Genomic DNA, 72,089 nt, shown 5'->3' with positions numbered 1-72,089 from the left:
CCCTGAAATACACGTAGCACGCTCCCCCAGGCCCGATCGCGTGAGGAACTTCACGCGAACCCCTGTAATACACGTAGCCCGCTCCCCCAGGCCCGATCGCGTGTGAAACTTCACGTGAACCCCTGAAATACACGTAGCACGCTCCCCCAGGCCCGATCGCGTGAGAAACTTCACGCGAACCCCTGAAATACACGTAGCACGCTCCCCCAGGCCCGATCGCGTGAATAACTTCACGCGAACCCCTGTGATGCACGTACCCTGCAAATCGCGTGTGAGACTTCCCGTGCACCCCGGTATACACGCACACGTATTTTTTGTCAGCGGGTGTCCGTGTTTGTGGGTACCCCTTTGCACGTCATTTTTCCTGGAGGGCCACAGTATGGGACATTCATCATGGCAGTATATAGGTGCTATTTGTTGGCGCACCTTTTGGCGCACATTTCTTACAGCCGCAGAGACGCTAGCGCCTGCTTTCTTGTGGCGGTCGTGTTTGTGCCTGTGCGCTGGTTTGAGCGTGTGCTTTTTTCCCCTATTCTATTCCATGAATACGTGTTGTAGGCGAGCGTGTGGGCGTTCCGCGCACTTGTGCCCTGTACTTCCCCCGTGACGCCCACGTTTTGGCAAGTTGTTCCCCATTCCGAGTGTTACGCCCGTGTTCCACCTACTTTTGATGCGTGCGCCGCGCTATGTGCGAATTTCGCTGTGGCCTGTGCGATTTTTGCTGTGACCTGGCGCACGCTGTTAGATGGCCTGTGCGCCAACATGCGCCGCGCACTTTTTTATCGCACATCCGCTGGTTTTCTCGCGCACGGCCTTCCATGAATCGACGTGCGCTGCTTTTCGTGCGATTTTCGCACTTGCACTGCGATTTTCGCTATTCCACTGCGATTCGCACGTTTTTGCCCACTTGCGCCGCGCTAATTATTCCATGAATCGGCCTGATAATATTACCTTACTACGATATCAAGGGTATCTTGACCTAATTAACCATGTGCTTAAGATTTCCATTGAAGAGAATGAACAGTCGGTTGACAGCCTCTTTGTTTCTTGGGAGACTTTAAGGAACGGTTTTGGGGGTTGAGCAATAGTTACTCCAGGGGAAAAAGGACAGGCAGGTGGTCCCACGTGAAATGGATTCTAGCCTTGAAATTCTAGAACTTGAATAGGCAAATAATCCAACAGTAGAAAACCGCGAGTTGGTGACAGAGGCAAAAGGCAGGATCAACATTGTTCTGAACGAGCCTGTGAAAAGGGAAATCTAGTTCACACGCCAGCATTCTGGGAAATTGGCCCTAAAATGGGCAAACTCCTTGCATCTTGTCTTGGGAAATTGAGACGAGGAACATTCTGCAGCTGGTGTTGCAGATTAGGGGTGAAGTCTTCCCCACTAACAGCGCCTTTGTGGAATTTTACAAATCTTTACACTCCTCTGCTATAGCCCAGGATGATTGCTTTCAGCAATTAAAATGCTGATGTTGAGTGATAACATTTCCTCACAGAATTAATCTGGGATTCTACTTAAAGAATTAGGGGCAACTGCCCACCTGATGAAACAGAGCAATTGGCTAGGGTTAGATGGGCTACCCATTGAGTTCTACACAATATTTAGAGGGTTATTGTTAATTATTCTACAATTTTTTATTTAATTATTCTTTTCTGTACCCACGCACACTTTATGTCATTGGTGCTAATTACTTTAATTCCAAAGCCTAATAAACAGCATACATCTTGTGCTCATTTCTGAACAATTTCTCTATTAAACTCTGACGTGAAGCTCCTTACGAAGACTTTTAGCATCAGGCTGGTCAAGGGCATGGGAAAAGGGAAACGTGCGCTGGGCTGTAAAAGATGGAAACCCCTTTCTCTTAGTCTTTTGGGGTACGGTATGCAACATTAATATGACTGTGCTACATATGTATTTCATTTGATACCTTTAACGCTCTTTGTGAAGATGCAAAAATTAATTGAGGAACTGGTTAGTTCATTCTTGTGGGAAGGTGGCAGCAAAAAGTAAATTCCAGTTTCTGTTCTGAACAGTGATGTGTAAAGGGGATTTTTCAGACTTCCAACTCCATAGAAGTAGCACCACACCATATTGCTTTGTTCGATCACTATTGGCTTACAGACTCACAGGCACTGGCCCAGGATAGGCAACTGCTGAACGTCTTGGATCATCCTCCTCTCAGCTGGATCACGTTTTTCACAATTTAAGTCGAGGTTTATTGATAAGGATGGGACTTCCCCTTTTACCTTCATGCCTCTCTTTGAGTGACCTGTTGTTTAAGCTGTACAACACATCCTTTCACTGGAGGTCCTGGCCTTCAGCTGATATTTTATTTATTAAGGAAGTGTGGAACGATTAGACACTGTTGATGCTCGATTTCTTGAAGTTTAAATAAAAGTTTAGCAATTTGGGCCATTAGGTGTAAGAAACTGACATCTCTATTTCTGGGACTTTATAGAAATCATTCTACTAAGCCCCCTACTTCTCTCATAGCTCCGTTCACAAGCCCTCTCAGTGGCAACACTCTGCAAGTGGGTCACCCCTCGTTCTGACATCTGTTTGACTCCTTCAGACTGTGCTGAGAGCTGGACCTTCAGGCCCTCATTTCTGTGGCGCACTGAATGGTCTTGTGTTCAAATGTCAATCTTAGGCTTGTTCAGAAGACCGGTCCAAATGCATGTGTGGTCTAATAAATCCGGACATGTGCAGAGCATTTAAAAAGAAACATGGCATTCTAGAACACATGCTCTGTGACTGTGAAAAAGCCATCCTTAGCTAAGGGATAGAGGTGTGGCCCTATCTGGGGTTGGTGACATCTTACACAATTCTGAGGTACACCACGTTGACAACCTTTGGTATATTTCTGTGCAACCTTACTCTTCCAAAGTCTTTGGGGAAATGGCTATGAGGTTCGAATTATATATCTTACATGGTTAGTACATACCAAAAACAAATTTATTTTCACAATTTCATATGCTATTTACTTGTAAAAAACCCCATATCCATTCCATAATACAACATCATATAATTAATTCCACCATACACATACATACACACTCTCTCACATCAACATAAATTCAACACTAACATGGGTTATCAATATCGTAAAATCCTTTCAACAAACAAAACATCTCTTAAATGTTCACACACTTCACAAATACAAATGTGTTCATCTGTTGGATAGCACAGATTATCAATAATGTCTACACGTGTTTTAGTCGGTATAAGGGGCTGTTGATGTAGCCTTGCATTAGCCTGACCTCCTTCAGGACAGTCGGTGGGGCGTCAATGTCGCCTTGCCCTTCCAAAAAGATCCAGTGGAAGATGTCTTCAAACAACAGATTTTTTTGTTATACTTACCAAAATGGATGTATGCTGTTCCTGGTTCCCTATCTCTCCAGTAAACTATGTATTCAACTATCATGATATATCTTTCTGAGTTCTATTTACGAATAGCCCTTGTAGTTCCTCTTTCTCCTTAAACCAATTTGTTTTTTTAAAATGTTTTACCCTGTATTCCTGTTGTGTTAAATAACAAAGGGCCTTTTAGAAAACATAGTAATCACCTTTATGTTTGACATTTTCACACCGTTCACCCTAACATTGAAATGCTTTAAATCATAAACCCTTTAAACTCATTCTGACAGCCCAAGACTTTGTTTTGATATTGAAATGGAAGCAAGTTCTGTCACTCCATTGGTGTCCAAGGGCTCACTTGGTTCTTCTTTGTGGATCATTTTAGAAAAGGAGGGTCTGGGTCTCTGTGTGAGCATGCACAGTCCACAATGCGCAGGCATCCTTCCATAACACCAATGTATACATGGCATAGGCCATTGAGGATGGAATTGCCCATAAGGTAGACCAAATAACTACTCAGCACACAGAAATGTCCTTATTAAAGCAAAGGAAACAGTTTTACTTACTGAATAACGAAGCAATGGATTTGAGAAATATGGTTAAATAAGCCAAACTGAAGATTCTGGATGTGCCTAAAGATATTGAAGGCTCAGATATTAAGGCCTTTGTAGTCTCTATTTTACAAAAAAGTGCGCAGAAATCTGGCAATGGTCATTATTGTATAACAGTCTGAAAATATACATAATCCCAATGCACATAATTCAACAAAATGCTTCACCCAGAAGAGTCTTGAACCACTTTGGCATTGTTAATCTTAAAGAGACATAGGCTTGGCTGACTGTCGCTTACAAACTGGTGCTAGCAATTGGGATGAAAGTTGTTTTCACCTCAGGTATCTCTAAAACCTATCAGCTAAAACACAACAGCTACACATATGAATCTCTAACTTCAATCTGTGAGTGTGATTGCATTGTTTCAAGATTCTTCCACCTTAAAACCGGTAACGAAGGGTACGCAATGCTTTTACCAAAGTGTCGAACAAGCTACAGCGGCAATTGCCTTGTTAATTAAGGGAGGTAGAAGGCGGGAGGAGATTTTGGGAGGATGACAAAAAAGAGAGCTGGTTTTATCAGGGGTCAAAAAAGTGGGGGGACTCATTAACATACCAATAGATTGCGGTGCCAACAGAAATGAGCACATCAGGGTGTCCTCTAAAAGAAAGTGGGGGGGGGACTCCTGAAAAAAGCGGGGAGGCTCAGTCCACTGTGTGTACCCTCGACGTGAGCCCTGGTTTTATGCTCCTTTCTCCTGTGTCATTTCTCCTTCGGATTCCTTCCTTTTCCTTTTCTAGTTGCCGTTAGCATTATCTGCTATTTGCCTGTAGATAGAAATCCCTTTCTTCATTAGCTAGTGCTTATGAAAATAGCTGAAACAGGGGCAGTGCATTTGGATAACCCATAGGTTCCCTCTACGTAACCACAGAAAGGGAAAGGAATTCTCCTGGGATGGGAGAAATAGGATGAAGGATAAACACTGATTGCAACCAGATTTCTAATACAAAATGCAGTTTATAAATGTTTATATTTTGTACCATTTATGTGCCAAAAGTGATTAAGTAAATAACAGAATACTGTGTTTTTCACCACTTAGTATGATGATAGAGGTTTTGCCATCAGTATGTTTTTATTACAGGTTTTAAAAAATACAAAATTAACTCTTTTGTCCCTTCATTTCGTCAGTCATTGCAGTTCCGCCTTCTGAACCCGGCTAAAAACCATATACATTGAGCTCTTATGTTCCATGAGGAGGAAAGGAAACAGCAGTAGTGGGACAAAGAGGAACCCATAAGAATGTTTTCTTGTGATCTTTGGCAATGAGTTGGGACATCTTAAGTTCCATCATAGTCAAGTGGTATTTGTATTTATTATTTTTATTGAACGATTGGGATGTCACTTCTCACAGAAATTGTATATTTAAGAGGCAATGCACTTATGAGCGATAGTTTCTGTGCAACGTGCTAATACCAAGAGGAGGTGGATATCCGATACAGAGAAAAAACAGGTGATGAAGAGGTGGGATAGAAAGACGCAGCAGGTAATTAGAAGTTTCCCTGTGTGGTAAAGATGCTGGTAAAAGTGCTGGTAAATCCATCCCCGGCACTTTTACTGCACTTGTAAACTATGGTTTGTGGGGTGTACCTGATTTTCCTCCAGCGAAGAGCTTGAGATAAATCGTGTCTCCACCGGCAAAACAATTCTGGGTTATATTGGGGCCGGTAATTCAGGTAATTCCCCCCATGGAGTCTTAAACAATGGGGAATTACTGACATTCCTACTGCCTGTAATATCCTGGTAATTCTTGGATATCAGGCAGAATGAATGCTAATTCCGTTTTGGTCAAATACGAAAACCTATCCTGGCAGTGAAATGACCCACTAAAAGGAACGGAGATCCTTATTACTTAATCTGTTCGTTATACAAGAGTGCCCTGCAGGATACAGTGACTCCCTAATAGTGTAAATCAGTATTTAGGGAGAATGTATTAATGAAGAAAAGAGAGAACACATCTGAAGACGTGTTAGTATTTGTCAACTTTGCGTATTGCAAAAATGATTTAATCTTCATTTATTGTCGCAAGGTTAATACGTGTTCATAAAATTAAGACATACATAAATGGTTTGTTAAAGTAATATACTGCGGAAACCTTCTCAAAAACATACATAAAACCAAAAACAGTCATATATAATAGACATAAACATCCCACAATTGAATGTTAAATAACACAGGAAAAAGTCCTGTGCATTAGCTTGATCACTTAAGCCTTGGCTATGTGCAGAAATGCCTCTGTGTCTAGCTAGACAAATAATATATATCACTTAAAATACTTCCACAGGGACAATGTCATGGGCTCAGGGGTCTACGTATGGTTCAGTACTCTTCACTGGGACTCTGCAGCCACTCTACTGTGCATTTTTTATGTAAGCACATGGGGCTATACGTTTCGGCGGTGAAGACCAATTAGTGCCTCCTTCCTCAGGACGAAAAATAGGATGTATGGGCAACCTTTGAGGAAAAAAGGATAAAAAGCCACCATAAGGGAATGAGTTAGGCTCACCATCACGAGACACCAGCATGTGATTAGCCTGAGCTAATTATCCCCCCGGGGTGTAATTAAAATCAAGTTAAAAAGTGAGAAAGGGCACCCTGGTGTTAACTTCACCAACACGAGAGAGACTTATGGTACGTTTACCTACAAGAAACCTGCCTCCATTACGACGTTATTAAAGCGCCATCCAATGTTGCCAAGTTATATTACCTATCTGCTATACGGATAGAAGACTAATTGTTCTACCCACAGGACCTTTTCCTACCTGCAATCCAAGCATTGTAAATGACTGGCACATTACACAAGACCATTACAGTTAACCCAAGATGCCAGTTTTGCCTTGACAAAGACCAAGTGTCAAAACACGTGTTGGCGGAAGTGTTTAATTGAGCATTCAAGATTAAAAATGTTCTTGTGTTGACTAAGCATATGATCAATTCATTTAACAACTTCAAGGCTAGCACGAACAACTAGGACCAATCTGCCAGTCTCTCATACACTTTGTGGGGGTTGGGAGTAGAACCTCAAGGTCCAAGCTGAGCAGCTCACCACTTGTAGTCGGTTCTAGTCACTCACTTCAAAACCAATACATCTATGTATTTCTTCATTTTAAATATATAGGTGATTAACCTTGCAACAATAAATTCAGACTGAATAATTTTGGCAATATGCAAAATTGACAAATACTGACACGTCTTCAGCTGTGTTTTTTCTTTTCTTTAAAAATACATTCTCCCTAAATACCGATTTACACCATTAGGGAGCCACTGTATCCTGCAGAGCACTCTTGTATAACCGACAGAGCAGGTAATAAGGAACTCAGCTCCTTTTAGAAGTACTTTCACTGCCAGGACAGTTTTTCGTATTTGATCATATACTTCCCCGGTCCTGGGCAGAGCAGGGGTCGGCCTTTTTGTGGTTAATTCCAATTTGGTGGCATCCCACCAGATTTACCAGTGGGAAATCACCTACATCGTAATGACCCCCATAGACTAGGGATGAAGACAAGGAGGATCTTGTTTTCAATGGAGAAGAAAGAAAAGGAATATGCATCTGGGTGTGGAGGGAATCAATAGAAATGAAGTATTATGATATGTAACAGTAGTATAAGTTTATCCCTTGTGCTCCATTTATGGCAATTAAAGAACTCCGTACAGCATTGAGCACTGGGATTGGATGGATTTCCTGCAGTTCAGCCTTGTGATTTTGGACAAACAGTACTGTTAGAGGCTGTGTGTGGCACCAATTAGAGGTATGGAAGCAATCAGCACTGGAAAGGAATGAATTATTACAGACCATCTTGTGGTATTGGATAAACATTATAGTAAGAGCTTTTATGCTCCAATATGAAAAGTCCCTTACAAACTGGAACCATTACTTCTATATGGGGTCCTCCTCAATCTCACCTATAGTTCCCAATAGCACATCCTGCAAATAGGGCCCAAGATCTGCTACCATCCCCTGGGCGATCAGGTTTTTTTTTTTACTGTGGACAGTCTTAAGATTGCGTCACTGAATCTGCTCCTGCTCTCTCGTAAGTTTGTAACTTAACAAATAGCCCAAATGGACCACAAGACGCACCTGAAATCTTACTGCTTTCTGAAAAATGCGAAAAACAGATTAAAATTTGCAGATAGTTACTTGCCAGTTGTCAATAACATTTATATTTGTTTACCATAGGCCTGAACTACTCATCTTTAACCTTCACTAAGTAATGTTTCCATAAGGTTTCTATGAAACGTTGTGCAATTTTCTCAGAATGTGTAAAATGTTTCATAGAAATACATTCAAATGTTATTTAGACATAGAACAATAAAGTTACATTTGTTTTGTTTTTTATTTAAGTTTCCAGAGCACAAGGCCAAATGGCAGCTGCAGCACACCCTCCACATGCTTCTTGTGTAATTGACAGCACAGAGCATGTATACAGCTGCAGAAAGTGCGTGTAGGCAGTCGGGTGTTCCTCGTTTTTACTGAAGCAGCTTTGGATATGTCTCATCAGTTTATTATAATCAACTATTTATTTATTTATTTAATTATATAGCACATCAAACCCAGAGGTATCTAGGCGCTTATGTTTAAGAGATTGGTTACAGTGCTTAAGGTTACAGGACAGGACGTAACTAGATCATAGAGAACAGTACAGAGGTAGTTGCATCACAGGCAGAAGTGAAATAGTTCAAGTGGGCACATTAATGCAGCCTAACCCCATGTTGCAAGGCGGCTACAACACAAAGATGCAGAAAGTCAAGCACAGTGGGCACATTAATGCAGCCTAACCCCATGTTGCAAGGCGGCTACAACACAAAGATGCAGAAAGTCAAGCACAGTGGGCACATTAATGGAGCCTAACCCCATCTTGCAGGGCGGCTATAACACCAAGATGCAGCAAGTCAAGTACAGTGGGATCATTAAAGGAGCCTAACCCCATGTTGCAGGGCAGCTACAGCACAAAGATGCAGAAAGTCAATTACGGTGGGCACATTAATGGAGCCTAACCCCATGTTGCAGGGCAGCTACAGCACAAAGATACAAAAATTCAATTACGGTGGGCACATTAATGGAGCCTAACCCCATGTTGCAGGGCGGCTACAGCACAAAGATGCAGAAAGTCAAGTACGGTGGGCACATTACTGGAGCCTGACCGCATGTTGCAGGGAGGTTACAACACCATTTCTATCATATAAGAACACATTGGCATGGCGCTATTTCTGAAACACTACACACTGACGTTGCCCACCCTAATTCTCACAACATTGTCCATCTTCCCAAATCTCTCCACTTAACCATTTGTAATCCTTCCTGCACGAAAGTATTACATGATTTACAGGAAGAAATCAGCAGTGTCTAATCCAAACAGCAGCGATTTATGGGCATGCTAATGAGGCCTGGATGGTTTCCTGCGCATGCTCGATAGGAAGTTGTCCTAGAAAGCACAGAGAAGTCGGCAGAGCGACCAGGGAGCTTGTTAATCAGGCAGACATTACCAAGTGGAAGTTGGAATACCCTTTAAGGGCAAACCTACAGTCATGCAACTGGCCAAATCGCCTGCCCTCGCAAATGTAAAGGGTATGCCTTGTTTTGCCCGTTGTGAAACGTTGCAAAAGATAACATATATATCAGAGCCTCAAAATTTACAAAACTAGACCTGTTGGCTTTGCTAATGCTTGATAAAACATCCTCCTCAAATGTGGGACATACATCAGTCTGCAGCTGAATGCTATGGCATACACTGTTTAAGAAAAGCTCCAGTGGTTCTTCAATGTATATTTTCCTGATGGCATTTCTGAAATCTAATGCAAAAGTAAATTTAATATAATTTCTCCTGGCAGGTCCCTCTATTTAAGCCTTAGGAGATCTGGATGCATAGACAAAAGTGAAATGTTGACTGAAGCCGTCAGGGGCCAGCACCCCTAAGAAGAACGTTATAGCAAGCTCCACGGTTTGACCGTTCTACCCTGGCCCAACTTCTCTGTGTGCTCCACATGCTGCAAGATGGCGCTCTGACAGCGGTTCAATTATTCATTCTCTATTGAGAATGAAGATTGCCCCTGCTAACTGCGCAGGGAGTATTAATTCTATTAAAGACTAGGAGGCGAGCATTATGCTTCAACTTCTTTCATTTACTACTCCTCAGCAGTTTCAACAAACCGATAAACCAATAACAAAACACTGAAAAAAGTTTCAATAGTCTTTTCTTCTTTTGGAACTACAATCCCTATAGTCTCTGTAGTCATCTCACTCCATGCTCAGCTATGACCACTTCCTGCCCCTGAGCTCCTCCTCTCTTTTACTCACTCTAAATTGTCACTTTTAAACTCCACAAAAAGTCCTGCCAACAGAGCGAAGACTTAAACCACTCCAAACCGAATGTCGATCCTTCTTGACTCCAAGCGACTATCGTTGCTAGTCTCCTACTTCTGCTCTTCTCCTAGGAATGATACAAAGTAGAAAATTCAGGGTGGTGTCCATGTATTGCAATGACAATATACAGTCTTATCAATCACAATATACAAGCGCGATATACACAATTCATAAATTGGGTGGGAATGTAATGCTCGCTTCCTAGTCTTTAATAGAATTAATACACCCTGCGCAGTTAACAGGGGTAATCTTCATTCTATGGCAAGACTGGAGGCGAGCATTATGCTTGTTCAAAGCTTCCCAACACAGCGACCGCCAGGCTCTCGGTCGGCTTAAAATAAAACTCTTTAAACGTACGATCATTCGCCCAGTCTGCTGCTCCCATAATATCTCTTAAAGACACTCGTGCTGTAAAGGCTTTAGATGCCATAGCTCCTCATGTGCTCCGTATTTCCCCAAATCAATATTTGCAGCCTGCATAATCTCCTTAACCCATCTAGCAACTGTAGCTGTGGATATGCCCTGAAAAGGTTTCCTACGCGCTATGAGCAATTGCGTGGTACTGGCTGCTCTGTGTTCAGCTGTCCTGTTTTCATACTCCTTGACGTAGCTTGCTACGCACCACTTAGGTCTGTTTGGAAAGTATGGATAGTGTACTGAAGAAGTACCTGTCTTAGTCCTCTTCACTATTGCAAAGGTGACTCCCTCTGGACCGAAGGACCTTCTATTAATCTCTAGCACTCTCATATCCGATACACGCTTGCAAGAAACTAAGCACAGAAGCATCACTAGTTTACCTGACAATAGCTTAAGGGATAAGTATCTGTCGACGGGTCAACTCGTTAATAGTTTAAGGACCATTGATACGCCCCAGACTGTCTTATATCGAGGTTCCGGGGACACCTTAAATCTGGCCATTCGAATGAGTCTGACCACTGCTGGGTGTTCCTCCCCTGGTACTCCCTCGATCGGCAGGTGTCCTGCGGATATTGCGGATCTGTATACTCCTACTTTGCGGAACGCTCTTCCGGCTTGTAACAACTGCGCTAGGAAGTTCAGGATCATCACTAAAGGAGCTGAAATGGGATGAACACCTATCCCCTTGCACCAGCTAATCCATTTCACCCAAGCCGCGTCGTAGTTCCTTCTAGTGGATAGAGCCCAGGATTCTGCGTTGATCTCTGCAGCTTGCGCCGAAATGCCTGGCTGTGCCCAGCGTCTCCTGGTATCATGCACGCGATGAGCGGGAGTGTCCCTCTCACTCTCAGAGGATGATACGACCCAACTGGGTCCGTGAGCAGTTGTTCTCCTGCTGGTAGGACTCTCAGATGGTCCACTGCTAGCCACATGAGTGTTAGAAACCACACTTGTGACTAATAGCAACTCCACTCACTCCCTCCGACATTTCGCTAGAACTCTGGTCAGCATCATGAACAGAAAAGCGTAGTGTAGGCCGTCGCTCCGTTCTTGCAGGAACGCACCTGTCCCTCGAGCACCCGGGTCTAGCCTCCAGCTGAAAAACACAGCAGTCTGAGCATTCAACCGGGATGCAAAGAGGTCTGTGTGTAGGGGTCCCCATGTTCTGTTCATCTTCTGAAACACTGCTGGATCCAGCTTCCAATCGCTGGAGTCCATGAGGTAGCGTGAGTTCCAATCCGCTACTACATTCAGTGTCCCGGGGAGGTACTCCGCCGTTACCTACATTTCCAATTGAAGGCAAAAATGCCAAAAATCCTTTGCCAACTCTGCTAGCATCTTGGATCTGGTGCCGTATAGGTGGTTTATATATTGCACTGCCGATATGTTGTCCATCTTTAGTAATACACACAATTTCATCTTCCCCTTTGTGAAGGCCTTGATCGTGAAAGACCCTGCTAACAGTTCCAGACAGTTTATATGGAGACGGAGTTCCTCCTCGCTCCATTTCCCCCTGTCTGCAGGTCTCTGCATTTTGGCCCCCAGCCTAACCAGCTGGCGTCGGATTCTATGATCAGGTCTGGTCGATCTCCGAAAATGGCCCGCCCATTCCAGGCATCCATATTCTTCAACCACCATTCCATTTCTGTCACGGATTCTTGATCCAAAGGTATCAACTGATGGTACCTCAAGCCTTGCTGCAGATGCCTTATTTTTAGTCTTTGCAGTGTGCGATAGTGTAAGGGACCGGGAAATATGGCTTGAATAGAAGCTACTAAAAGCCCCACTATTCTCGCCAATGTCCTGAGTGAAACCATTTGTTTCTGAAGGCACCCCCTTAATTCCCTTTTGATGTTGCGTATTTTCCGGGCTGGAAGTTCCAGAGTGGCTTTCTTGGTGTCTAGGACAAAACCTAGGAAGTCCAGTCTGTGTGCTGGTGTGGTATCCGACTTTTCTACTTTCACTAGGAATCCTAGGGACGAAAGCAGGTCCTGGACCCATTTGGTCTGGTATATGAGTGATTCTCGGTCTTCGGCCAACAGCAGGAGGTCCTCTAGATAAATGATCAATCTTATACCTTTCTCCCTAATTGCTGTCGCTACTGGCTTCATTAGCTCGGTAAAGGCCGAAGGAGCCGATGCAAGCCCGAAGGGCATGGTCTTGAATTGCCAAAACCGCCCTTTCCAGCGAAAAGCCAGGAAGGTTGTGAATTCCTCTGACACTGGTACCATTAGGTAGGCATCCTTCAGATCTAGTCTCGTCAGCCAACCTCCTTCTCTGAGGGAGTCTCGGAGTTGGTGGATGCCTTCAATCTTGAAATGACGGTAGACTACCCAACCGTTCAGTTCCTTCAAGTTTATTACTGGTCGCACTTTCTCTTTCCTGTGCACCAGGAACATATTGCTTATGAAGCTGGGGTCTCTCGGACACCTCTCTATGGCGTTCTTCTGCGCCAGCTGGTATAGCTCTTGATCTAGCAGTCTCTGTTCTGCGTGCTCTAATCGCTGCTGGTGCAGCTTGCGCTCTTGTATGGGAGGTTCTACAAATTCTAGATGCATACCTAGAGCGGTTTGCAACACCCAGGCATCGCTGGAAAGCGCATGCCAGTTTCTCCAGAACATACCAGTTCTCCCCCCTACTGGAGGGTAATGAGCTGCTCTCACCTTGTGTGAATCCTTGACCTCGTCCGCATCCTCTTCCTCTGCGTCCTCTCGGGAAATGCCCTCTTGTTGGGAAGAAGGAATCCTGTTGTCTGTTCTCCCAGTACTGGGCTCTGAGATTTGGGGGTCTTCTGCCTTCCTGGTTTCGACCAGCCGTGCGACCCCTGTGGCGACTGGTCCCGGCAAAAACCCAGTTAGGGAAGATCTTGCGGATTGAAGGTTACGCCTTCTCCAGGGAAGTGTAGGTAGCGACGAAATGGGCCATTTCTTTTCCGAAGGTTTCTCCGAAAAGGAGTCCTTGTGCTGCTTCTCCTGCCTCGTATGATGTGAGGTCGCTGAGCTTGGCATCAGTCTTCAGTAATAGCCCTCTTCTTCGTTCTGAGGCGATGGCGCAGTTGGCATTGCCTAGTAAACACACTGCTCTCTGCGCCCAGCCTGCCAGGGCGTCGTGGGTCTACCTCTTCCCCCGTGTCTCTGGCCCTCTCTGCCAGGTCCATGATATTTGTGAGCAGACCGGCTATGGTCTAGCACCTTCTCTTGGCAACTCTTCCAAGATCTGTCGATACCCTTACGGGGATCCTTGCTTGCCTTAGATAAAAAAATGTAAGCATCTTAGGGTCTAGTTCTGGTGTTTCGGCTACTTTACCCGTATGGTCTGGTCTCGGACACTCTGCTTGGAGGTGCTGTTGGACCTCTCTGTCGAGTGATTTCCTTAATCTCATGGTCATATAGTGTGCCACTCTTGGTGATGGCTGCCAGTTCGATGACCTCAGGTTCCGGATTCTGTCCGGGTCGAACATATCCTCTTCCACCTCTTCGAGGTGTTTCTCTTTGCGGGCTCTTTTGCCTACGCTGGGCTTGACTTCCTCATCCCCCATCTCTTCCTCGTCCTGGGAGGGGGGAATCTCCTTCCTCTGGCTCCTCTTCCGAGCCTGGGCTCTCCTCTCCATCAGCTTCTCCCCCTGGAGTGGGGGTCGTGAGGTTCGGCACTGTCTGATGCCGCAAATACACTTCTCTGAGCTTTGTGAAGGCGTCAACCACCTCCGGGGCCTTTTGTTTTATCCGAAGGGCCCTGGGGGTTGTAAGAGGCTTTCCTCTTTCGGGCCTGAGTACTCCCCTTAGACCCTGCTTCAGAGGGTTCTGTGGGCGTGCGATCTGTCCTTATGGTACTGTCTATGGGCTGGTGTAGGATTGCCTCCAAAGTCTCCAGCCTGTCTTGTAGGGGTTTCACCCCTTGAGTCACAGCATCAACTAGTGAATTTCCCAGCACCTCCTTGAAGCTGGAAGCTAAGTCCAATGATTGCTCCTCTTCACTCCACTCAAATTCAGACATTCTGGGAGGTTGTTGTGTGCCTGTTATACCTGATACCAGTGTCTGAGCACGCCCCTTCACTAGTTTGGTGCCTCTGGTGAGAGTCTTTGCTCTCTCCCAGTTATCTCCTGATTTTGCTATTCAATTTTGAAAGTTTCTTATTTATAAAAATTGTCCCATGAGGGAAGGGCTCTGTGTCTTGTATCGGCTTCGTGCCTTTGTCTTGCCCTACGGAGCATCTCTGCTCTGATGCTTTCTGCCAGCTGGCACTCTCACGCTCTAGGTGGGAGCGTCAGTGTGTGGAGCTCCTCCGCTTCGGTAGAATTCGTGTTCTGTTTATTTAGAGCTACGGGAGTAGCTATTAAAGTATATCACTGCCGGGCCCGGCTTTACTTGTGTTCCTCGCTCTGCGTCACAGGAGATATGCCACGTGGAAGCTGAACACTGTACACTGGCTCCACCTCCACAAAGGAGGGGGCCGAAGAGCCTCACAGCTCTCTCGTTCTTCCAAACGGCACTCCTAGGCTTCTGCGGCGCCAGGCAAAGCCCTGTAGGCACGGGGTGAGTGCGCCGGGAAGCCTGCCGCGCACGAGATGGGCTAATTATATATGGATATTTGGGCCGATAAATAAGGGCCGCGCATGCCGTGCTGACACCGTACGCTCTGTGACAATTGTGCAATAAATATTAACAAATATAAGCTTTCACGTGCATTTCCCTGCTAAACTGTGATCCCTGCGCTGCGATTGCTATATACTGCATAACTTCGCCAATTAACTCTAACATTTCATGTCATATGGGGATATGCTCAAAATAGTAATGATCTGCTTGAAGAGCAGTAAAAGAAGAGGAGGAGCTCAGAGACAGGAAGTGGTCATAGCTGAGCATGGAGTGAGATGGACTACAGAGACTATGGGGATTGTAGTTCCAAAAGAAGAAAATACTATTGAGACTTTTTTCAGTGTTTTGTTATTGGTTTATTGGTTTGTTGAAACTGCGGAGGAGTAGTAAATTAAAGAAGTTGAAGCATAATGCTCGCCTCCAGTCTTGCCATAGAATTTGCCGTATGCTGCATGTCACCATGAGGCCGATTCAAAGCCTGACGGTCACCGCCCTCTTCCGCTTTTATTGGGCTTTGTAGGGTAGGCACTGCGCGAGGCAGCCGTGGTGCAGTCACTACTGAGAAGACCGGTCATACATTAACGTTATAGTGCTTCCGAACAATGCGCGTAATTTTGAAGAAAAGGGGCATAAGTGATGCTTCAAGCCCACTTTCGCATTTCGACATAACGTTTTCCACTGCCTCAGGGCCTGCTGTCAATGTTGTAATGCTGAATTGCGTTAGAGTCAAACTGGAAGATGGAGCACATGCTGGGTGCTTAAAATAATAAAGTGATGGCTAGATGGGACATATATTTTCAATAGAAGTCAGAATGCTTTGAACAACCTAAACCCCTGTCCATCTCCTAAATCTGCCAGGGACATGCAAGCCTGCAATGCAGACAGTAAGCTGCGCAAACATTCCCTCGCCTCATCTGTAACAAGAGAAAGGGCTGCTTTATTTACCTTTGGATAGAGAGTCCCAGTATTGGATGGCCAGGTTGGCATCTCTCTTGCATCTAGAGATCCATCAACATGAAGTGCACGGACACAAGAATAACACAAGTGCAGTGGTGGCCAATGTTTTTTTTTAGTGGTCCAGTGTCGGGAGTCTCGGAGGGGCACAGTGGTGCAGGCAGGAATGTTTCTTCATGTTGCTTTAGTGTTCCATGAATAATGTACGTTGGAGCTCTTTACTGGCTGGTTATCTGGTGCAGTGCTATGCCGGCAGCGGGGACAACCCTGGCCAGCATTCTATCACTGTGCATGTAGTATCCAAGTGTCTAGGCCTATGCCTTCTATTAAGTCTCAGAATCACGTATTTTACAGCTTAATGCAATAGATGGGTGGATTTTTAGGGCTTGTTATTGACATTTGTAATAATATCAGTCGACCATGTCCATTGCCTGGACGTGCCCTGGGGAACTGTGTCCCATATACCACTACTCCATGATGCTGCTGAAAATGCTTCTGTTAACTTCCCGGCGGCCATCAATATGCCAAATTGTCTCTCCCGAGCCGTGCCATCAAGTGAGTTCTGCAGCTGCGACAGCACCATAAAACTCCCCTCTTCACTGCATACTACTCTGCAACTTTGAAAATTGCACCTCGCTCCTCAGTGACTCTGTTTCCTCTGCACCTCTTTATTGACTCTTCCACCATTTCACAGCAGGGCTACACTGCTTTTGTGTGCCCCTCAAAGTCCGTCGCTCAACGAATTACCATGCTGTTTGCCTAAAATCGTAACTAGCTGTCCCCCTTTGCTGTTTGGAAAGTGCCTGTTTGTCTGAAAATTGTAACTAACTGTCCCCCTTTGCTGTTTTGAAAGTGCCTGCTTGTGTGTAATTCGTGATTAGCTGTGCCCCCTTTGTTGTCAGAAGTGGCCACATTGGGTTTTGTACCTGTACTGCTAAAAAACGATCTTAGCCGTGCCCATTGGCTGCTTTGTGTTTTAATTCTGCTCAGCTAAAATTATACTATCTGTGTGCACTACCCTCTGTCCCCGCCCTTGTGCTCCCCCTTCCTCCTTGTGCCTCAGTAATTTCAGACTGGTAAGTGTTCTCCTCACCACTGCCGCTAGCTATGTCTCTATCTCTCCTACCTTCTCTAACTGCTTCACTATCTCCTATCCTTCTCCAATCACTAAAACTCGCCGGAAGAAACTTAAGAAGGACATACTGGGCTCCAACCCAGGCATTCCTATTGCAGACACCTATGTCACGGCTTCCGCAAGAGAGACTCTCACTGACATCCTTTCCTTCGTTAACGTACCTAACTTATGGACTTGCTACATGGTCGGCTTTCTCTCTCCTATCGCCTCTTCTCCCATTAATGGTGGCACTCGCTGGGAGGTTCTTCTGGACCTCTTTGCCATTTCCCGAGTCATCATTAATGTCTACTTCAACAGAGCCATCATGGTTCAGGGTCCTCAACCATTACTGTCTCAGCTCCCTTGTTGGTCTTGACTCCTCCAGCACCCTCTTCTATCCCTCTAGCCCTCTTGCCACCCTCAGGAAGACCTTTAAGGATGGCAAGCTGCTCCACATTGCCACCCTTAACACTCACTTCACTGTAAAACACTTATCTGACATCTGCAACCTTCTCAAACTCACGGACTTTGATGTGCTCGCCATCACTGAGACATGGTTCAAGGATAGCTCTCTCACAAGCTTTGACACTCTCCTCCCTGAAGGCTAAAAAATCCTTTCTGCACCCAGGCCAAAGAGGACAGGCGGTGGAGTAGCGCTGATCTTCCCTGAAAGGATACCTGTGTGCATTATCCCTACCCAGGCCAACTCCTCTTTCAAATGCCTAGTCTACAGGCTCTCACTCTCTACTAAATCTTCTCGCCTTATGACCACCTTCTATCGGCCTCCTGGACAGCGCTCTCTCTTCCATTCAGAATGGGCTAACCTGGCATCCTCTCTACTTTCCTCCTCCTCTCAACTCCTCCTGCAGGGTGTTCTCAATATCCACCAGGACTCACCTGACTCAGCAGGACCTTTCCGCAACCTATGTGACTCTCTTTCCCTCTGAATCCTATCCTCTGGCTCCAATCACACCGGAGGCCACACATTGGATGCTCTCATCTCCATCTCTCATCTCCACTGAAATCACTCTCTCTATCTCTCTCACTACCTCTCTCTCTTGGACCGACCACTCTCTTCTATCAACACACATGAAGCTCTGCTCCCCTCTTGCAGCGCCACACAGCCACTTGGCTTCAAAGTCACCAGCCCCATGACAAAAGTGACTGTGGCTGCCTTTGCCTCCACTTACTATCCTCCTCCCATTCTTGCGGCTTACTCCGAACCTGACACAGCCCTCACTAACCTGAATCTCCAACACTCTTGATACTCTTGCCCCTGTCATGAGGGTCCGACTGAAGCCTTCCAAAAAGTGCTACTCTTGGTACGACTCCGATCTGGCTGCCCTTAAACGCAAGTGCAGGGCAGCTGAGGAGAAATGGAACTCGTTGGGGGGACGATCAAACAACACAGCTAAACTTTTCAAAGTCTGCAAAGAACTGGCCAATCCTGCAGCAACCTCTTCTTCTGTTATAGCCACCTAGGACCTCTGCTCGCCTTATCAGCAGACTTCAGCACAAAAACCCAAGACATCCTTTCCCCCCAAATCACAGCAAACACCAACACCAGGGCCTCCCCATGCCCCACCTCCACTTCCCCTCTACTCTCTCTCATCCATCACACCAGGTGAGGTCACCAGACAAGTCCGGTCCATGAAGGCCTCATCCAAACAAGTCGACCCTTGCCCCTCCAAAACCATTAAGGACAACAATGGCTCCCTCGTCCCAGCCTTGGCTGACCTTTGCAATCTCTCCTTTTCCACTGGAGATTTCCTAAACACTCTCAAGCACTCCCTTGTCTATCTATCTATCTATCTATCTATCTATCTATCTATCTATCTATCTATCTATCTATCTATCTATCTATCTATCTATCTATCTATCTATCTATCTGAGTTTCTCGATAGCGCCACTAACCCATAGGCCTCAGGGCGTTTACAAAGAGAGACCTAAAAACGGGGACAAAAACGAAAACACCCCGAGATTCAAGCCTGGATCCTAAACAGAAGGAGGGCCTAGAAAAGAGGGCTTGTAGGGGTGTTAACGTAGATCGTTTTTTAAAATTTTAAATCATTCAGCCAGGTGCACCCTCTGCTCAAGAAACCCTCTGCTGACCCCTCTATTCCGACAAACTACCGCTCAATCACTCCTTTCCTGGGCAAACTCCTGGAGAAGTTGGCTATCTCTCAGATGAACCTCCACACTGAATCAATCGGTTGTTTTCATGACCATCAGTTTGGCTTTAGAGCATCAAGAGACACGGAAACTGCTCTTCTGAACACCTGTGAAGACTTGCTCTCAAATCTTGACACTAACGCTCCCTCTGTTCTCATTCTCCTTGATCTCTCCTCCGCATTTGACACGGTTAACCACAACATCCTGATTGCCTGTATTCATGATACCCTGGGAATCGCAGGTCAGGCTCTGGTGTAGTTAACCTCTTTTCTCTCCGACTTCCCCGTCCCAGTTGGAACTTGGAGCCTTTCTCTCAACTATTACTCTCTCAACATGCAGCATTCCCCAGGGATCATACCTATCCCCCTGGTTCTTCAACGTCTATATGGCTACCTTGGCACATGTGATTGCCACTTTCACCTTTAGTTTCCAGTGTTTTGCGGATGGCATGCAACTATATTTCAGGCTACTGGGAGGGCGTGGCTACATGGACACGAAATAGGACGTGTTTCTTAGGTGCTCCTGTGGATCCTCCAATCATCCTGGTGAATAAACATGATCCGAGCTGGCTGCAAGATGCAATTCCAGAAAAGCAGAAACGTGAATGTAAGGAGCACCCCATGAGCATAATGCTGGAGTGAAGCGAAGCACAAGTCACAAGCCGTTACCAGAAGTTTGCAGGACTCGAGCCATGGTAACAATTAAGATGGCAGCTGGTGAAGGACAGAGAAATTCACCATTATACAGTTACACAGACGGAAGAAAAGCTGCACCGCAGTTCATCGGGAGCGGACTACGACCAGTGATTATAGAAAGGCTGGAAGTTGCGGCATAACACGGGCAGGCAGGCCAAATAAACAGAACACTTTGCGAGCTGTGTGGACAACAAACACGCGCTGGGAGGCGTATTCAGTAAAAGCTGCAAAAGGTGTATGGGAAAAGCAGACTGGAATGGAACAAAGGTACGTGGCACTAAGGAATCTGGGATACACAGAAGCCCAGCTCACATGTTTAAGAGGCCACACAAGCAACTATAGAACAGAGATGTGGATTCAATATAATAAATACATACTGAAAAGTCAAGCAGGAAAGTGAGCGAAAGGGCGCCCAGCCGTGGGGAAAAGGCTTTCTGTACTGCTGAAACTGATGAGTGCACAGAATGCCGGAGCTCCCATTGATTTCGGATACAAAATGGTGCACAACACGGGCAAGCTAACAACAAAGGCGTCAGCCAAGGGGACCACAACAATACTGAACACACGCTGAGGGATACGGACATCAGATGGCCACAAGCAGCAATGCAGCAATACCAGCAGGGACACCTGGGTGCAAAATATAATGTGGATTGCTACAGGCAGACCCCGGACAGGCCAAGTGGATACTGGCTGAGACTTCAGAATGACACTGCACGGAGCGAGTGTGGAGACTGGAAAGTGCATCTGTGCAAAGGACAAGCACCAGCACAACGAAGGATGAGTGCATAATACATTGTGAGCAGCCGAGGAAGGTGCGAAAGACGGAAAGATGACATATGGACAGGGTGCAGAATCGAATGACATGGCCTGCTGGGAGCAGAAGGCAGATTGGTCAAAGGGAGGAGCAAGTACAAGCTTTTAGCCTTGCTTCTGGGTGAAGAAAGGTAGAATAATACGCCAAAGGTGACTGTATGAGTGTACCCGGACCTGCTGGGTCAAACACCTTCATGAGGCAGGTCATACCAGCATATAACCCTTTGGGACAGTACAACACTGACCGCACTTACGCCCAGAGAGTGAATAGGGCGAATAACATTGACAAAAGCAAGAAGCTAGGCACATACGAGGGGGTGCAGCGCAGAGGTGCCTGATAGCACTACGTTCCCATGGGGACCTTGAGAGAGTCCGCAGGCACTAGAGGCGGGTGTTGGCTGATTAGCTCCCCAGGACCACGGATTGAGCATGCCAAGAGAGGGAGGGTTTGCAGGTACCTGCACCGAACTGAGATCGGTGGTGGCCACGGGGGTAGTCAGTAGTTGACGGTGAGATCGAGAAAGGATCACAAGAAAGGACAGATGGCAGTCCATTGTTGACATCATAACAGTCAGGTGAGATGCCGAGGGTCCTCATCGAACTGTCTGCAACATTGAGATACTGGGTAAGGTGCCGGAGTGCCACAAGGCTGGTAAACCCCTACTACGAGAGGTTCTTCATAGGGACACCAGTGCAAAGGAGCGCATTGGTACTCATCACAAGCACAGGGGAGCATAATATGCATGGTGAGCTAAACAAGTACGTTGACCGGGATGCGGCTTAACAACGCTTTATCACAGTCGAACAGACAGAGTACAATACCGCTTGAAACAGGAAGAATACAGAGGGGCTAACAGTTGTAACAATGGCGAGAAATCCTAACAAGTATAAAGCAAAACAGTCATCAATGGACGCATTTGCCAAGCCAGCGCAAACAACGGGTGATGCGAAAACAACAGAGCAGGAAGCACGTGGAGGGTTAGCCCCTAAGCGAAGCGACCAACAGATCCTAGAGGCCATCGCGGAGTTGGAGTCATCACTGGAACTCAAAATTGATGCAATCAGCATTCAGGTGAATCTCCTGCGACAGGATGTCAGGGCGCTGGCAGAACGCACAGGTGTGCTGGATAAAGGGGTGAAAGCTAACACATGCAGATGCAATGACAATTCTACATAGGTCACCTACTGCAACAGCAGGTGTGAAATTTGGAAAACAGAGCTGAGGAGGTGGAGGTACGGGCCCGCAGTAACAATGTACGCATTGTAGGGCTTCCGGAAGGTGAAGAAGGTTGAACCCGACAAATTTTATCGAAAACATGCTGTTGCAAGATATAGGAGCAGAGTCACTCACTCTGGGGTTCACAGTTAAGAGAGCGCATAGAGCCCTGACAAGAAAACTGCCGCCTGGGGCCCCACCTCACCGATCATCGCTAAGATACTTAACTCTAAAGATAGGGAAAGAATCCTAGAACACTTCCGGAAAGGAGGAACGATAAGCAGAGCATTGGCAACAATCACAGCGTACCCAGATTACATGTTCTTAGTGCAAAAGTAGAGGATGAACTATGTTCAAGAGACGGCTGCGGGTGGCTAATCTAAAATACATGTTGCTGTACCCGGCAAAGATGAAGGGTCTACACAAAGATCGAGCTTTTTTTTCTCGAAACACCAGAGGATGTGAACAATTGGATGAACACGTCAAACTTTCCATTGCAGAAGGAATACCAGACGAGGAGCGGAAGGGATAAAGGAACCTGCATTGTTTGCATACTGTATATTTGAACTGTGAAGCAGTCGCAACGTAATGATTAGACAATGTCACTGAGTCCGAAAATTGTACAATAATTTACTGGTAGCTAAATGCAGGAAGCACCAGCGCCGCCAGGTCCTAGACGGCGCTAGGAATTGTACTATCTCCCTCAGTAGGTTAGATTAGGTAGGCTACTAGTAGTTCAGTATCCTCCCGCTGCACTCCGAACGCCGGAAGTAGAGCCAGAATAGGAGTGAAATGCAGGGATGCCTGAACTTCGGATTCGAGTTAGAGAAGGGGAAGGAAACAAATGGAGTGTGAGGGTGGAATGGCTTGTAGAAGATGAGTGAGTTAAGAATAGCAACCTGTAATGTCAGAGGTCTGAACAGTAATATCAAGCGTATAGGGTAATGACATATTTGAGGCACCAAAGAATAGATATAGCCCTCCTGCAGGAAACACATCTGACCAGGGCGAGACAAGACACCGTGGCACGGAAATGGGGTGGGTAACCCTAGGTTTCACGTACTCGGCATACGCCAGGGGGGTACTGATTTGGGTGGCACCAACGGTTCTGTTCAAAGTCCTCCAGACCTACTTGGACATGGATGGCTGGATGGTTATAACACAGGGGAGGGTGGAAAATAGAGAAATATGTGTGATTAACACATACGCCTCAGATCATTACACGGCTGCATATTTCCGATCCTTGTACACCAGGATAGGCCTGTACAGAGATTGGACGCTATTATGGGAAGGAGATCTGAATTGCACACTAGACCCGGCGATGGACAGATCGGATGGTAAATTTACTCACCCATTCCCAGCAGCGAAATCTCTAAATACATTGCAGCATGCATTTAGGTTGGAAGATGTGTGGAGGACAATGCATAAGCAGGACCAGGTATATTCCCACTATACTGCTCCCACAAATCTCTACACAAGGCTAGACTATGTGTTTGAGGGAGGAGAATTACTGGGGGAATTCATGACAGTTGACTACAAAGCGAGGGTTCTCTTGGACCACGCACCTCTAGTGGTCACATGGCAGGCGCTCGCCCCCAGAGCCAGGAGTCCTACATGGAGATTTAGGGCCTCATTACCCGGTAGGCGGTGAGCCATGGCGCTATTAGCGCCATGGCTCATGCCGGTAAAATACCGGCACCGCCTTGGCGGAAAGGGGATTTACTGCCCCATTCCAAGGTTGGAGGGGCGGTAAATCCCCCTTCCGCCATTGCCCTTCCCCATTCCCATTTCTGCCCCATTTGGCTCTATGGGAATGGGGAAGGCACTAATTACGGCACCGCAATTTTGCGGTACCGTAATTAGCTCCGAGGTCCCTTAGCGGGTTGGATTTTAACGCCTGCAAAAAGCAGGTGTTAAATCCCCCAACCCGCAAAGGGACCTCGTAGTAAGGCGATAGGGATTTACCGGTACCAGTATTTTACCGGTACCGGTAAATCCCTACCGCCAACTGTGTAATGAGGCCCTTAGGGTGGAGGCACTCAGAGAGACAGGGTTCTGTGAACATCTAAGGGGAGAGGTGAAGGAATATTTTCAGCATAACAAGGGAAGTGTAAGCTCATTAGGTACAATATGGGAGGCCTTTAAAGTGGTAATAAGAGGAGCAGCCATATCAAAGTCAAAGGGCATGCAGGAAGTGATTTCACAAGATTTACAGAAGGTAGAAAGCAAGTTAGAGGCTATAGCACAGGCAGGGGAAAGGTCCCTAGAAGAAGCACAAGAGGTCGCCCGCCTACAACAAGTCTGTCGGAAGCATTGGGATAGGTTAAGTAATTTAAGCTATCAGCAGTATGTAGAGAGCAAAAATGCAGAAGGGGACAAACCAGTGCGGCTGCTGGCCTGGCTCTACAAAAGTGAGGACAAGCGGGAGACAGTTAGAACAGTGGTGGGAATGGATGGAGAGTTATGTGAAACACAAGAAGGGGTAAATAAATGCTTTTACGAATACTATAAGTGACTGTATGAAGAAACCTCAGAGTGCAATATGGTAGAGATACAGGAGGAACTGTCTGAGATTAGCCTGCCCAAGCTAAGCATAGAAGACTGAGATAGGTTGGAAGTCCCCATTAAAAGGTATGAACTAGAACATGTTATCAAAGAACTACCAATAGGGAAGGCCCCGGGAGCGGATGGGCTCCCCAGCAAATTCTATAAAGAATACAAGGCAGAAATCCTGGCTCCATTGCTGGAAATGCTGAACGAATTCTTGGAAACGGGCAGTCTGTCCGAATCCTTACGGGAGTCATTGATCATCGCCCTTCTGAAACCAAGCAAGCCGCAGACAGACTGTGGCTCATATAGACCCCTGTCATTATTAAACCAAGATGGGAAGATACTCACAGCGGTAATGGCGCTGAGACTCAGACCAATCATAGCCAAGCTTATACAGGCAGACAGGATATGTTCCATATAGAAACATCACCATCAATTTGCGTAGATTGCACCGCGTAATAGACTGTACCGAGGACGATACACGCCAATGCATGGTGGCGTCCTTGGACGCAGTTAAGGCGTTCGATTCTGTTAGATGGGAATGGCTGCTAGCGGTGTTGGAAAGATTTGGGATGGGACCGACATATATTACATGGGTGCGACTGTTGTACAATGAACCATTGGCCAGGATCAAAACAGGCGCAGTCATTTCAGAACAATGGCATCTCAGTAAGGGCATTTGACAGGGGTGACCGTGGTCTCTGATGCTCTTTATTTTGGTGTTAGAGCCACTGGCGGTTTGTCTGTGGGATGAGTATGGTGAGGTGGGAATAGAAACGCTGGGGAGAAGGTACCTTATCTCATTATATGCAGATGATATGCTTCTGTACTTGCAACACCCTGAAACGAAACTACAGTATGTGTTGGACGTGATGGAGCGCTACACCGCTTTATCAGGTATAACTATAAAACCACAGAAGTCGGGTGTATTTCCATTAGTGGGATATATCGGGAAGACAGTGCGCATGCTGCCGGTGTTGTCAATTAAGTGGGAATTGAACACATTCCGTTATTTGGGGGTGAACACACACGAAACACAATGAGAGCACTGGATGGCATTAAAATCTCCATGTCCTTTTGGGCTAGATTACCATTGTCCACGATGGGACGGGCAGCACTGCTGAAGATGGTGGTGCTCCCGAGACTCAAGGTACAGAGTGCGCTTTGGAAGCTTCAAAACTCATATCAGCTGGGGGGATAAAACTACCCAATTTTGAAGTTTATTATGTGGCTGGCCAATTGCAATTCGTGACAAAGTGGCTATCTGATGAACAAACACAGGAGTCGAAACTTTTACAGAGAGCAAACACCCAGTTCTTTTTTAACAAAGTTATATGGATCGCCGACTCTTGCATGCCCCGGGCGCCCAGGTTGGTGAAACTGGGATGTGCGGTGTGGCGCAGAGCCTGCCAACTAATGGGGAACATCACACTGTATTCCCGCAGATTCTGCTGGTGGCGCTAGAAGGGATGAGTGATCAGTTGCGGTTGAATGTGAGGAAATATTGGGAACCTAAAGGGGTAGCGACAATGGGAGATTTGATAGAGGAGGGATCGCCTAAAAGATTTGAGGTATTGATGGAGGAGACTGGGATTCACCCTGGCCAGCACCTTAAATATTACTGCATGCTGAAGAATGTGAGTACCAGATGGCCGAAGACTGGACGGCCACTGCAACCAGTGGAGGCGATTGAGACATTTTATGATGTTTCAGAAGGTGGGCATGTAATCTCGCGGATATACGAGCTGATAATGTCCAAGGTGGGGAGGGAGTTGGGCAGACGAGACAACGGTGGGAGGCAGATCTGAAAGAACCAATATCAGAAGCGGCGTGGAATAAAGTGATGGTATACCACAAGAAGGTGTCCAGGAATGCAAGGCTCCAACAGATCCAATTATATATAATCCATAGAGCATATTTGACCCCGGGTAGAATAGCAAAATATAGCCAGGCAGCTACACAATCGTGCCTGAAATGTGAGGAGGTCGGGGCAGACCTGTTTAATATGTTCTCGGCTTGCAGACAGATTGTCAGATTCTGGAAGAAGTGGCCCAAGCACTGACAAAGGCAGATATCACCTTAGAAATAGGATGCCCCCAGCGTGCTTACTGGTGGGCTTTACGAGGCCCAAGAGGGCTAAGCATGTGTGTAAACTGAAGGATCTGACATACATATTAGGGAAACACAGAATAGCAATGGGATGGAAAGTGCAGGCAAGGCCTCTGGTGCAAGTATGGTGGAGGGACCTACTGAAATGGGCTAACACGGAAATGGGAGTGTGGGAAAAAGCAGTGGCCAGAGGCCCGGAGGAAGAGAGGGAGGGGGAGGGGTTGGAAGCCTGGAGAAAATTGATTGCAGAGCTCGCCATGACCACTTTAGACAACAAGGAATTGGAACACAGTCATGCACAAGTAGATGCAGACAGCAATTGCACTGGTGGAGAGTAAGCAAAAGCTTGCAGGGTTGTGTGAAGGAAAGCAGGCCAGGGTGGGGGAGGGGGGATTTGGGTGGTAAAGGGAATTAACAGACGAGAAATGTACAGTGATATTATGAAACGTACAATGTAATGTCTGTAAGTTTTTCTGTTGGAAAATAAATAAAAACTGTTTTAAAAAAATTATCTTTCAGGCTACCCTCAGCCGCTTCCTCCTCCTCACTCATACCTGACTGTCCGCTATTCTTTCATGGTGTCCTGCAAACAACCTCTGCCTCAACACCAGTAAAACTGGGATCGTTCGCATTGGGACTTTCACTGTGGCCGGCCTCCCTTGGCCCTGCGCCCACCCCCACGAGGCCACCCCACAAGGCCAAAAACCTGGGGGTCATCTTTGACTTCACTCTCTCCTTCTCCTCTCACATTTCTGACAACTCAAAAAAGTCTATCAACTACAACTCTACCTTTTCTCACTTCCCCCCAGCGTCTCACTGTCTCCAGAACCCTGGTTCTCTCTATGCTAAACTACTGCAACAGCCTCTTCCTCAACCGCCCTGCTTCTGCCATGCGCCGTCTGCAATTCATCCAGAACAGAAACGCAAGAGTTATCCTTGGCCGTAAGCCCAGGGACCGCATCTCTCCAGTGCTGAAATCCCTTCACTGGCTCCCCATGGCTGCAAGGATCAAATTCAAGACCCTCTGCATTGTCCACAAGTCTTTCTGTGGCCTGGGACCTACTTACCTGTAACGTTGTCTAACTAAATACTGTCCCTCTCGTGCCCTCCGCTCATTTACATTCAACCTTCTGCGAGTGAGCTGGTTCTCCAAGCAGAGATTTGGAGGCAGATCCTTATCCTCAGCAGGTGCCTCCCTCTGAACCGGGACAGTGGACCCAGCTTTTTAAGATGAGGTAGCAATACTTTGAGATGAATGGGGATGCAGAAGATACTAAAACATCAATAATCAAAATGACTCAGAAAGAAAGTTGACTATTTTAATGTCCTCATCTAAAACAAGGAGTACAACGGACATCAACGGATATCTCACAGCATGATCTCAATGAAGTTCATAAAAAACATGAGTTATATAGCAAAAACTCATCATTACTGATGTCAACCTACGTAATTGCTAAAGTCATCCTATGGGGAAAACTCCAAATACCTAGTGGCAAATGTGATAGGCTTAGAGGGAACATCTAGGTAGAACATCTAGGTATACGTTCCATACTAGTCTATAAAAGTGATAGGGTCTCTAGCATCACGTGGGGCACCTAAGCCCTCCCCTCAAACAGGTCACTATGAACATCACTAAATACACAACGTCCCATTGGTTACATAAACTATAGGGCCCTTAACTACGCAGCCCCCTATAATTGGTTGCCACTCTTACATCCGTCAGTACTTTTCGACCTATGCCTATAGCATGCAGGCTGATCTCCAGGTGCTGGTGGGCTGGTCATAACCATAGCTTCCCACTAATTAGCATATCATCTATCATCACCTCAGTGGTCTGAACGTCAATTAAGGCTTTGAACTTAACCTTGGAAATGTTCTTTTCTCTGGAGAAAACGAGGGAGTGGAGGCATGTTCTGTCTCCTTGCGTAGGTGTGGTTCATTATGATTGTCTATTTTCACCCCTCCACGTGACTGAAGACCACACATTTGAGCTCTGGTGCATTTAAAATACTTTTATTTAATGAACTTCTGATGTCTTCCTTGTTTTTCGTGCATGTCTTCTGAACAGGAGTTTTGTTCTTTCACATGAATGTAACTAATGTCTGTTCATCCCAGCCTGACACAGCCTTGGCTTCTTGGGGCTGGTCCAGCCTCACCCTTCTGAGATTCACTCCTGTAATTCAATTGCTTTCTCAACTGCGACACACTGAAAAAGGTCTTCCTTTTCCTAGTCCAGCCCTGCTAGAATGCGTAGTGGAATTGTCCATAGTTCACTCACTCCTAAATATATATACGTTGGTGCTTGCCGCAATCTATTTACTACATAGCTAGCCTCAAGAATACTTTTTCTGCTTGTGCTTCTTTGCATTTGAACATGTGTAAAATAACTTGATATCTTCATCATTTCTGCAGCAGAAGATTCTTCATCTTGAGCCCGAGATGTTACTTATCTGTGATCCTTTCCGACTGCCTATAGAATGTCTATGTTCTCTTGTCTCTGAATCTCTTCTGAGTCCGTCAGTCTTGCTTCGTGTGATGTCACCAATCTGCCCTTTTGCTAATTGCTGACTCTTCTTTTGGGATTTCATTCAAACGGCATCATACTGTCTTGTATGTAGGTATGGCTTTCTAAATAGGAACCTTGCTTCCAGGATTCTCCTTGGTATTGATATTTTCACTGGTACTACACCTACTTCACACTCTGGTTCCCAACATATAGGCAATATGAGCAAGATGCTTGAGGTGAGGGTACTTGGCTACTTCTCTACACTCCCCCCTCTGGGCGATTCATCTACGACTCTCCCATCATTCTTCACATCTAGACATCCTTTTCTGAAGAAATGCTTTTTTGGGACCCATATCTTGATTACTCCTTTCAGACATCTAGCTGATTTCACATGCTCATCCTTATTCCAACTCATGAGCATGCACTGTCCACTTGGACTACAATAGATCCATTTTCCCACATACTACTTATGGTTCTTTGGATACAGGAACTTTGTTCCCTCAGGTGCATGGATACTGGCTTTCACAAAATCTCTGATTTCTTCATCTGCTAGCTCTTTGGTTTTCCACCTTGATTCAACATCATTCATGATCTTCATCCTAATGGCTTTCTTTACAGTCTACTTGCATTGTCAGATGGCCAATCTAATGACACAGAATCCAAGCATGATCATCACCAACAGGGCTCCAAGGAATTTGAACAGATCTGCCATCCATTGTGGAACCCACAAAAAGAGTGATCCAAACCAACTGTCTTCAGCAATACCTTCCACTTTGTCCACCATTTGGATGTGTAGCTTTTTCAACATCTCTATGGCCTTTGTCAAGGTGCCATTTTTGTCATCATGAGAAGGTATAAACATGCAACATGATTCTCCAATTTTGTCACAAATACCTCCAACCATAGCTGTGAACATTTCTAGGACATATCTATTCTGAAGAGTCATCAGTCGTATGGCTCTCAGCTCTTCCTTGATGGTATTGAATCCCTTTATGGTAGTGTTGATTGTCTGCAACAACTCCCATCTGGTTATCTGTAACCACTTGGTATTTGCTGCCGTCTGGATCCTGGGCATGAGAATTATCGTGAATGTCGATGAAGTCTGACTGAATAATCTGTGCTCATAAGGGATGCAATCAAAAGCTTCTATTGACTTGGCTGAGAAATAATTCTCTCTCTTCACTTAATTTTATCAGTTCCACAGATCTCTTCTTCCTCAAGTGAGCACCTACTTTTGGAAAGCTTCCAATGTTCAAATCACTCTTAGGAATCACCAACGCTTGAAAAATGAACATTTACTATGGAACGGTACTATCCAAAGGTACTATTTGGAAAGGCCCTCCTTTATCTTCGACCCATGTCAGTAGTTTAGCAAGTCTCCGTTATAAAGGTTTGCATCCATTCTGTACAATGTCAATGGTTGGCTGATAGAAACCAATGACTACCCATGCTCTGCTAATTACCACTCCTTCCCATCCATCTGGTGAAAGCACTGATCCCCAAATCTTCATCTGGCCTCTGTTCCTCCATCTACCGATTTGTTCTGCAGATTTTCAGGACTCTCAAGTCTTCTGTTTACTTCCCATCCGATTTCAGCTCCTTTTACTACAGGATTTTCGTATCTGTTTGCTTGATTCTTGTTATGAGCTCTTAGCCTTGTCTTTGTATCTTGGACATAATCATCTTCTTTTGGATCTGTCCATTCAGTTGCCCATTTGAGATAGGCTGTTCGCCCATGAACTGACCTCTTGTACGGCAGAGTGCAATGTGTGATAGATAATGTGCTGTATGGACATCTATTTCAATAGCTATGACTATCTTAGACTTCCACATACTATAAGGGAGGAGTGCAGCTACAAAGCATTCCTCCTTTGAGGTCCTTCTTCCCACTTCTTTCATATGCTGATACCATATGTTATTTCCCAAGTGTGCTGTACTATCCAGGTAATCATTCAACTCATGATCATTCTCCCTAATACTTCTCTTAGGTCTCCTCCTTCCTGCATGAGCTTCTATAATCATCTCATGAAGTGTGTCAGCATAATTCTTCCTTACTGGGACAATCATAGGAACATTTGTCAGTGAAACTGGTGTTTCCACATGTGCTACTTGTGTAGGAGAAAGCTCCAGAAGCCTCATCCTACTGACATAATACGAAGGTATCAGATAGTCCCATATAACTTCCATATGTGACCTCCCCCCAAAAGGAAGCCTCCATTTATCTATCATAGGACTAGGTGCCTTTGAATGTAACTCTAGAGTAGGGACAATCACAAAAGGTCTCGGCCGCCTTCTAGTTGCCGAATCTGTACCCTCCTTCTGAATAGGAAGATACACAGGGACCTTTCCTTTATTTGGATACAAATAGTAGGCAGTGCGTACTGTTAGTGAGAGAAGGAGCACAATAAACAAGATGCATGTACAGATAACGTATAGATAGGCCCATTTGATGCAGCATAAGCTCCTTGTTCATCATGGTGGCCTCTCGTTGTTAGCAACAATATTATTACTATCAATGTTACCCATTCTTAATTTTTTTTAGGGAAGGAAAAAGTACATTTTATTCAGGTAACATCATGAAACACTCTGGCAGCATCTGGATCTGCTCCACAAGTTCTTCAAGCTGCTGGGTGATTGCTGGATGATTCACAGGATTCCTAATGTACACAAAGGAGCCATCCTTTTGCCAGACAAAGTGAGGGTGCGTCTCCAGCAAGAAGTAAAAGACTATGGTAAGTGCTGGATCTCTTCCCTCGAAAGCCTCATTCAGGACATTCTTTATTTATTTATTTATATTTATATAGCGCGCAAGCAGCGCAGGGGCATTGAGACGCTGTTACTTGCAATGGTACACATGATAGCGATTGTTGATACATTATGAATAGTACAAGAAATCATATTGTTGTTACAAATATTGCATTTGGTCGTATATTCTCAATGTTCTCCCATAATATAAATGATCATGTTCAATGATGTCACATAGCAATTCATTAAGAGCCACTGTGTTCCTTGGATCTCTCAGGAAAGTACAAACATCACTTTGTCTTCCAATAAGCTGTGGGTATTCCTCAATCAGGGATATGGTTTCTAAACTGTACTCAGGAAGCTGGAGTACTTGCTCTATTATGGCTGCACGCAATCTCCAAACAATTGGACCATTTTTAGGATCTTGCAGGTACAGATGAATGCAAGTAGTTCTCTCCACAAATGCAGGGTATGCACGAAGAATGAAGAGAAAAACAGTAAGAACAATCTGGCAAATGTGTCCATTAGACACTACCATGGGTGCCTCCAAAAAGAAACTGAGTGAGAAAGGAATCAGGGAACTGTTCCCTTTTCCATTCGTCAAAAAGGAACTCCAGATCTGGCATCTTTCCTTCTTGATCAAGGCTTAAATGTGTCTCAGTTCAATGTTAACAAGCTCCTTTGGCTCAAGAACAAATAACCTTCTCTCAATCCTTTTTCAGTAGATAAAAAGAGTGTCCGGAAAGAACTACAGTCCAATGTACTCTTTATTTGTCTATTTGACGGTCTGTGCATCCTTCTTCTTCGTCACGGATCTAGTCTGCATATGCTGAGGTTCTTCGCCGATGCTTGCTTCTGACTGGGGTGGGGCTGAAGGGGATTCTCGAGCCTAGAGTTTTACATGTCTGAGAAATATCCATGCACGTCTTCCTAGCACCTTCATGGCTGAAGGCATTACGTCCTCCACGATAAATGGACCGTTGAATCGTTGAATCGTTGCTCATGCCACTTTCTCGTAAAGTTCCTAATTAGGATCTCATCTCTGGGAAAAAGTTTGGGAAGATGTAATTCTTCAAGTCTGGTTCTTGTTTGGTCTCCATATGTGTTCTGAGCCCCACACCCTTCCGCTTGAGCTGATCTGAAATGGCCGAGATACTTGTAGTCATACATGTTAAGTAAGCCTGTAACTCCTTTTCAAACAATTCTGCTGTTGTCTGGGAATCACTTCTAGTTCTAGATGGAGGAGTGAGGGCTGTCCTCATATGCCTCCCTGTCACTATTTCATGGGGCGTAAGATGATGGTCGTAGCCTGGTTGATTTCTCAACGCATATAATGCCAGGGGCAGGCAATGTAACCATCCTTTCTTCAATGTAAGCTTCAATTTGGCTATCCTTTCTTTAAGCAAGCCGTTGATTCTCTCACAGACTCCATTCACTTGCGAGTGATAAGCCCATGAAAACGTGTGCTTTATACTAAGCAACAAGCTTATTTTCTCAAGGATTTCATTGACAAAATGAGGGCCATTATCAGATCTTAATACTTCACATATTCCCCATCTAGGAAATACTTCTCGTACCAAATATTTCACTGCACAGGTAGAATCAGGATGTGTACATGGACCAGCTTCAATCCACCTAGAAAAGGGACATACTACCACTATCATACATTGGTATCCATTACAGACTTGCAGCATATCAACATAGTCGATGTGTAAATGCTGAAATGGACCATTAAGTCTTGGGATGATGCCTCTAACTGTACGCAGTGTGTGCCCAGCAGTAAACCTTTGACATACGATGCAGTTTACTACATAAAATGAAACGTGTTCTAGCAGATTCGGAACAAATCTGTCCTCCACAACAGCTGCTGCAAGGCTTTCTCTAATGACATGCGCAGGGTAGTGCAGCTGTTCCAACGCCACCTGTAATAAGGCTACAGGCATCACAGGTTTATCAGTGCTTTCCTGTCACCACAATGCTTCGAAAGGGGATAGAGAACACCTTCTCCGCAGCCACAGGACTTTCTCATCCTGTGGCACTTCCCCTTGAAGTTCCATCAATTGAGTCTTAGACAAGCAGTTAAATCTATCAGACAGACTCATCATCACCACCATGCTTTCATTCGCATCAGGTGTATCAAAACTCAATATAATTTCAGAACATGCGACTTGTTTTGCTTCCTCATCTGTGGCTTGATTTCCGTGTGAGAAAAAGTCTGCTCTCTTAGTATGAGCTGCCCATTTAACAACTGCAATGGGTACTTGGATTTGTAGTGCTCTAATAAGTCTGTCCAATAAGTGGGCATGTTGCACTGGAGTGCCGTCCACTTGGAGGTAGCCCCTCCTTTTCCAATGTGCTAACTCTGCATGTAATGTCGATGTCACATAGGCGGAATCACTGTACACAGTTACTTCTTGGTCTCTGTTTTTCTCGAGCGTGACAATCAGTGCCACTAGCTCTGTAGCCTGTGCTGAAAAGTGAGACGGTAGTTGTGCACTTATCAATACTTCAAACTCCCCATTGGCTGTGTGCTTTACCAAAGATACACCTGTATATCTTTGTCCATCATCCTGATCGATTCTAGATGAACCATCAATAAAGAGAATTTCCTAGCTGCCAAAGCACTTTCCTTCACCCTCGGAATCTCATCATAGAACTCCTCATAATTTGAGCAATCATGTGCATGCTCGACTTCTGTCAGTGGAATCGTCCATAGTTCACTCACTCCTATATATATATATATATATATATATATATATATATATATACATATATATGCATGTTGGGGCTTGCCGCAATCTATTCACTATATAGCTACCCTTAAGAATACCTTGTCTGCTTGCCTTTCCTTGCATCTGTACATGTGTAAAATAAATTGATATATTCATCATTTCTGCAGTATAAGTCTCTTCATCTCGAGCCTGAGATGTTAGTTATCTTTGATACTTTACTTGATGCCTAAAGAATGTCTATGTTCTCTTGTCTCTGCATCTCTTCTGGGTGCGTCAGTCTTGCATCGTGTGACCTCACCAATCTGCTCTTATGCTCATTTTTGTCTCTTCCTCTGGGGTTTCATTCAAATGACCATCATACTGTCTTGTATGTAGGTATGGCTTTCTTAATGGGAACCTTGCTTCCAGGATTCTCCTATGTATTGGTATTTTCACTGGCACTGCATGTACTTCAAACTCTGCCTCCCAGCATATAGGCAATATGGGTGAGATGCTTGAGGTGGGGGTACTTGGTGCCTTCTCTACACCTTCCTGCCACCATCCATCTTGAGCTTGATCTTCTTAAGTTCTGAAAACTCCTCAAGACCTTCCTCTTCTCCTCCTCCTTCTCTCGCCCTCTACCCTGCTAACCGAGCTCTCTGCTCCTTCCATCTCGTCCATCCCCTTCCATACAGCTTGCTGCCTGGCCGTCTGGTGTACATCAGAGTCTCACAGGTCCCTGGCACCCCGCCAGTCCTATCTGCACTTGCCTCAGGGCCCTGCACCCCACCCCCTCACTGCACTTGTAATAAATCCAAGAGAGCGTCTCTCTCTGCACTTACCCCCAGTCTCTACCAACTGGGTGCACTTGGACCCCATCCCTCCCTTGCCCGTCCTGCACTTGCATGATCTGAACCCATCTTTGCCTGAAGATCGTCTGTCTGTTTTCCCTTTTCTTCACCCGTTATTGTGCACTTGAAAAAACCATGGAATTGCCATCAGGCCGATTTGCTGTATCTAAACGGTTAAATGTATCATATTCACTTACTTTGCCTGTGCAGACTGTTATCGTCTCAGAAATTCAAGGGCTCTGAGCAACTGTTATTTTTTCCCCGTGTCCCCACCCTCCTTGAGCGCTTTGAAACACTGTCTGTGCATAGGCGCTTTATAAATAAACATTACCATACCATACCATACCACAGTATTCACTGTTTGCCACTAAACCAGACCCTCTTGGCCCATGTCCCCAAGAAAATCTCTGTGATCACATTGGCACACATGTTAAATGTTCCAGGCAGTGCCATATGCTCACCAGTTGAAGGCTTTGTAAATCTAGCGTAAGCTAGGAGGATCACAGTTGTGATTCCCCAGGGTATCCCCTGGTTTGCTCCCGTACACATCTTTGTGTATTGGGCTCTTAGTTCTTGCATGCTATTTTTTGCCCATCACTGATGGGCCTATAGACAGGGGACCTGTACCATTTCACTCTCTCCATGGTGTGGCGCTAGACACAAGTCATACTACTAGTGCGTGAGGTTTTGGCCATACTCAGGATGCTGCATTATGGTATGGTATGGTAATGTTTATTTGTAAAGCACCTATACACAAGGCAAGTGTTTCAAAGCGCTCAAGGAGGGAGGGAACAAGGGGAAAATACAACAGTCATTCAGAGCCCTTGAATTTCTGAACGATACAAGTCTTCAACAGTTATTTGACACATAGCTCATCATTGGGTGTCAAACTATAAGGTTCTTCATTATATGGCCTTCTATAATTGGCTGGCATGCTTGTGCCCTTCTGGAACATTTGGCTCACTAGCAGCATGTAAGCCGGTACCCCAAGTGTCAGTGGGTGGACTTTGACTGTGTCTCCCCACCCAATTAGGCCAACATCTCTCATCACCCATGCTTTCTGCCATGCAGATTGCCTTTGAACTTGGTCTTGCAAAGTATCCTTGCTCCTGGGAATATATGGGAGTGCGAGCACGCGCTCACGTATAGAACTGCATGCCCACTTCTGTTTCTATGCATAGCCCACATGACAGGAGACCGCAATTCGGCTCATTTTCTAGCATTTAATTGTATTAAATTAATACAACTTGGCACTCATAGTGTTCTTTCTTTGACCCTCAAGGGATGACTCAGGCTCTCACATTCACTATCATTCAAGGATAGATAACCAGTTTTTGGCTGCTCCAGCCTTTGACACCAGGCCACACAGCCTTTCTCGGTCCTTCCTCGATTCCAGCTGCTTTCTTGCTGTGACACAGCTTTCAGGCATCTTCTCCAGGAGCTTGAGTTTACTAAAGTTGTGACACCGAAGTACAGATTCTATATATATGAAGTCTATTCACTACATATAGCTGTCATCTACATATTCCTTCTTCCAAGAGATTGTCATCTCTACGGGGATACATCAGACAGGGTTTTCTTAGTGGATACATTTTCTCAAAGACTATGTGTGGAACAGGCACAACCATTGGTGTCATATGATTTCTGGCTTCCAGCATATAGGTAGGAGGGAGTGGGAATTCCTGCAGAGGCATTCGACTGCTCCAGTACACTCTCCGCATATATGTAGGAATGGGGCGGGTGTTCCTGCAGAGGCATTCGACTGCTCCAGTACACTCCCCCCTCTGGTTGATTCATCTACCACACATTCATTAATCTCCATATTTGGAATTCTTCTCTTGAAGAAGAGCTTCTTCAGGGTCCAAATCTTCACTACTCCTTTCAGGGATCCCGCTGATTTTACATGTTCATTCACACTCCAGGTCAGGTGGCACCATTGTCCCATCGGCTTGCAATAGATCCATCGTCCCACATACTTCTTGTGATTCCTTGGATGCAAAAACTTCATTCCCTCAGGTGCTAAGATTCTGGCCTTTATATATTTCTGCTATCTTCATCTGTCAACTAATTGGGTCCAAACCCTGATCTGACATTGATCATGATCTTCATTCCTACTGACTTCTTTGCTGACTTGTTTTACTGTGTAATAATTATCTTGATCACACAGAATCCAAACATTATCATCACTAACACTGCTCCAAGAAACTTGTAGATGTTCGCCATCCATTGTAGAACCCATGAAAAGATAGATGCAAACCAACCGTCATCTGCTGTGGCCTCTGTCTCATTTTCCATCTGATTGTGCAGTTTTGTCAGCAACGTTATGGCCTATGTCAAGGTCCCATTCTCGCCATCGTGCGAAGGTATGAACGTGCAAAATGATGGCCCAATTTTGGCACAACTCCTCCGTGGTCATTTAAAGGACATACTTATTCTGGAGGGTCATCAGTCGTATGGCCTTCAATTCTTCTTTGATAGCCTTGAATCCCTTTATGGTAGTGTTGATTGTCTGCAAAGAGCGCCCAGCAAGTGATTTGCAACCACTTTGCATTGGCCATCATCTGGATTCTAGGCATAAAGATAATTGTGAATGCTGCAGCATTCTGGCTAAACAACCTGTGCTCATATGGAATAGCATCAAAGGCTTCTATTGATTTCGTTGAGAAATAGTGCTCCCTCATTGTTTGGTTGTGAAATTCGAGTACCTTTCTCCTCCTCAAATGCTTTTGGAAATTCACCAATGTTCAGGCCACTTTGTGGACTCACTAACCCTGGAACATGGATCAGCACTAAGGAACACGGCCCTCCCCAGTCTTTGGGCAGCTTCATATAAGTTCTGGACCCACAAGCCCAATATCGATCCACCAGGACGGCTGTCCCTGCTCCCATTCTAGTAACGTACACTGTAGTTTAGCAGCCTATGTTATTTCCCATATGATTCTTTCCTTCTCTTTTAAAGCATAACTTCTCATTTGCCAACGGGATCACAAACATTGGACATGATTAATCTTCAACCCATATTAGTAGTTTGGCATACTTGGTCCATGACTTCAAACATTCATTGTTCACTTTCCGTACTTCTCGTATATATTCATCCTTCAGTAAGTGAGCTGTACAGGACATCAGCCCTTCTTCTCATCCCTTCTTGGATTTAACTTGTCCATAGACTAACAGCTGAGATCGTTCCCAACATCCAGGCATCCAACTGCTATTTCTGTTCTATCAGAACAGTTCAGTCTCTCCATTTCTTTATCGACTACCTCTTTCCATCCTGTCGCCGGATAAGCATTTTGCCTTTCCACGCAGGCTCATTTTACATCTGTATAGTCTTGATATAATCATCATGAAATGGAAACGACCATTTTGCTCCCCATCACAGAGTGGCCCAACTTCCTTGAAACTGTCCTCTGGTCATACATGCTGCACGATGAACGAGACATCTGGCATTGTGATCTGGAGATTCTCTAGAGATGAATGTTTGTGTGGTTTTTATGGCATAGGGTATGAGATTGCAGATGTAGCAACTCTCCTTAGATGTACTCTCTCCCACCTTTTCCATGTGCTGGTACCACATGTTATTACCCAGGTGTGCTGTACTATCTATATAAGTGGTTTTCCCATCATTATCTTCTTCTGCATTCCTCTTGTATCTTCCCAATGCACAGTTTATGTAATACTTATGAAGCATATCAAAAAGTGTCCTCTTTGTGGGGAGGATCATAGGAACATCTACTTCAGTGGAAGTAAGCAAACCAGGAGTAGTTCCTGTAATAGGAGAAATCATAGTAGCCTCTATTTCAAAGGGAGCATAAATATGATGAGGAAGGCTAAACAGGAGAACGAGAAAGACACACAGTATAGTCACACATACGTATATGATGAACCAGCTTATTAACCCCCACCACTTGTAGCATTCTGGAATTGGTTGGTCTTGCTCATTCCCCCAAAATCGTACCAGCTTCAACATTCTTCATTTTCGCTACAATTTGTTTAAGGAAAAAACACTTTAGTCCTGCAACTGAAATAGATCTGGCAATTGCAATATTTCTTCTGCTATTGCTACAGGCAGCCTTCTGATTACACAGCCATTCTTAGGATCCTGAAAACAATGTGAATTTCAACGTCTCTCTGACAAAAGCAGGACAAGCTTGAAGGATAGATATAAAAACAGCAAGTATAAGTCTGTGAACCTCTTAGTTTGTCAAAACCATAGAGTTAACCAAATAGATACTCAGTGAGAAACAAGTCCGGTACTCCTAGTTTTCAGTGTTCAATTTCACAGTCAATAACTTTCTAGAGTTTATTTTTCAATAGATTCCTGTGACTCTCAGCAAAGGTTTTGCACTCCCGCTATAATATCTATAAGGAGTGGCCACAAGAGTCACAGTGCATTTGCCAGATCTGCATTTATCAGCTGGTGGTTTTATCGTCCCTCTTCTTCATCATTGATACATTCTTCACACGCTGAAATTGATCTTCTTGTCTTGCTTCTGGATCGACAGCTGGGGGTGGTGCGATCTCGACGGTGTATAACTTTACGTCGTTCATGTGAATTCAAGCTCATCTGCCTTGGATTTTTACTGCTGAGGGAGTGATACTTTCAATGCAAAAGGGGCCATTAAATCTTGGCTCCTAGTGAAGTTTTTGATTCGCACAGTATCGCCAACAAATAGTCTAGGCGCTGTGTTCTGAGACCGACACCTCTGATGCTTGACATGATCTGAAAGGAGAGAGATGCTAGAGGTCATACATGTCAAATAATTGTGCAGCTCATCACCTAGTAATTTCGCAGTACTACGGAAATCACTTTTACTCCTCGATGGAGGTGTAAGAGGCATTCTCATTTGCCTCCCTCTTACAAGTTCATGGAGTGTGAGGTGGTGGTCCGACCCAAGCTGATTCCTTAGGGCATATAAAGCTAAGGGCAAGCAATATAGCCATCCCCTCTTCAATGTTAGCTTGAGCTTGGCAGTCCTCTCTTTAAGGAGGCTGCTGAGTCTCTCACATGTTCTGTTCGCTTGCGGGTGACACGCAGAGGAAAACTTGTGCTTAATGCTGAATAACAGTCTTATCTGTTCAAACAATTCAATGACAAAATATGACCCATTATCGGATCTCAGCACTTTACACACTCCCCATCTTGGAAAGACTTCATGTACTAAAAACTTTGCTGCACAAGTGGCATCAGGGTGTGTATAGGGACCTGCCTCGATCCACCTAGAGAAGGGACTGACCATCACTATCACATACCTTTATCCATTAAACAGCTGCAGCATATCAACATAGTCAATATGTAAATGCTGAAAAGTAAAATTTGGTCAAGGAATTACTTCTCTAATTGTTCTCAATGTATACCCAGCAGTATGCACATGCTTGCCCTCTGCCACTGGTCGGCTACAAATGTTGAATTCAAAATCATTACTTTGTAAGCAGAAGCTCTTTGGGATATCAACGCACCCTTGGGTTTCTCTAAAATGGAAAACAAAGCATGCTCTACAAAAAGCATCATAGGTCAGCCCATTACAATACTTGTAGACTTCTTAATTGCAAATGCGGCGGCTGCCAATGACTGTTTGCACAGAAAGTATTCTTTCATAACTGGATCTAAAATCCCACTGTAATACGCTAGAGGTTTGTACCCTAATGTAGTCCTCTGCGCACTGCTGTCATGACTGTCCCATTCATATGTGAAAATAAAAAAACTTCTCAGCATAATTGGGGATTTCCAAAATGGGAGCTGCGAAAATTGCTTTTTTCAACTCCTCATAACCTTCCTCCATTTCCTCAGTCCATTCTATTGTAACACCCTTCACCTGTGCTTTCTTTAAAGCCTGTGAAAGGTGTCTTGTGTACGAACTATAATCAAACACCCAGGTTCTAACATAATTGCATAGCCCCAAAATTGGTTGCATCTGTTTTACTGTGGTTTTGCGGTTTTCATAATCACCTCAACCCTTTCAGGTGTATCCTTTTTTCCCTCATGTGAAATCAACTGCCCTATGTACAACACTTCTTCTTCACAATACTGTTGCTTCTCCTTATCTACCTTGTCTGCTAGAATTGTCATCAACTGAATCGAGTATTGTCTGCACTCATCTTCTCTAGTGCTACAAATTAAAATGTCATTTACGTACTGTATCACAGCACTTTTCAAATTAATATTGCCTAAGTCCAGCTGTAGGACCCTGTTAAAGATTTATGGAGACTCACAGTACCCTTGGGGCAGACTAGTATGTTTCAGACGAGTCGAACAAAACGTAAATGAGGTCAATTCTTGTGAGTCCTTGTGCAACGGGATTGAGAAAAACACGTTTTTCAAATTGATCACCATAAAATATTGCGCTTCCACTGGGATACTGCATAGTATCGTTGCCGGATTAGGAACTAAAGGAAACTATGCCTCTAAAATCTGGTTAATGGGTCTCATGTCCTGTATGAATCTCCACAAGCCTCCCTTTGATTTTTTCACAGGGTACACAGCAGTATTTCACAATGATTCTGATGGCACCAGAATACCTTTTTTCCATCAGTGCTGAAATAATCTTGAATATACCCTCATCGGCCTCTCGAGACATGGAGTACTGTTTTGCTCGAGGAAAAATCGCCCCTGGGTTCAGCTTTATTTTGACTTCTCCTATTCCCTTTAATAATCCTTTGTCATAAGGGCCTGTAGTCCATAGGGCACTGGGCACCTTCTCCAAGTCTTCACCAAAAGATGCTAGACGATGCTGCATTATTGCCATTCGCTGTGGGATTTCCCTCTTCTCTATTCTTATCCAGTATGCAATGCTCATAAAGAACACTACTTCATTGTCTGTTTAATCATCTCTAAACATGTCATCTTCAGTAATGTCAGTCAACCTGCACACTTCCTCGAGAGCTATTACTGTCCTCCATGGTCGACCCATTTCATCTGTTCCTTCAATCATCGCCATTTCCTTTCATACTATGGCTGTTTCTAATTCTGGAGGGATGGTCTGTCCCCCTTCTTCGTCCTTAGGTATCTGTGGTCTAAACAAGAATTTGTCAGTTATCCTCATAGTCTTTCCCACTAAGCCAGGTAGCCATGTCAATAGAATGCTCATCTGATTAGGAAAAACCTCTGGCTCTACTGGAATGCCTCGCAGAGACACTTGCCCTGTGAACCCCAGTATAAATTCACCCACATTCATGTAGTGTATTCCGGGAGTGGAACACACTATCCCTTCATTAGTAAAATAAATCTTCATGTTAAGTTTTGTGATCAAGTCTCTTCCCATAATGTTAACCGTTGTCTGTGTCGTGAATACAATAATGGAACAGACATGTCACACTATCCTATAGAGACTTGAAATTCATCAGTAAAGGGAACTCGACTCGTAGGTCCAGGGAACGCTTCAACATTCATGACAATTCCTGACATGGGATATTTTCCCTCTCTTATACATAAACGAGTAGCCCCAATGTCTACTAAAAAAGAAAGAGATTTGCCTCTTATCATCACACCAACCCTTGGTTCCTCTTGGGGGTCCGGTGTCTCTGATAGTACTGAACACATCAAGTCACCCTGTGAACTGTCCTATCATGGGTATATGCATACCCCTGTACCTGTAAACAGATTCCCTCCCACTACAGTGACACCTCCTATTCTGGGTGTTAGTAATTGTGCGGTGTTTGCATACTGTTCTGTCTGCATGGGGCGTGTTGTGACTGCACTTGCGGTGGATTCATTTGCACTTGCTGTGGTTGCTGTGTTTTTGCATTCACGGCGCCTGTGTCTGATACACTGTCTGATCTTTGGCAAACCCTTCCCTAGCGTGTGTGCTATATGGTGGAGGATAAGCTGTCCCCCATCTTCAGAATTGGCCATTCTGTATATTCCCTTGGCTCCCACATAGGTGTGCAATGTGTCCTGTCATCCCACAAGTCCAACATACAGGAGGAGCCCGACTGACTAGTCCGCCTTGGTTGAACCTTCCTTGCAAATTCTGATTCTCATTCTGTGCATCCTGAAACCCACCTCGATTGCTTTGGAATCCACCCCTTCCCCATAACCCACTCCCTCCTTGGTCCATTGGCACTGATTATTCCCCTGATTATTCCCCTGTGATGTGCCCACTGCTTTCTATATTCCCAGACCTTCTCTGTCAACACCGCCCCACCTATGGCATACTTTGACAATTTCATCTGAACTACTTTAGCTTCCTCAATTTTCCTCGCCTCATCTTTCTTCTTGTTTTTCTCCTGCAACAGCTGACATTGATGCACTATTTTCAACTGTATTTCAGCCCATTGCTTCGCTTGCATCCGCACTTGCTTCTTCATTTGCATCTGTACTTGCTCAGGGAACCCCTGACATGAAATGTGGTAAAATAATGCAACAGTTTTTTCCCACGGCTCCCTCGTTTCAAGAGTCAAACGCTTTTGAGTGTCCTGAATGTAAGCAATAGGGTCTTCATCTTCCTACATGTTACATGTCATTATTGCACCCATGTCTGACGTGTCAGGATACTATACCCTGAGAGCCCTCTAAACATCTACTCTACAATTATTAAATGGTGCTCCATCATGCGCTGTGTTCTGTGCTGTCACACTTGAATAGCCTGCTCTCCTCCATATGTCGTCAGCTCTTTCTCCAAGAATGGCTACTAAGAGACTCTTAATGTCCCCTATTGCCAATGCATTTCCTCCTGCCATTTTTTCCAATTCGTAAATCCATTTTCCTGCATCCAATGTCAAACTTGGGAGTTTGCATCTTAAATTATCCTAATCCATCTGTGGCCATGGAATATACTGCGGTCTAGCTCCCCCTTTTTCAATACTAACCCTGGTCTGGCCATTGACGAAACCTATGTCAATGCTTCCTCCAGGCAGACTATCACTGACATTCTCTTTGTTGTTCCCTCTCCTGACCTATGGACTTTCCATATGGTTTCTGTCCTCTCCCCTTTCTCTTCCTCACCCATTAATGGTGGAACCAGATGGGAAGTGCTCTTGGCACCCTTCTCATCATCTAGGCACATCATCAATGTCTACGAGAATGGAACTATCGTGACCCAGGGCTCTCAGCCCAACATCCTCCTTCTTGACAGGCTTATTCCATCTCTCTTCAATTTCTTCCCTTTTCCTGCCACTCCTATGGCTTCCACCCTCTGTCCTCCTTCCCCTCTTCCGGTGGTGGTACCCCACCCCTGTACCCCTCCACGAAAACCTTTAAAGGGAGTAACCAGCTTCACTTATTTACCCTCAATTCTCGCCCTGATGTCCAACACTCTTCTGACATCTGTCACCTCCTTGAAGACTTTGACCTTGACATTCTCATTCTCACCGAGATGTGGTTCAATGCCAGCTCTGTCACTGCTTTTGACACTCTTCTTCCTAGCATGGAGTTGGCGTGGCCCTTGTCTTCCCTGAATGGATCCCTACTTCTATCATACCTATACAATTCTATTCCTCCTTTGAATGTCTTATCTGCAAGATTTGCATCTCCCCTACCCTATCGATCACTCTCGTTAGCATCTACAAGACCTGGGGCCAGTCTTCCTCTTCCTATCAGAGTCGGCCAACCTCACATCTTCTCTCTTGACTGCTAGCTCTAAGCTTCTCCTCCTCTTAGACTTTAATATTCATTTTGATTCCCTTGACGCAGCCCTCCTCTTTTGCAACCTCTGTGACTCTTTCTCCCTCACCATTCTTCCTTCCTGTCTGACCCACTCAGCCGGGCAGACTCTGGTTGTGCCCATCTCAGCTGACCTTTCACTCTCTAAACCTCCCATAATACCTGTCTCTTGGTCTGATCATTCACTCCTCTCCTCTCACCGGGAGCTCCTGGGCTCCCCGGCTAAGCCTCTGCCTGCACTGCCAGCCTCCTTCTCCGTCATCCGACCTATGAAGCGAGTGTCAGTAGCAGCATTTGCCGCCTCTTTTATCCCTCCCCCTCCTATTCCCGCCCTCAGCGCTCATTCTGACTCAGCCCCTGCTAACCTTCACCTTTCCATCTCCAACATCCTTGACATTCTTGCCCTTGCCATGTAATTTAATTTAATGTAATGTAACAAGATTATAAAGCGTGGCTAAGACCCTCAGGTGTCTAGGTGCTGAACACAGGCAGACAATAACAGGGTAGCCCTAGCAATGTAAAAAAAAAAACACACACTTTGGAAAAGATAGGTTTGAAGTGCCCTGTAGAAAGGAAGCTAATCCTCTAGGACTCTCAGAAGTGGATTCCATAGAGTAAGAGCAAGCACTGAGACAGAGCAACCACCTAACTGGGCTTGCTGATAACTTGGTACTCTGAGGAGTGCAATCGAAGATGAACGAAGACATCTAGTTGGATGGTAGCGCTCTACCTTACTTTTCAAGTTGCTAGCACACGCATCATGAAGGGCCCGATGAGTGACACAGAGAGTTTTGAACTCAACTCAGGCCCTCACCAGTACCCAGTCAAGTTGCCGCAGCAGCCCGGGAGAAAGGGCCAATCTAGTGGCATTCAGGGCCAATCTTGCTGCTGAATTTGAAGTATTTGCAGTCGCTGGATCTGATGTTTTGGCTGCCCTAGATAGACCCCATTGCAATAGTCGAGTGATTCCATTATTCTTGAGGTCACTATCTTGGTCCTGCTGTCAGGTGGGAGCAGCAGTAAAATCTTTTGAAGACTTTACGTTTGCCAAAATCAGCATTACAGACAGTTGAAATCTGGTCTTCACAAGAGTTTCTAGACAAAAGCCTCACCTCTTGACTTTTCTTGTCTTGCTTCTGGATCGACAGCTGGGGGTGGTGCGATCTCGACGGTGTATAACTTTACGTCGTTCATGTGAATTCAAGCTCATCTGCCTTGGATTTTTACTGCTGAGGGAGTGATACTTTCAATGCAAAAGGGGCCATTAAATCTTGGCTCCTAGTGAAGTTTTTGATTCGCACAGTATCGCCAACAAATAGTCTAGGCGCTGTGTTCTGAGACCGACACCTCTGATGCTTGACATGATCTGAAAGGAGAGAGATGCTAGAGGTCATACATGTCAAATAATTGTGCAGCTCATCACCTAGTAATTTCGCAGTACTACGGAAATCACTTTTACTCCTCGATGGAGGTGTAAGAGGCATTCTCATTTGCCTCCCTCTTACAAGTTCATGGAGTGTGAGGTGGTGGTCCGACCCAAGCTGATTCCTTAGGGCATATAAAGCTAAGGGCAAGCAATATAGCCATCCCCTCTTCAATGTTAGCTTGAGCTTGGCAATCCTCTCTTTAAGGAGGCTGCTGAGTCTCTCACATGTTCTGTTCGCTTGCGGGTGACACGCAGAGGAAAACTTGTGCTTAATGCTGAATAACAGTCTTATCTGTTCAAACAATTCAATGACAAAATATGACCCATTATCGGATCTCAGCACTTTACACACTCCCCATCTTGGAAAGACTTCATGTACTAAAAACTTTGCTGCACAAGTGGCATCAGGGTGTGTATAGGGACCTGCCTCGATCCACCTAGAGAAGGGACTGACCATCACTATCACATACCTTTATCCATTAAACAGCTGCAGCATATCAACATAGTCAATATGTAAATGCTGAAAAGTAAAATTTGGTCAAGGAATTACTTCTCTAATTGTTCTCAGTGTATACCCAGCAGTATGCACATGCTTGCCCTCTGCCACTGGTCGGCTACAAATGTTGAATTCAAAATCATTACTTTGTAAGCAGAAGCTCTTTGGGATATCAACGCACCCTTGGGTTTCTCTAAAATGGAAAACAAAGCATGCTCTACAAAAAGCATCATAGGTCAGCCCATTACAATACTTGTAGACTTCTTAATTGCAAATGCGGCGGCTGCCAATGACTGTTTGCACAGAAAGTATTCTTTCATAACTGGATCTAAAATCCCACTGTAATACGCTAGAGGTTTGTACCCTAATGTAGTCCTCTGTGCACTGCTGTCATGACTGTCCCATTCATATGTGAAAATAAAAAAACTTCTCAGCATAATTGGGGATTTCCAAAATTGGAGCTGCGAAAATTGCTTTTTTCCAACTCCTCATAACCTTCCTCCATTTCCTCAGTCCATTCTATTGTAACACCCTTCACCTGTGCTTTCTTTAAAGCCTGTGAAAGGTGTCTTGTGTACGAACTATAATAAAACACCCAGGTTCTAACATAATTGCATAGCCCCGAAATTGGTTGCATCTGTTTTAGTGTGGTTTTGCGGTTTTCATAATCACCTCAACCCTTTCAGGTGTATCCTTTTTTCCCTCATGTGAAATCAACTGCCCTATGTACAACACTTCTTCTTCACAATACTGTTGCTTCTCCTTATCTACCTTGTCTGCTAGAATTGTCATCAACTGAATCGAGTATTGTCTGCACTCATCTTCTCTAGTGCTACAAATTAAAATGTCATTTACGTACTGTATCACAGCACTTTTCAAATTAATATTGCCTAAGTCCAGCTGTAGGACCCTGTTAAAGATTTATGGAGACTCACAGTACCCTTGGGGCAGACTAGTATGTTTCAGACGAGTCGAACAAAACGTAAATGAGGTCAATTCTTGTGAGTCCTTGTGCAACGGGATTGAGAAAAACACGTTTTTCAAATTGATCACCATAAAATATTGCGCTTCCACTGGGATACTGCATAGTATCGTTGCCGGATTAGGAACTAAAGGAAACTATGCCTCTAAAATCTGGTTAATGGGTCTCATGTCCTGTATGAATCTCCACAAGCCTCCCTTTGATTTTTTCACAGGGTACACAGCAGTATTTCACAATGATTCTGATGGCACCAGAATACCTTTTTTCCATCAGTGCTGAAATAATCTTGAATATACCCTCATCGGCCTCTCGAGACATGGAGTACTGTTTTGCTCGAGGAAAAATCGCCCCTGGGTTCAGCTTTATTTTGACTTCTCCTATTCCCTTTAATAATCCTTTGTCATAAGGGCCTGTAGTCCATAGGGCACTGGGCACCTTCTCCAAGTCTTCACCAAAAGATGCTGGACGATGCTGCATTATTGCCATTCGCTGTGGGATTTCCCTCTTCTCTATTCTTATCCAGTATGCAATGCTCATAAAGAACACTACTTCATTGTCTGTTTAATCATCTCTAAACATGTCATCTTCAGTAATGTCAGTCAACCTGCACACTTCCTCGAGAGCTATTACTGTCCTCCATGGTCGACCCATTTCATCTGTTCCTTCAATCATCGCCATTTCCTTTCATACTATGGCTGTTTCTAATTCTGGAGGGATGGTCTGTCCCCCTTCTTCGTCCTTAGGTATCTGTGGTCTAAACAAGAATTTGTCAGTTATCCTCATAGTCTTTCCCACTAAGCCAGGTAGCCATGTCAATAGAATGCTCATCTGATTAGGAAAAACCTCTGGCTCTACTGGAATGCCTCGCAGAGACACTTGCCCTGTGAACCCCAGTATAAATTCACCCACATTCATGTAGTGTATTCCGGGAGTGGAACACACTATCCCTTCATCAGTAAAATAAATCTTCATGTTAAGTTTTGTGATCAAGTCTCTTCCCATAATGTTAACCGTTGTCTGTGTCGTGAATACAATAATGAACAGACATGTCACACTATCCTATAGAGACTTGAAATTCATCAGTAAAGGGAACTCGACTCGTAGGTCCAGGGAACGCTTCAACATTCATGACAATTCCTGACATGGGATATTTTCCCTCTCTTATACATAAACGAGTAGCCCCAATGTCTACTAAAAAAGAAAGAGATTTGCCTCTTATCATCACACCAACCCTTGGTTCCTCTTGGGGGTCCGGTGTCTCTGATAGTACTGAACACATCAAGTCACCCTGTGAACTGTCCTATCATGGGTATATGCATACCCCTGTACCTGTAAACAGATTCCCTCCCACTACAGTGACACCTCCTATTCTGGGTGTTAGTAATTGTGCGGTGTTTGCATACTGTTCTGTCTGCATGGGGCGTGTTGTGACTGCACTTGCGGTGGATTCATTTGCGCTTGCTGTGGTTGCTGTGTTTTTGCATTCACGGCGCCTGTGTCTGATACACTGTCTGATCTTTGGCAAACCCTTCCCTAGCGTGTGTGCTATATGGTGGAGGATAAGCTGTCCCCCATCTTCAGAATTGGCCATTCTGTATATTCCCTTGGCTCCCACATAGGTGTGCAATGTGTCCTGTCATCCCACAAGTCCAACATACAGGAGGAGCCCGACTGACTAGTCCGCCTTGGTTGAACCTTCCTTGCAAATTCTGATTCTCATTCTGTGCATCCTGAAACCCACCTCGATTGCTTTGGAATCCACCCCTTCCCCATAACCCACTCCCTCCTTGGTCCATTGGCACTGATTATTCCCCTGATTATTCCCCTGTGATGTGCCCACTGCTTTCTATATTCCCAGACCTTCTCTGTCAACACCGCCCCACCTATGGCATACTTTGACAATTTCATCTGAACTACTTTAGCTTCCTCAATTTTCCTCGCCTCATCTTTCTTCTTGTTTTTCTCCTGCAACAGCTGACATTGATGCACTATTTTCAACTGTATTTCAGCCCATTGCTTCGCTTGCATCCGCACTTGCTTCTTCATTTGCATCTGTACTTGCTCAGGGAACCCCTGACATGAAATGTGGTAAAATAATGCAACAGTTTTTTCCCACAGCTTCCTCGTTTCAAGAGTCAAACGCTTTTGAGTGTCCTGAATGTAAGCAATAGGGTCTTCATCTTCCTACATGTTACATGTCATTATTGCACCCATGTCTGACGTGTCAGGATACTATACCCTGAGAGCCCTCTAAACATCTACTCTACAATTATTAAATGGTGCTCCATCATGCGCTGTGTTCTGTGCTGTCACACTTGAATAGCCTGCTCTCCTCCATATGTCGTCAGCTCTTTCTCCAAGAATGGCTACTAAGAGACTCTTAATGTCCCCTATTGCCAATGCATTTCCTCCTGCCATTTTTTCCAATTCGTAAATCCATTTTCCTGCATCCAATGTCAAACTTGGGAGTTTGCATCTTAAATTATCCTAATCTATCTGTGGCCATGGAATATACTGCGGTCTAGCTCCCCCTTTTTCAATACTAACCCTGGTCTGGCCATTGACGAAACCTATGTCAATGCTTCCTCCAGGCAGACTATCACTGACATTCTCTTTGTTGTTCCCTCTCCTGACCTATGGACTTTCCATATGGTTTCTGTCCTCTCCCCTTTCTCTTCCTCACCCATTAATGGTGGAACCAGATGGGAAGTGCTCTTGGCACCCTTCTCATCATCTAGGCACATCATCAATGTCTACGAGAATGGAACTATCGTGACCCAGGGCTCTCAGCCCAACATCCTCCTTCTTGACAGGCTTATTCCATCTCTCTTCAATTTCTTCCCTTTTCCTGCCACTCCTATGGCTTCCACCCTCTGTCCTCCTTCCCCTCTTCCGGTGGTGGTACCCCACCCCTGTACCCCTCCACGAAAACCTTTAAAGGGAGTAACCAGCTTCACTTATTTACCCTCAATTCTTGCCCTGATGTCCAACACTCTTCTGACATCTGTCACCTCCTTGAAGACTTTGACCTTGACATTCTCATTCTCACCGAGATGTGGTTCAATGCCAGCTCTGTCACTGCTTTTGACACTCTTCTTCCTAGCATGGAGTTGGCGTGGCCCTTGTCTTCCCTGAATGGATCCCTACTTCTATCATACCTATTCAATTCTATTCCTCCTTTGAATGTCTTATCTGCAAGATTTGCATCTCCCCTACCCTATCGATCACTCTCGTTAGCATCTACAAGACCTGGGGCCAGTCTTCCTCTTCCTATCAGAGTCGGCCAACCTCACATCTTCTCTCTTGACTGCTAGCTCTAAGCTTCTCCTCCTCTTAGACTTTAATATTCATTTTGATTCCCTTGACGCAGCCCTCCTCTTTTGCAACCTCTGTGACTCTTTCTCCCTCACCATTCTTCCTTCCTGTCTGACCCACTCAGCCGGGCAGACTCTGGTTGTGCCCATCTCAGCTGACCTTTCACTCTCTAAACCTCCCATAATACCTGTCTCTTGGTCTGATCATTCACTCCTCTCCTCTCACCGGGAGCTCCTGGGCTCCCCGGCTAAGCCTCTGCCTGCACTGCCAGCCTCCTTCTCCGTCATCCGACCTATGAAGCGAGTGTCAGTAGCAGCATTTGCCGCCTCTTTTATCCCTCCCCCTCCTATTCCCGCCCTCAGCGCTCATTCTGACTCAGCCCCTGCTAACCTTCACCTTTCCATCTCCAACATCCTTGACATTCTTGCCCTTGCCATGTAATTTAATTTAATGTAATGTAACAAGATTATAAAGCGTGGCTAAGACCCTCGGGTGTCTAGGTGCTGAACACAGGCAGACAATAACAGGGTAGCCCTAGCAATGTAAAAAAAAAAAACACACTTTGGAAAAGATAGGTTTGAAGTGCCCTGTAGAAAGGAAGCTAATCCTCTAGGACTCTCAGAAGTGGATTCCATAGAGTAAGAGCAAGCACTGAGACAGAGCAACCACCTAACTGGGCTTGCTGATAACTTGGTACTCTGAGGAGTGCAATCGAAGATGAACGAAGACATCTAGTTGGATGGTAGCGCTCTACCTTACTTTTCAAGTTGCTAGCACACGCATCATGAAGGGCCCGATGAGTGACACAGAGAGTTTTGAACTCAACTCAGGCCCTCACCAGTAACCAGTCAAGTTGCCGCAGCAGCCCGGGAGAAAGGGCCAATCTAGTGGCATTCAGGGCCAATCTTGCTGCTGAATTTGAAGTATTTGCAGTCGCTGGATCTGATGTTTTGGCTGCCCTAGATAGACCCCATTGCAATAGTCGAGTGATTCCATTATTCTTGAGGTCACTATCTTGGTCCTGCTGTCAGGTGGGAGCAGCAGTAAAATCTTTTGAAGACTTTACGTTTGCCAAAATCAGCATTACAGACAGTTGAAATCTGGTCTTCACAAGAGTTTCTAGACAAAAGCCTCACCTCTTGACTTTTCACAGACCTACTATGCATCGTGCAAGGGCTGAGAGAGTCAGAACACAACTGAGAGCTCCAATAACTAGTAGTTGCCTGGGGACTGTTAAGTTTCCTCCAATTGGCAGACATCCACCGGCCTATAGTAGAGAGTCAATTTCTTAGGTCAGCAGGCGACTCAGTCATAGGGGAGCCCAGCCAAAACACCAATTTTGTGTCATCGGCATAGGAATAAAATTGGACTCAATACTCGGAAATAAGGTCTTCCAAAGGTGTAGGTATAGGTTAAACAAAAGAAGATCCGCCTGATGCCTTCATCCAAAAGCAACATTTGGTACGAGTCTGACCCAGCTTCTCTGAAAAGTAAGTGTATAGTTGTGGAACGGAAATGGTTGTCCCTTTGCACACCCTCTGACAAACTGGCCTTCCACCTTCTCCAAAGGCATTACAGACTCTGTATCCGGTCCAAGAAGCAGGCCCATGTCCAAGCCTGCATCTCGGGGGCCACCAACAACAAGGCTTAACTTTTCAAAATCTGTAAGGTACTTGTCAATCCTTTTGCAGTCTCTACTTCCCCTCTTCCTTCCTAGACATCTGCATGGCCTTGGCCATGGCCTCCCACTTCACAACCAATTATTATTATTATTATTATTATTATTATTATTATTAAAACTCAGAACATCCTGTCCTCACTCTCCTCTTTGCTCCCTCCTCCACTTGCTCTCTGGCCTCCCTTGGCCCCTCTCTCCCCTGCCCTCCTACTCTCCTCCTTCTCACACATTACACCAGATGAGGTCACCAAGACTGTTCACGCTATGAAAGTCTCCCCCAAAAAGGTAGTTCCTTGCTCCTTTAGAACTATCAAGGACAATATTGCGGCCTTCACTCGCTCTGTGGCCGAGTTCTGAAACCACTCTTTCGTCACTGGTTCCATTTCACAACCTCTCAAACACTCCCTTGTGCACCCTCTTTTTAAAAAGCTGTCTGCGGACCCTTCCTGCCTAGCTAACTACCACCCTATTTTCCACTACCCCCTTCTTGGGAAAACTATTGGAGAAGTTGCCCATCTCCCAACTCACCCACGCCACTGAAGCTGTTGGCTGTCTCCATGACCACCCGTCTGGCTTCGGAGCAGCCAGAGGCATGAAACCTGCTCTCCTGAACACCAGTGATGACGTGCTCTCTAATCTAGACTCCTGCTCTCCTTCTGTTCTCATCCTCCTGAATCTCTCCTCTGCCTTCGACACTGCCAATCATGCCACCCTCTTAAATCGTCTTCCCGATACCCTGGGCATCATGGACCGGGCACTGGCTTGGTTGTCCTCCTAGCTTTCGAATCGGCCCACCCAGGTTTAAATGGGCCCTTTCTCCCCTCTACCTCACTCTCTACCTGCGGTGTTATGATATGATAGGTTATTTATAACGTGCTTAATACCCAGAGGTTTCTAAGCGCAGACCAGGGGATCAAACCTGTGTCGCTCTATGTTGTCTTGCTTCCAAGGCAAGCATGTTTCCCCTGAGCTATCCTCCCGAGATGCCCTATGCACAGGGCTCTATCCCCTCTCTGTGGCTTTTCAACATTTACCTTGCCCCTCTTGCCCACTTGATATACATCTTCTCCCCTCATTTCCATTGGTATAGCGATGACACACAGCTTTCCTTTAAGCTGCCCTCCTACGCCTCCTCTCCTTCTTCTCTCATTCCTGATTGTCTTGTTAGAACTGATATAATATTGTTTCGTCCTCATTGTATATGTTGGCCTATGCCCAGTCGCTTTGCAAGGAAATCCGTATTACAAGGTTGTGACCCCAAGTGAATCGAGCCTCCATTTTAGGTTAGAACCGCCATTTTAGTTTATTGTACAAAGTCACCCTGTAGTCTAAAATGGCCGTCTCATGTGCTCTTGTTCTTGCCATAACCTCTTCAACCTCTGTAGGAGGGTTAATGTCCAACCTGCCTTCAGGCTACATGTTAGGGTCATGTAGACCTTGTCCTTTGTTGACCTCGGGATCAGGGGATTACTTGAATTAGCAATGTTAACCTACAAGTATACAAGAACAATAATGCTATTCAAATACGACATGCGAAACATTTGTTTGATCTGTATTAAAGCAATATGTAAAGAGTGTAACGTTAAATTAGAGAATAATAATGTCTGTTAGTAAATGTATTTAAAAGTAAACCGCATGCACGACATATGTAAATTAGGAAATGAACCTGTGTATAATTAACTTGTAAGGGGCTGGACATCATTATAACAAACTGTATAAATACGCTGATGTCCAGCTACCAAATTCTGCTCACTGCTCACATTGAACCCTGCTGGTGGTCTATGTGATGTATTGACAGCCAAATAGCTATTTGTGTACTTTGTTCAATACTGTTCAGTTTTGTAATAAAGATTCTGGGAATCTTTACAAGCCCGTGTCGGCGTGTTTTCCTTTGCTTGGTGTAACAGCCGTAATATTGTATTTTTTATGATTCCACAGAGTGACTGCTATTCAGGCGGGGTGTTGCTAATGATCTTTGTCTTAATGCCAGTAGGACCGAGATCCTTCTCATTGGAACTCCTGCCCCTTATTTCCCTCCTAGAGTCTGGCCATCCTCCATGGGCCCCCTCTCCTCACCCCCTTGTGAGGCAAAAGACCTGGGAGTCATCTTCAACTCCTCTTTCTCCTTCCACCTCACATCACAAACCTTGCCAAGGAGGCCCACTTTCAGCTTTACCTCATCAGAGGCATTCTCCCTTTCCATTTCCTCACCTTCCCCAGAAACTCAATGTCTCCAGAGCTCTGGTGCTCTCCAGGTTGGACTACTGTAACAGTCTCTTACTCAATCTGACTCTTTCCTCTCTCCGCCCTCTCCAACTAATCCAGAATTGGACTGTAAGACTTATTGTTGGCCTCAAGCTCAGGGAGCACATCTCTCTAGCCCTATAATCTCTCCACTGGCTCCGGTGGCTGCAAGGATCAAATTCAAGACCATCTGCATCAAACATACACTCAGACCAGTGTTTCAAGACCGTCTGCATCATCCACAAGGCTTTCCGGGGCCTGGTACTACTGAATGTCCAAATCTGTGTGCTGTACACTGGGCTACCTGTGGATGACAGCTGACAGCTGAGCTCCTGATGAAACTTCAAAGTATCTAAACTAAATGCCTGCCGGATTAGCAAACATCGAAGGATTGTTGATAAAAGGAATACAGATCTCAGTTGTGTTTTTGATCCCACAGAGTTAAAGCTAAGAAATTAATCTATTTATGTTTGATGCAACAAGTTTGGTTTCTCCTGGATTGAAGAAGTTAAGAATTAATTTGCCTGGCTGAACTGCAAAAAGTGGAAAAACAGGGTTTTCCCAAGGGGAGGGAAATCCTCTCAGCAGAAACTCACTGATAAATGATAATTGTGGGTTAGGCCAGATTCTTGTCTACAGAAAGAGAACGAACAATGGCAGATCCTTCAGCCCAAGAAACAAAGGTGTGAAAGGGTCGTAAACTGCTCCTGGAAGGAAATCCCCAAAGGGAGAGACAAATGGGCAGACCATTTGCTGTTAAGAATGAACAATTTTTAGAGACTCATAACTTGTGATTCAAAGTGCTGAAAAATATACAAAGAACAGATCTGTTAGTCAAATTTTTGGCTGCACATTTTAAGAGGCGGTAGAACTGTGTAACATATTCTGGACAGGAATGGCAATAAGTGTAGTTTTATGTGAACTGTGTTAATGCTAGAATTGTGAAAATGTATACACACATCCCTATGTTAAACGCACACATTGGTGGTAATTTGCAGAAAATTTGGAATATGTGTTCATGGCGAAAAGGACAACATTCTGTGGAAAGGTGAAACAAGATTGCACAGCTGCGGGATTTTATGAGCAGATGCTACATAAAATATGGAATCTTTGTGTGTGATTTGTGTAGAGGTGACCAATGTAGAAATATGTATTTAGGCTAAAAACTGATTTTGGTACTAGTGGCTAAGGAGAGGTTTCTAAGGACTGTAAAGTTAATCCATAAATGTGACATCATCCGGCCTTGATCCAATCACTCAAATGCAAGGTGGAGATGAGGTCTTGATCCAATCCCAGCTCAAAGGGGCAAGCTTAGTTAAGCCGGCCCATACACCCATCTTGTGATGTCATTTGAAAGGATAAATAGAGACAGCTGAGAACACATAGGGACTCACTGATTCACTCACTTTCCTGATTACGGCGAAGCACTCTGATCCAGCATTCTACATCGAGCCTTTAACATCCTTCCAGAACCAGATGCCAAGACTCTTGCCAAGCAGGAGAGAACTAATGACTTTCAACAAGGCATAAACCCTCAAACATATTCTCACAACCCAGTGTAGTGCTGTGGTGTGGGAAGGCCTTCTGAGCTAGTATCCTGAAACTATCTGGCTTGCTACCCCAATACTGGCCTGAGGAACTCGCTATCCCACTGATTTGAAATACTTACAAACAAGAAGGGCAGATCCTGTGCAAATCCGGTGACTGGCCTAGCTGATCCAGTCCTGCCTGATGTGATGTCCTTCCTTGACAGACCCAATCCATAATCAGATCAGAACTGATGGTCCAATTTAATAATGTATTCTGTAAGTATTAATAGGAAGAATTGTGACCCATAATATATCTGCATTGTATGATCCCAATCTCAAACCCATCCCATAGAGATCATGAATTTGAGCTTTGCAGCTCTGAATTCTGAGGATTTATTAGTATTTTCTGCAGCTGGTCCCTTTGTCATCTGGGGATTGGAATGTGTTCCTGTCTCACATGTCTTGCTCTCTGTCCAGCCTGAATCAGCTCAGCTCATATCTTGCTCGGAGGCCTGATGCCTGCTGTAATATTCCTAAACCTTATAATGTGGTTTCTACGGTGTCCACGCTATACCACATTTTCCATAGGTTAGTCACACTTGGCTCTGTCAGGTCTCATAGGTGCTCCTGCAGCTCCATAGGGTTATTTGCGTTTAACCATTGGCAAGCTTTGCTCAGGATCTCTTGTGCTTTGCGGTTTCTGCATTCCTGCACCTGGCTAATGGCAAAAATAATAAAAGCAATAACAGTATCTATGTGTATCTGTCCTCTAACTATAGCACTGTACGCTTGTGTTCTTCATGTATTCAAGTGTGTGTTTGTATCCCAAAGTGTGGATGACACGTGTGCTTCATGTCTAATGTTGCTATGTTGTGGTGTCTCTATCGATGCCTGCAACATGGCTTCTTGGTGTTCTAGTCCAGGCTGTCCATATTGGTGTATCTGACCATGGCCTGCGGCTCTTCATCCACACATTGATAGATTTGTATGACACCAGGTATGTATGGCTGGCTGAAGGGATACCTCTCAATGTATTTATCAATCATTGGTCCGTTAGGAATTTGTCCGAAATAGAATGGATGATTGTAGTGTTTTCTGGCCTTTTGTCTTCTGATGAATTTAGTGGGGGGTGGTGGTGGTGGCAGGATCCTAATTCCCTCTTCAACTCCAAGCAGAGTCATCAGCTTCTATGGTCGGCTTCTGGGAAAGCCTGTCATCCCCATAGTTTTGTTTTTGTGTTGCTATGGGTTGGGGGGAGGAATACCATTTGGCTGTCCATGTCCAGTATGATTCAGGTTGCTTTCATTCAGAATTGCAGTATTACAGTCACATGTTTTCCATGTTGCAATGTTCACCTTAAACAGTACAACATTATAACTTTCTCATTGCAACTAAACTCCTGTCACAACTTGTTTTTGATATTTATGTAAGTTTATTTCTATGAAGTTTATTTTCAATACTGTAAATGGAAATAGACACAAGGCCTGCATTCATTTTTCGCTGCTCCTATCAAATGCTGTGCTTTTCATATCAGATTGGACAATTATTAAATTAACAAATGATTGCTAGATTATTCCATGTGACTGTAAAGATTTCTTTTTGTGCCTTGTGAAAAAATGTTGGACATCTGCTTTTATCGAAGATGAGCTGCGAACATCAGACATTTTCCTTGCACCTGTCATTTCTTTTAGATATGCATGCAGGCTGCCTCTCACATGTTTGTTTTTAAACTGATGGTTTTCATTCCATGCATCCTTTTCTTTCACAATGATTTCCCCACAGAAGAGAGAAACATTGTCAGCTATCCTAATTGTGGTTGTCATAATAGGGCTGTGACAAAGGTCTGCACTGAGCAATCTACAAACAGAATAATTTAACGTGAAACAGCAACTCTATTTTACAAAAGATCACATTTCAAGTGATTTGATTTTTGTTGGTTGAACAAAGAGATCACTACAGGGTTGTAAGAGGATGCCATTGTAATATGATGTCCCCCCTTAAAGCTGTATCAATTTGGTATGTGTTTGCTGTTTCCCCATTTTGCATCTTGCATTTTAGCCCAGTTAAGCCAGTGAAAAGATTCTTGTTCCAACAAGTTGAATATTTTACTGTGTGTTGTTCTGTTATGCCATGTTAAGTCATTTTGTCTTTCATTTCGCAATGTATTTCATTCATTCATACTTTTAGCTGACAACCGCATTACGTGTGTAACATTATTGGTATCTGCACCTTGAGGTTCGCTTACATCTTGTGTTAAATGCTATTCTTCACTAATAAAAATGTACCTTATCATAGCATTGTACTTTATGTGCACGTTAATGAATCGGAATGTGTACTTTAAGACATTATATTCAGACATCAGTACATATCATGAGACATAATGCATATTTAAAAATGTTATTATATGTATTATCTAAATATTAATTAAACATTATTTAAATCTCATGCAAGACAATATGAGACTGTACATAAAGAGCGCAATCCTGATGAATGAATATAGGCTTGATACCGAATGACTCTACATGATTTGTACACATTGTACCGAGAACAATTGTAATATAGACTTGAAACAAATCAAATCATTCACTCCTGAAATTTTAGCTACTCGCTGGTGTGTCTTCGCTTTCCTTCTTCCAGAATTAAAGATAGAACAATATATATGGACAAATATAACTGGATAAACGGTTACATGAATATATATGCAAATATTTGTGCATTTGGAATTGTATACACACGTTTGCACATATATACATTTTTGGGCCAAATATACTAATTATGATTTGTTTCTGTGTACGTTATGGTAAAAGTAATTTAGGCGTACACGCAGTTTAAGTCACGTCCAAATCAGCACATTTACAAAATCAGACACAGAAATCTGGGGTCTTTACACTAAGCACAAAAGCGGACATACGTCAAACCTGATTCACCAAAAAAAGCAAGTACGTCCAAAACTAACCCATGTAACTTCCGTCAGAAGAAAACAATCCAGCGCAGGTGAATACAGCAATGAAAACCTAAGGCAAAAATGATGGATGAACATTTGCACATACCACCCGCAAATGTTTTTCCCATGCACCCACACACTTTCGCCAAATATCGCCGGCCTCACCGCATAAATCCACACACTTACTTGCATCGTGCACATTATATTCTGACTCAGACATAAGCCACAGAATGGTGTCACATATGCCAAATGCCATAGGAAAACTCAGACTATGTCAACATAGGCAACAAAATACAAGATAGAAGCAGCACCCACAGAATAAACACATTAAACACATCACACAGAGACACATACACATTTCAACACATACCAAGACTTAAACATACCAAACACACACAGCAACATGACAACACATGTTACAACATGAACACCTTGGGCCTCATTACAAGTGAGGCGGAATGGGTTAACGGGCTCCTCTAATGGTGGCGGGCCTGTTAACAACATTCCGCCTCATTACGAGGTCCCCTCGCGGGACCCGGTAAGGACGCTTGGTAAAACAGGTGTCGTTACTGGGTCCCTCGAGGGGAAGAGGGAGCTAACAACGGGCCGGTTGTAATCAGCCCGTTGTTAGTTCCCTTTCCCATTCCCATTGAGCCCTATGGGGGCTCAGATGGGAATGGGGAAGGTTCGGGACCGGGTTCCCAGAGGGAGGAATTACCGGGCCCTCCGAACTCGGAATGGCCCGGTAATTCCCCATTCTGGGAACCCCGTAAAGGAGCCCGGTTTGGCGGCAGCCATGGAGCTAATAGCATATTGCGACATAGGTGCAGTCAGTGGAATCCATACAATGGGGGAAATGGTCAGCTATGTAGTATCCGCTTGCCACCTCTCTTTGTTTTTCCTAGGTCTAGGGCATCTAGACATGGCATTGACTGCTCGATCTGATGCATGCCACAGCCTGATACAGGGCATGTGACTCCGTGGCTGGGAAATGCCTGCAGTAATGCCACTGATTCTCTGGAATGAGCAAGTGGCAAAGGCATGAAGGGTGGCCAGGAGGTTCACATGTGCACCCTCCCACTCCCACAACATGTCTACGATGACATGCAGAGGGAAGCAATACCTTTGGTAGACTTCTGTGCACTGGCCAGGTAAGCAGATTTATGTAGGAATGCACTGGTTCCCCCACGGGATAAACCCAGAATCATCTCCAGCCCCAGTACTGGATCCTCAACTCTGAAATCCCAGAAGCACTCGAGCGCCCGCTCTCTCACATCCATTAGCACTGGTTACTTTATGGGACTTCACTGGGCCCAGTCCTTCACACCAGACCAAGTGGTGTACTCAGAGATGAACAAGCCCACTGACAGACCACCCTTCCAACCACAGCCACAGCCTAACCAGATAAGTTAGGCACCCCACATAGGAGACTAGGCGATGTGCACTGAGCCCAATAGCTAATCACAAACAGGAACCACATAGACCATGCATGCACTGCAAGCATCTATTTAGGAGATCCACCACCCTGCACACAACTCTGTTATCAATGGATACCAGCACAGGGTCGTCATGGCATGTTAATTATTATGCTATTGTATACAACATGCAATTTATATGTTGAGAAGGTGGCGGGGCGTCGACGGTCTGGCCCTGCTGCAAGCTGTTTAACGAGCGTGGATGGCACTGATTGACAGCTGGAGGGAGACCTGAGGAGGCAGAAGGTGGGCCATCTGGGGCAGCCTGTGTCGGCATTGGAAGCTGAGATTGTAGACCTGTGTGTGCAGAGGTACGAAAACACTTTTTTTTATGTATTTATATAATATATGTAGGCGTGCATGAGTGGAGTCTGGACTTTGGTAGCTTAGTGTGTGAATGCCACTGTGTCAAAAGAGAAAATGACATGTCTATTGTGTAGGAAAACAAGCTCTTCATAAATGAAAACATAATTAGGATGTGCTTATTTATTGTTACGAAGAAAAGCATCAACAGGGGCCATGATGTAGCTCACAAACGATTACCATTAAATCCTAACCACATTACAGAAGGCACTGATTTTTGTCATGTAATGTAACTAGCACATTGAAGGGCATAACATGTACTAGAAAGTAAACGATGACTAAAATGTCTGCAAGCATTTTATTTAAACCACGATGTCAGTTTATATGTGTTAAGGTGCTTTATGTAGAAGAGTGAAGTACATTTCCTGGCGGTGCATATCAGTAAGTCAGGAACGCGATGATGGCACCAGGCACAGAGCTTGAATATTTCATTTGAATATGGCGTGGCTCAATTGCTCCCCATGGCATGGCTGGCTGCTCTGCTGGAGGCATAGAGACATGCTTTGGGGCACACTGTCATGCACAGTGCCACTGGGAGCGTGGCCTGTCCTGCCGCTGCCTCGTTTGATTTGTTATCCATTAACTATTTCTGCTCTTATGTCTCGGCTGCTTTTTCCCAGTATTTATGCTGGCAAAAAGTCAAGTGTGCCAAGTTTCACATACGCTGGTTTATGGGTTGTAGCTTATGTGTAACAACTATAGTCATGGGTGCTGACTTTTAATTTTCCGCGTGGGGCGAGATACATTTTCATTTGCACTTCCCGAATTCTTAACCCCAATGCTGCAAAAGTTAACACGGTTTGCACCAACAACTCGTAAACACCTTAATATTGTTGGTTAAAACACGGGACTCTGTTGTTAGGTGTCTAAAGGAGCATAGCATAATGTTTTGCGTTTCATTCAGAAGACACATACAAAGTATTCTGAATGTAAAACACAGTTCATTGAAATTACAACTATTCCAGGCAATCCTTCCCTACAAATGTGTACATTTGCGGTCTGGTAAATTCATCGTAATGCTGTCCATGTCTAAAGGTACTAGCATATCAGAATGACAATTTTCAATCAAGCAACGGGGCGACCTAAAATCTACCCAAAAGAAGAACGTGAGGTAGGAAACAATGCATGCCCTTCAAGCCAGGGGCTCACAGCTGAGAGCAAACAATAGGAAACTGCAGGACCGGTGGGGGCCCATTCCAAAATTATATTTTTAAGCCCCCTTACCTACAGCTGGGAAAAATTGTGCAAAGCACTGGTGGGATGCTTAAATTGAAATGGAGTAAAAAGAATGCAGCACCAGGGTTCATAGCTGCAGGTTATCATGGGCAAGGAGCAAGCTGTGAGCTGAAACACTAAATACCCACTGAAAGGCTATTAATCCCTCTTTGACAGCAGGGAGCAAAAACACTAAGGGCCCCGATTCTTGGAATATTTGCTCAGTTCAAAGTGAATTTGCACTGCTGAAAGGTGGCTTTGCACTGCTGACACAAACCCTGATTCATGGAACTGTGCAAAGTGTATTTTTGCATTACAAATTCCGGTCAAAGTCAGCGCATAGTCATTTTTGCAGTATAAAATGACTTTGACCGGACTTTGCACGGTTCCATGAATCAGGGTTTGTGTCGGCAGTGCAAAGTTACTTTTTAGCAGCGCAAATTCACTTTGAACCGGGCAAATATTACATGAATCGGGCCCTAAATGCCCACTGTTTGGCAGCAGGAGGATAATGTAGAGGAAACCAGAGTAACAATGCAATGAGGTGATAAGAAGGTTGATGGATACTGCAAGAGGCCCGAGGCAGTTGATGGCCTGATGGCACATGCCAAGGTAGCCTGTAATGTGCATACCTCAAAGCACGCATTTAATTTCTATCATTAAAGGAGCCTGTTGCTGTGTCATAAGACTGCCAACATGGGGTTGCTTCTTGGAAAAAACCCTGCGGCCCAGGGCTCAATTAAACTGTAAATATTAAATATTAAAATGCCCCAAAGCGGCCTCTGACAAACTGAAAACAATCTCAGCGCATCAGTGTTAATGATTGGTTGGGGTTTTCCCAGCCCCTTTAGAAGGAGGGCCTCAGAGAAGCCTTGTGCTTCAGATGGCCTGTGGCACTGCTGCACCGATTGGAGGATGGCAAATCCCTTCCTGGATCCATTGGGCCGCTGCGTGGGTATTGAATATTTTTATGTTGCATGCCTTTTGAATCTCCGTTTTTGTCTGTGAGTAAATGTTTGGGGGTGGAGGTAATACAGCATTAAGGCCACTTTACGTAGCTACACAATCCCTTTCCTGCCCATCTGCACTTGAATTCCTTTAACCTCTCCCATCTCACTCCTTTCAATATTCCTCCATCCTCCCATCGCCTACCCTCTACCCACTCACGCTCTATCGTTTCCCATCTGTCACTCCCTCTCCTTCCCCTCATTCTCTCCAATACACGCAAAACCATCACGAGTGTTCATAAAAGGAAATACTGGCCACTGTGTTCACAGCCAGCATCCGCACGTTTTCTTAAAGTGGCAAGACAATTGTTGGTATTGTGGGCAAAACAAAATTGAGTGTGTTGTTACATTCAGATGCTTGCATATATTGACACAGGCAGTATGAAAATGTGTTTTACGCTATTAGAATTATGCAGATACTGTGGGCACAGTCAGCATGACAATTTAACGTTACACTTGCAGAATAATGGCATATATTGTGTGCAAATGCATCATCAAAATGTTCCTGTTTACTTTCGGTGACCTGGAATCCATTGGATTTTTATGCATTATCCCATGAAACTGCTTGAAAATGGTGTGGCTTTCTATCCACATTTCCATACAAAGTGTGCAGTAAAATGAACTATTTTTAACCCATTATTTTCAAACATAACTTGGAGAAACTCTCCCAAACCACACTGACTTGTTTGTGCTCCATTACTATGCTTGGTTGCTCCTGCGCATTAACTGAAAATATTTCCACCCCACTAGTGAAAAAATCACCAGCCGCCACTGCAGTGCTATTATATGCCCAGGTGACCATTATGCAGCTGCTACCATCAATTGTCGGTTATTACCACTATGGCACTGTCTGGCAAATGCCTTTCCCATGCCTACACAAAAGCCATACTGTTGGCTTTGCCAATGCTTGTTTCAGTATTCCATTCTCTTTTATTTTCAAACTAGTAACATTAGATTCAAAACAATTCTCGGCTCCATATGTCACTGTGGGTACAGCCTGGTAATTATACAGCTCCATAGGCTGAGAGCTGGCCCTTATCCTAAAGTGTCATGCAAAGCTTGTTACTGCTCCGCCCCCCCCTCATTTGGTGAGTACGTTTCTATTTGGACCTGCCTCCAGATAATCAAAACTGCCAAAACACTCCATCCTGGTTCCAATAAATGTAAGGTGGAATGCAGCATGCAATATCTTTCTTCTGTTCTTTTCTCATTTATAGAAACATGCATATCTGGACGCAGATCTCAGAACAAACTGAAGTGGTGTTGCAAGCCAGCCAGGGTTCAGAAACCAGTAATGCATCATCTGTGATTAGAAGAATCACCCAGCCTATTATTTCTAAAATGGGGGACATCTGTCTCTAAATTGGCCACATTAATCGCAAGATTATTGATGAATGAAGAGATTGTAGTGGTCTATTATACGGTCACAAACAAGTTAGGGGTCTTTTTCCCATACAATGAATGGGGTGCACAATAAAAACACTTTTATTTCTACAATTCAGGTTCTTTTTGAGAAGGCCTCCACCCATCTCACACACAACTCCATCGAATACCCAGTGCCCCAATGGACTAGGAACCAGATCGGTGTGTATTAAGAAGATATTTATTAATGTATTATTTATGTCAAATTAGAATAAACAGCTTACATCAGCGACCAATATTGTGACAACACAAAACAAAATAACCTTTTGTAAATAGCACACTGGTATAACTCAAGAAAAGACAGTGACAAGATTATCCTTTTACATCACCCGCCAATACACGCAAAGCACAGTTCAAAACGCACTATGAAAATGAATGCACACAAAGTTACACTTTTCCCTCAGTAACCCTCACCCTCCAAACATCGATTTTGACTTGATTCCTTTGAATGAAAGGCAATGGCAGGGAGTGGGGAACACAAGGCAAACATTGGTTGTGGTGTGATGCTCACAGAAACAATCTGGGAGACAGAAAGGAAAGGGGAACATTTGTTTGCAAAACACAATGATGAAATGGGTTTATAAATTATTTCTCACAGCTGCTATGGGAAATAATAGAAAGAAAGGGAATTTGTTTTTCTTACACTAAAAGGACAAGCAGGGCTGTGGGGAATCTGTGCACAGAATGTGACAGTCAGATTTTCGGTGACTTGATCACAAAAGCAGAAAGAGGAGACCGAGATGCAATGGGAAACATTTGTTGTGTCACACCTGACAATAACACACAGGGCTTTAAATGTATTATCCGAACAGGATGGGAAAATCGATTTTGATATGTTTAAGGGCAATGGGAGAAAGAAAATGCAAATGGGAATTCGTTTTTCAGAACACAATGGACACAGGGACAATTGTGTTTTCACACCCTTCACACACACACGTGGAAGCAGGGCTGGGGGTCTAATTCTTTTGGTAAATCTTTATGACTATACCGGCTCACAAAACACTGGGAAAAGATTGTTAGTTTAGAATTCCACCAATAAAGATCCTGTGGATTCAATGGAGAAATTAATTGATTTACTTGGATAAATATGCTAAGGATCTACACAGGCAATCAGGATTTTTCAATGGGACAATAACAAAAAAACACAGTAAAGCAGGGGATGTGATTTTTCCATGGGGAAACATCTAAGGAAATGCTGAAAGAATATAGGGCTTATACAATCTATGGCTTGAGGTATTTCTACTTACAGGAGAGGTCTGGGCTGGGCGTCAGAGCGTCAGGGCACACCGCTGGGACAGCAAAAGGGGGTCAGTCAAGGTCTCTTCTGAGTACTACAAGGGTCCCCAATTCATCCTCTAAATCTCCTGGCTCCTGCCTCCACTCCCAGATTAGGCCTTCCCTATGCTGGAATGTTTCTCCAGATTTTGGCAGTAGGTCACCTCATGGAATTAGTGGGAAAAGTCCTGCTCTGAAGCAAGTTAGCTTAGTTATAGGGCAGATGACATCACTCCTGTGTTATGATTCCTGCAGAAGGGATTGGCTAATGCTCAATACCCGACTCCCGCCTTGAGTGCAGATAGGCCACAGGGATGTGGGAGTGCTTTGGACTCTAAGGCAAGAGAGACATTCATCATCTCCCTGTGACAGGTGGGCTTGGTCATGATTTTGCACTTAAAATCTCACAACCTGTGAAGTACCCTTAACTTCCACGTTTTGACAGATATGAATGCATTTTTGAAAACAAACATTTTACTGCGAGTCCAATGATACTAATTAGAAGTCTTTATATCGTTCCTGTGCAGAGCTACAGTTTTTCTTTGTTTATTCCAGGGCCACATCATTGAAAAACATGTAATTTATGGGCATCATGTGAATTATGATTAGCATGATCTATCAAATTTTAGCATGCCTGGCAATCACAGGAAGCCCAAATCAAATTTTCATTTATAACTTCAGTTATGTTTATCCCACCAAAATCGTTTTTAGATGGTTAGAAGGGGTAAACTTTCACCTTTCCAAAAATCCTACAATGATTGTGGTGCAATGAATATTGACAATTTTACACAATAAAATACATTTCTCCCCTTTTACACAATTGGCAGCTAAACCACTCCTTGGCTCTGGCCCCCACCCTTGCTCTCCCCGTTTCATTTCTCTTCAAGTATGTGACGTTAAGAGAGGGATCTGTGTTTAGATTAGCCTACCCATTCTAAGAGCTAATGACCAGTAATGCACTTTTGTATGGGTTTGTGTGACCCGAAGATCATAAAGGCTGCGTAACAGACCTGTCTTTATCTGATCCGGCCCATGAATTTGAGCTCAAAGCATCTTATTTCTTATATTTATACAGTAAGGCACTGATTTCTGAAGTTACAGGCCAGTGCTAGGTCTCCAGGACAACCAATTGAAAGAATGCAGTTTCACATATTTAAAACAAAATGGCAAACAGCACAAGGCCTTTCAAACTTAGTCAAAAATGGCCTTTTAACTTACATTTTACTTTTAAATAAGATCTTTAGAATGCACACAGTTTCAGTATATATAGATATCCTGCAAAATGACCCCTTGCATACAGTTGTTAAAGAAGAACATCATAATCATCATTAGTGGCTTTGGTGAAAATTTTGCTTTGCAGATTGTCCCTTTGGAGGAAAAATGAAATTTCATTCTATTTAGTTCACACATGAAAGAAACTCCATTTTACTGCAGCTGCTTAACTCCAGTTCAGCATCCCATTATAGATTCTGTGCACTGTTGTTTAATATATGATGGGCTTTTGATAGACAGAAACCAAGTTCAAATTTTGAAAGTCTTGCATACATTTTGCTGAATATATTATTAGTGTGAAGGACAACATGAAATTACAGGTATTTGTTTATTTCACAGTAAAAAAGGCTTTGTTTCCCTGCGGCGGCTTCAACACATTCTTGGCATGTTCATTTACGATTCTGCGCACTGCTGTTTCTGAGAATGTTATTTCAGCTCTCCAAGAGCTTGTCAAACATTGTCACATGTCTTTTCTTTATGCAAGGCTGTTTCCATCTTTAAGCATCTTGAGGTTTTGAGGCCCAATTTCACTAATTTTTGTTTTGATTTCATAGGCCTTCTGTTGGACATCATCTCTGTACAGGCCAAGCAATTTGGTGAGTCCTCATAACTGACTCTGGCCTCTTTATTTCCTCATAACGGACTCTGACCTCTTTATTTCTCACATCCAGAGGCTATTTCACCCCACAAGAAGATGAGCTGGGTAACGACACATCTTTGGCTCACTCCCTTTTCAATGGAAAACGTGTTAGTGCACTCGCCATATCGGACCTTGGTATAAATATTCTTGAATATGCCTTGCATGGCTAATAGCAAATCATGCAATGTTTCCAATTCATCCAATGACTGCCAGAGGTGTTTTCAAGATCCTGCATCAAATGCAGGGTTAAGGTCTGCAAAGGCAGTATAGGGTTCGTTTTCACAAACACACATTTCTGGACTAACAAAAACAGCTTGAACACGTGGGACCTGATTCATGTAATATTTGCCGGGTTCAAAGTAAATTTGCTCTGCTGAAAAGGGACTTTGCACTGCAAACACAAACCCTGAGTCATGGAACTGTGCAAAGTGCATTATTGCTGGGCAAAGTCCAGGCAAAGTCAGCACATAGTCATTTTTACAGTACAATATGACTTTTAATGATTAATAACATGTATACAATTTATAACACTGGCATAATCATGTTCTAGGCCAACCACCTCTAACAAATGTGAGTACTCCCTACCTCATATTGTGAACATGATTGAGTCTTGTCCTCCCATTATTTTTCTGATTAAGCCTTCAGCCATCATGGCTTCTGACCTACCACCACTTCAGTTTTCAAGCACCCTTCTCTCTAGCTCCATTCAGGCATCTCCTGGCCTCTCCATCACTAGTCTTTTCCCGTCTCCTCCAGGTCAGTGCCTGCCCTATTCTCCTGGCCCAATCCTATGCTGACATTAAATGACCCCCCTCTCAAGAACTCAGCATCCATTTTGGTTCACTCAACTGCCATTCTGCCTTTAAGCATGTGTCAAAAGGTGCTGACCGTCAGCCCTGATGATATTTAAAAAAACCTGTGTGTGATACGCTGACAAGTGCAGTGCTCCACTCACTGGGTTACCGTGGCAACCACAGTGGCATTGCTACCCATGGCATTTGTGACATGTGCTGCCTGGTCGTGTGTGGTGCCCCTGTCCTGAAGAAAGGTTAAGTGTTGTCTCTATGTATTTATGTATGTATGCATGTGTGCCTATGTATATATATTATGCATTCATGCGTATATAATATGTATAAATGTATGAATGTGTTTGAATGTAATGCATTGAATGCATGTTTGCATGCCATGCATGACTAATTGAGTGAGTTAGCTGTGCCTATATGTAATCATGTTGATCCAGATTGTGTTTTTTTGTGTGCATGTGCATGTGTTTGAATCATCCCTGTAAGGGATTTACAGTGGACAACCATACCATTTGTTAATCCTCTGCATAAACTGCTAGCATAGATAGGCCGTGACAGCAGATTCATGCATGTGATTTACTGTGACCATCACTGGCATAGATAGGTTTTGACACCCTATTTGTGCCAGTAATGGTCATAGTAAGTAAATCACGTGCATAAAGCTGCTGCCACATCATATCTATGCCAGTATTGGTCACTTTAAATCACATGGTTCAAGCGCCTCAGCCTTCATACATGTGATTTAAAGGGACCATTTCTGGCATAGATAGATTTTGGCACCAGCTTCCTGCATGTGATGTAAAGTGACCATTACTGACATATATATGTTGTGCTATCTATATCAGTAATGGTTACTTTAAATCATATGCATGAAACGCTTCAGACTTCATGCCTCTGATTTAAAATACTATTAACTCAAAGGGAGGAATCCGTAAGGGGGATTATACTGGGTACAATATACTCTCTAACCAAACAAGAATCCCCTCTCAATGTGACTAACATTTACCGGTTTTGAGATCTTTTAAAAAATATATATATGTTTATATATGTAAACATTACCTTTCAGTATTAGAAACATTCTATAACGACCAATAAGTGATATCAGAAGTCTATCTTCAGTCAGTCGCCAAAAAACAATAAAAAATACATTTTAAAAACACAATTAGAATTCGTCTATTTCTTCAAAGGAATCCGAATGGCCCAACTAGTTCAGCTCTTCAAATTTTAGACCTTCTTCAGGGGTACTTTGTTCACGAGAAAGTAAGCATGGATATGTTACATCGCAAAAGTGTTGAGTTTTATGAAGCTCTCAGGTTGTCCCCTGCTCCAGAGTTTGAATATGGTTTAACCTTCCTTGTGGTAATGCACACTGCTTATTCGTATGTGGAGGGTAACCACCAGCAATTTACGAAGGGACCAGGCCATGTATGTGGGTACATCAACAAATGTATCCGTCCAAAAGTGGGTTATTCAATAGAACTTGCAAAACCAGTCAACCAATGTAATAGACAGTACTCATACAAAGTCAAATATCTCAGATTGTGTGGAACACAAAGAATGTCCTTGAATGCAGAGCTGAACTTTACTTGAAAGGGACGATTAAATTATGGAGGTATTTCCTTATGTAGCACACTGTCGTGAAGGCTGACGACCATTAACGCTGTATGTAGCATGGTCCTACTCCATACTGCCTAAGTTAGGCAGCCCAGAGTAGGATCATGCTCCAAAGTTTCCTCGTTCCTGCTAATGCCGATCTGGAGCTAGAGGCAGCGGCGGAGTCTGTGAATATCTGGGATGCGTGGAGATAAAATTGTATTTTTTTATGGATTATGTGTGTGAATGAGTGAGAGTATGATGTTTGGGTGCACGGGTGAATGTTGAGTGTGTAAATGTGTGTGCGTGGGTATGTTTGTGCTGCGCCAGGGAGTGGTTGTCTAGGGTGGAGCGCAATAACAACACATTTTTTACTGGGCATCAATCTTAGATATCCAGTACAAAATCATCATCCTTTCTTTTATCACCCACTGGTTAATAAAATAAAGGATGTTGTGGTATTACCTGGCTAGACTGGCATTTTGGGGCAGACAGTCTAGCCAGTTCTTCCTATGCCATAACATTTTCTGTACTGGGCATCTGTTAAAACAAGCATGTTAAGTGTTATTACATGGCTAAACTGGCATTTCAGGGAAGCCGGCCCTTTCTTACTGTGGCATGACATGTTTACTGGACTGGGATGAATCAAGCATGGTATGTGTTATTACTTGACTAGTTTGACATGTTAGTGCAGCCAGGCGAGCTGTTTCTGACTGTAGAATGGCATTTATTTCTGGGCATCTATGATAAAGCAAGTATGTTAAGTGTATTACATGGTTAGAGTGGCATTTTGGTGAGGACAGTCTAGCGATTTCCTACTGTGGCATGTCATTTTTTTTAATGCTTATCAAGAATAAAGTAAACATAATAAGTGTTAGCACATATCTATACTGGAATACATTGCATACCCAGTTTGGACACATTTTTGACGTGATATTTTTCAAACGCAAAGCCAACAGGAGTACGTTCTTTTGTTTGGATATTACCATACATTGACAGAGCCAGTATGGACATGTTTACTTATTGCATCATTACT

This window comes from Ambystoma mexicanum, chromosome 4q, assembly GCF_040938575.1.
Source record: "Ambystoma mexicanum isolate Mex_15411 chromosome 4q, UKY_AmexF1_1, whole genome shotgun sequence".
Classification (NCBI taxonomy): domain Eukaryota; kingdom Metazoa; phylum Chordata; class Amphibia; order Caudata; family Ambystomatidae; genus Ambystoma; species Ambystoma mexicanum.
The sequence above is the reverse complement of the archived record's forward strand: the minus strand, read 5'-3'. Positions refer to the sequence as shown.